Below are 72,089 nucleotides of genomic sequence, written 5' to 3'. Positions count from 1 at the left end.
GCCAAACAATTTTCGTTAGAAATATACAATTATGCTAACTTGACACATCAGATAGAAAATATTTTATCGTCATCATCGGCTATGATAAAAGATTTATACGCTTAAGATTTTGGATTATGATAAAGCACACAGGACCTATTTATCTAAGGGAAAGGAAGTCTTCAGGGTAGATTTTTTTTTTTTGGAAACAAACTGTTAATTCACAATCAATTGTACTTATGAAAAACCCCTAAGCCTCCCATGCAGCCGCTAGAATTTACCGGGGCTCCGCTATCTTACCGCTTGGAGACTAGTTGGCTTTCTGAACTTACGCAATATCTATCTGAATTTGAATATTTGCATAAAAAACGAGCAAAATAAAATGACACATTGTAAATAGTACATTTTACTGAAATCAAACTTTCTTTGAAAAAGGAAAATTAATTGTAAGGAATAAGATGGATGCATTTAATTAAACGGCGGGCAATAACAGCGCTGATCATATGTTTCGTATAGGAAATCATTTTCTTCGTGTTATCGTATAACGGAAAATATCCACAGATTATATTTTACAGTTTTTAAGAAGTCATGGGTTATCTGCTTTAAGAGAACACCTTCGTGGGCAATTTTCTAAATAAAATTGGCTTGAATTGACGTTACGCATCGAGAAAATCATAAATACCACAAGCAGCTAAACTGTTCGGTTGCCAACAACAAAATACCAACATCCAGCAATCTTATTCACTCAACTATAGTGAACTTAAACTAATGTTTGTATTGATTCAGAAGTCAAACAACAAAAATCAGCGTTAATTCACAAAATTTTCACAGGACTAGTTTCGATGGTTTTACCGAACCATCATCTTCAGCTTCAAAACCGCAAATGAACAAGATAGGAAATAATGTTTAGATAAGATAACAAAGTCTGGACAAGAATAAGCAAGTGGCGCCATCTGTTGGCGAAACCAGAACTAAAACATAATTTCTCTAAAAGCCGAAGGCAAATTTGGATTGGAATTAGGATCGTTAACTAGAACAGAAAGATTTTTATGAATGTGAAATGCCTCTAGAAAACCAGTTCTCCAATGGAAGATGTTTTTTGAATAATTTTGGCAGCAGAAAAATTGAAAGTGTGATTTTCGGACCAACAATGTTGAGCAACAGAAGACTTCTGTGTTTCCTTTTTTCTAACATATGCCTCATGTTCTTTGACGCGAAATTTTCACCCAACATTATTAATCAAGCAGTTAAAAAATTCTCATCTCAACACACTAAAAGCCACACTCTTATTTTAGGAGATTATAAAAATTCTGTTGTCATTCCCTTCTTTCCATCAATTAGCTATAAAGTTGCACATATTTTGCAGAAATTTAACTTTCGGGTTGTTTACTCTCCCATCAATAAAATTCCAACTTCTATACTCAAAGACCCCATTCCGGATATGAATTCCTGGGGTATTTATAGGATTCCTTGCCAGTGCGGTTTAATTTACATTGGCCAAACTAAGAGAGCCTTAAAATTTCGCGTCAAAGAACATGAGGCATATGTTAGAAAAAAGGAAACACAGAAGTCTTCTGTTGCTCAACATTGTTGGTCCGAAAATCACACTTTCAATTTTTCTGCTGCCAAAATTATTCAAAAAACATCTTCCATTGGAGAACTGGATTTTCTAGAGGCATTTCACATTCATAAAAATCTTTCTGTTCTAGTTAACGATCCTAATTCCAATCCAAATTTGCCTTCGGCTTTTAGAGAAATTATGTTTTAGTTCTGGTTTCGCCAACAGATGGCACCACTTGCTTATTCTTGTCCAGGCTTTCTTATCTTATCTAAACATTATTTCCTATCTTGTTCATTTGCGGTTTTGCAGCTGAAGATGATGGTTCGGTAAAACCATCGAAACTAGTCCTGTGAAAATTTTGTGAATTAACGCTGATTTTTGTTGTTTGACTTCTGAATCAGTATTTATTCGGCGTGTTATTGTGTCTTAATTAATGTTTGTATATTATTAGTAGTATTAAAATAACGAAAATATTTATTCTAATAAAAATTTTTGTTTGAATATCCTCCCTAGTAAGGTATTTCCTTTGGTTGGAGATTTGTCAACAATAAATGCTATGTTTAAACAAGACATTTATTTAGAGCATAATGCTTCAAAAATGTATGTTGGGATCCCTACAAAAAAATATCGCCGGAAAATATATCTCCGAAAAAATATTTAATTATTCATATTCTTATGATTAATTATTAAATAATTAATAACTTTTATAATTATTAAATGAAATGCTTATTTATACTTTACCAAATGTACAGCAACACTCTTTCTTTACAAAAATACCATATTGAATAAATTATATTGTAAGCTAATAAGTAACAATATTGCTTTGTTTAATTAAGATACAATAACAAGCCGAACAAACATTAAATTGGAAGTCAAACAACAAAAATCAGCGTTATATTTTCAAATTTTCACAATCTAATTTTCATTATATCTTATCTCGTTCATTTGCGCTTTTGCAGCTGAAGATGATGGTTCGGTAAAACCATCGAAACTAGTCCTGTGAAAATTTGAAAATATAACGCTGATTTTTGTTCTTTGACTTCCAAATTAATTGCTTTGTTTGTTATTAATATGTCTCATGCTTCCTATTTCAGATAAAATTTACTAGTGTTTCTTGGACAGGAAAGCAAGAATTTTTAATTTGAATCCATAAATTTATGATACACTGAAAACGGTTTCATGTTATAATTCCCTTTCTGAATATCTTGAATGTATATGAAAAAGTAAAATGCAAATTTAATATTAATATTACCACGCTTAAAAACACCCAAATATTCGTTTATTACTCTCTTAAAACTACGTAATAATTAAGGAAAAAAGAAATTATTTAAAATAATTATTAGTTGTCTGCAGTTGAAGAATATAGGAAAATGCAGAAGGTTTTAAAGATTTTTAATTAATGACAAAAATACAGAAAATCGGAAATAATACGAAATGTTTCAGCAATATCTCAGAAGGAATGAAAATTGCACCAGATATTTGTCAGAATATAAATTTAGTGATAGCAGTTTAATCAGTCTGCATTGAAATTTCGGTGATAATCAGTGACATACAGATTTAGGTTACTTAGGTTAAAAATGCGTAATAATTTAAAATTTAACCGGGTAAATTTTAAAACCAATTTATTTGAAAACTATCAGCTTCGCTGCGAGCCTTCGTCTGGCTTTTAAATGTACCGGAAAAATGGCTGAAGGGAACTCCAAACGTTAAATTTAAAAACTGCGTAGGATTTTACTCTGCAGAACAACTTCATAAAAAAAGTTATTACGTATAACAAAATTACAATGAAATAAGCAATGTCCCTTAATACAAATATTAATTATCCTAATAAATAAATTAACCAAATTCCCTTTGCAAAATCTTAAGAACTCAAATGGTATAAAGGAGGTTAATAACTTTGTTTCCTAAAGAAATCAGTCAAAACTTTTCAATGTCTTAAAAACAGTGAAATGAGCAATAAATAAAATAAAGGAATGCAAAAAACAAAAAATTCTGAAAAGCAAAGTATAATTAATGATATTTTATCTTATGTTTTCAAGGGAAAAAATTACAATTAAATAAGCTATATCCCTTAATACAAATATTAATTATCCTAATTAAAAAGTTAACCAACTTTCCGTAGAAGAACAAAAATCATGTAAAACTTTTCAATATCTTATAAACAGTGAAATAAGCAAAAAAATGACATGAAAGCAACTCAAAAAACATAAAATTCCGCGCAGAATTTTACTCCACAAACTTTATCGAAAAAAAAATCAATAAAAATATATTATATTTATATAAAAATGACAATGAAATATGCCAATCTCTTAAAAACAGTGACATAAGAAATACGATGAAAAATTGTTGCCAAACCCATATTTCTAAAAGAATGAAACTATTCAAAATGATGCGATTTCATCAAAAATCTATCAACAACAATAAGAAAGGAAAATTGGTGCCAAAATCACATTTTTAAAGATGTGAGAAGTGTACTTGGAAGCTTCATTTAAAACAAAATTTAAAAATACAAAATATTATCATTTTTCCAAAATTCTTTTTGTAAACGCAGTCGCAAGAATGAAAGTTTAACGTGTCCAAAAATCAAAGAAAAATAAACTGTACATTTTTAAAAACTTTTTTAGAAAAAATCCCTTTGAAAAGGTGTTAAGCTCACTTTGTTAAATAAATTCGTATTTAATCGATTTATTGAAACACGAAATTTATTTTAAGTTCGTAAAATAGCTAAGTGCCTACATTTCATGACGATGTGAAAATGAAGTGTGTAGAGTAAAACCTCGCTTTCCTATAGCCCATTATGTCTCAAAATGACGCGATTTCGTCACAAACATAAAATAAAAAAAATTCGAATTCGAAATTCTGTTGGATTTATTTGCATAATCCCGGTTGTGGTTATTTGTAGTTCTAAATTCTGTTTAAATAAAAAAGTTATTTTAACTTTCTCAAGCCTTTTTCTGTGTTCTCAGATATAGAGATAACTCACTTCATATCTGTTTGGATTATCAGACTAAGATAGTACTTAGCAGATTAAGTGTAATCCTATCCGGTGCTTGCTAGGTGTTCAAACTGACCCTCTTTTCAAACTGACATTATCATACAATATTCTTGCTGTTACCTTGTTTTAATGACTCGATACTTTCTATAAAACCACATTTACATAAAAGATCTCAAATTCCGAACCCCCATTTCATTTTAGTAACATTTATAATGCACCAAATAGTTAGTAGTCCAAAGGCGCTTTGTCCCTGAAGGACTACTGTTTTCGTTTTGCGATTTTGCGTTGAATCATTGTAAATGTCCGTTTCACTTTTCAAACTGCTGCCACCGAATGTTAGAGTCTTGCATTATATTTGAAGGAATTAAACAATGAAAAATCTGCATAAATGTATGTCTGTTTCTCGCATTGTGATAAAACAACGCTACATAGAGCCATCGAATTTTGAATGATGTAATCCAACTGCGAATAAGGTCACGTGGAAGACCAAATTTGAAATGTGGAATTTGTTTTATTATCGACTAGCAGCTTCGCTGCCAGCCTTCGTCTGGCTTTTAAATGTACCGGAATAAAGGCTGAAGGGAACACCAAACGTTAAATTTAAAAACTGCTTAGAATTTTACTCTGCAGAACAACTTCATAAAAAAGGTTATTGCGTATAACAAAATTACAATGAAATAAGCAATATCCCTTAATACAAATATTAATTATCCTAATAAAAAATTAACCAACTTCAACCGTTGGAGAAAAAAAAATCAGGCAAAATTTTTCAATATCTTACAAATAGTGAAATAAGCAAAAAATAACATGAAAGAAACTCAAAAAACAAAAAATTCCGCGCAGAATTTTACTCTGCAGAAAAACTTTATATATAAAAAAAAAAAAAAAAAAAAAAAAAATGAAAATGTATTATATATATATATATATATATAAATGACAATGAAATATACCAATCTCTTAAAAACAGTGACATAAGAAATACGATGAAAAATTGTTGCCAAACCCATATTTCTAAAAGAATGAAACTATTCAAAATGATGCGATTTCATCAAAAATCTATCAACAACAATAAGACACGAAAATTGTTGCCCAAATCACATTTTTAAAGATGTGAGATGTGAGAAATGTACTCGGAAGCTTCATTTAAAAAATCTTTTAAAAATACAAAATATTATCATTTTTCCAAAATTCTTTTTGTAAAAGCATTCGCAAGGATGAAAGTTTAACGTGTCCAAAAATCAAAGAAAAATAATCTGTACATTTTTAAAAATAAACTTTTTTAGAAAAAATCCCATTGAAAAAGTGTTAAGCTCCCTTTGTTAAATAAATTCGTATTTAATCGATTTATTGAAACACGAAATTTATTTTAAGTTCGTAAAATAGCTAAGTGCCTACGTTTCATGACGATGTGAAAATGGAGTGTGTAGAGTAAAATCTCACTTTCCTATAGCCCATTATGTTTCAAAATGACACGATTTCGTTACAAAACATGAAATAAAAAAAATTCGAATTCGAATTTCGAAAAAATCGCTTCGAAGTGCACTGGCTCTTGTGTAGATGTACCTATGTACCAAATTTCGTAGCCGTGGGTCTATTAGTTTACGCGCAGCGCGAACGAAAGGCGCGCACACACAGACAGACTCTTTCTTTTATTATATGTACAGAAGATATGTAGAGATAAGATTGTTTAAGGGAAGGAAACTTTCAAGTTTCGCAGCTGTAGCCTGCGGCATTAAGACGATCATCACGGAGAGTCTAGCCTTTTGCAATTCTCTTGAGAGCTCACAGGTACTGAACAATATATAGCAATCAATCTCACTTAGCGGATTCATTGAAGTAAAATTCTGGGAGGGATGCGAAATAACAAAAGAACTGCTTGACAATTTTCAGAGGTTTAGGGTTATTTTCGCGACATTTTACGGGAAGTTCGGTCCAAAACTAGCGACAGTTTTAAAGAGATTCGCAGATAATCACTCGACGGGCTGAGGGTTAAAATTCATTTCTTTCAAAATAGGAAACTTTGATAAGACACGTGCTTTAATACCTATGATAAGGAACTCGCTGACCAAGTATACGATGCATAAGTATAGTGTACGATGCATAAGGATACAATGCCTAAGTATAGATGCATAAGTGGCACTGTTGCAAATCATACATTAGCTTGAAATTTTTACCAGTATTAAAACTATTGTTAAGATCCATCAGCGGCCCACGGTAATATTGCTGAAAACAGCTAGATCAACTCCAGGTTGAATCTCGGCGAAAATTTTAACAAGATAATATAGTTTTAATTGTGTTGCAACTCTCAGGGCTACAACGTGCAGGTTGCAAATTAAATAATCACAGCAGGGATTATTAATATAAAAGATTTAATATGGATATCTCACACAAGCTGAAAAACGTTACATTACTCTAAGAACTGCATACATATAACTGAGTGAAAAGGGAATTTCCCCGCTTAGTTCGCAGTTAAAGAAAAAAATAAGAATAATAAAAAAATAGTTCAATCAAATGCGGAGCTCCGTCTGTCGAACCTTCGCCGAGCCGTTACGTAATCGTCTGTCTGCAGCAGCCGTCTCCAACATTCTCCCCCTCTTTGAGTCGACTTCAGGTTGGCTCAAAGACATACAGTACCTGGTCGAAAAGATCCAATTTTTGAGGCACCTTGATCACACGTCCAAATCTTGACACTTTAGCACCTTGCAGGGTGTTACTAGAGTCATTAGAATCTGAATGCTCATTACTAGAAATAGAAGAAATAGGATTAGTAAAAGAGTTATCGTGTATGGGATCAGTGGGTGTGTCCGTTAACTGCCCTTCCAATGGAAAGACTCGCTGAATGGGACGAAGCAGCGTACCAGCTTGAGTCTTTAGTTCTACAGTTCTCACCTTGCCATCTTTCCCAGGAATTAGTCGAATGACCTTAGCTAAAGGCCAATGCATCTGTTTTTTGATGTCATCTCCTATTAGGGCAATTTCACCCAACTGTAGCTCTGACGATGGATCCTTCTTATTTTGGACCAGAAGGCCTAAATATTCTTTCCTAAATCCTTAAATCATTAAGTAGTTTTTGGCGATGTCTAGCCCTTTTCCGAAAACCTTTCGAATCGCAGAAATCAACATGAGGAACACCTAAGCTACTATTGTCGATGAGAAACATGGCTGGGGAAAGTGGGATTATATCATCTGGATTTTCCGATAGATAGGTAAGAGGTCTAGAGTTATTTATTGACTCACAGTCGCACAATACTGTGTACAACTCCTCGGTTGTAAGAACCGCGTTACCGAGTGTCCTTCTCAATAGTTCCTTTACTACACGAACTAACCTCTCCCATTAGCCTCCCCACCAAGCGGTTGTGTGAGGATTAAACTTCCATATTATACGTTATATAGAAGTTTGCCTCAAAACTGTTTCCCAATCAATGTTACTAAGTTCTCTTTGCGCTCCTCTGAAATTCCGTTGTCGGAATAAATTATTCTCGGCATCCCCTTTCTGGCTACGAATCGTCTCAAAGACAACAAGAATGTGTCGGTAGACAATGAGGGAGTCAATTCCACATGAACGACCATATATATTGCACATGTGAACAAAACAATCCAAACATTTTCACCTCCGTTCACATACAAGGGTCCTGCCAAATCAACTCCTACTACCTCGAACACCGCTGCGTCACTGACACGATCACCTGGTAGCGACACCGGCTCGCAACCGGGAGACTTGGCCTTGTATCGATTGCATCTTACACAACATTTTACGACTTTCCTGACCGCTCTTCTGCCCCTCACTATCCAAAATCGCTCCCTTAATATTCCGAGTAATATTTGGGTTCCAGCGTGACAATTTTGTAAATGATAATATTCTATCAGACGCTGGGTGAAAATACACCGGTCTGGTAAAATAATTGTACAAATAAATTCAGGGTCGTCCGATCGCTCTGTAATGCGCTTTCTCACCCTTTTTATACCCTCTCTGTCTGAGATGACACTCATATTGGGAATAGAGTCGTCGGAGGGAAAATACTTATTTTGTACAATTTTTATAAGAGTTTTTTCGGCATATTCCCTCTCCTGAACGAATAAATCTCCAGTCTCTCGAAATGCACGTTTACTTTAGCGTCTTTCACAAACCGCAATATCCATGCGACTAATCGAATGATGGATTGAAAATTCGAAAACCTAATTGCATACCAAGGTATTTCCTCTTCAAATGAATTAAGGTTACACAATCTAACCTTCCTTTTTCCTCGTTCTACCTCAGAGGTCTCGTAAGCCAAACGGTCTAGTGGCCAGTTGTTATTAGGTTCCAGGAGCCAGGATGAACCCTCCCACCAAAGAGAATCTGAGAATGAACGAGGGGAACTGAATCTTGAAAGCATATCTGCCGGGTTTAAATCACCTGGAACATGGCGCCAACACCGAGAAGGAATCATACTATTTATTTCTTTTACCCTATTCGCAACGAAAACTGACCAATCACCACGGTTCTTAATCCACCAGAGTGCTACCATAGAATCACCCCATGCAATAATTTTCAAATCAGGCAAGTCTAAGGCGGAGTATACTGAGTGAACCAGTCTCGCGCCAATGCAACAGGCCATCAATTCTAACCGGGGTATTGTCAGAGATTTTAACGGCGCTACCCTGGATTTGGCTCTGATCAATCGAATTTTGACTCCCACGGACGTTACAGTTCTAATGTAAACACATGCACCATAGGAGCTCTTACATGCATCAACGAATAGATGCAGCTCTGAATCCTCATTTATCTCTACATACTGTGGAATATTAATTTTCTCAAGATATTTAATTTCATCCTGCCACTTCTGAAAAGTTCTCTGAATGTTATCTGGTAAGGGGTCATCCCATTTTAATTTCATAGTCCAAGCCTCCTGTAATAGTAACTTAGGTAACAAGGTAGTTGGACTCAAAAAACCCTGCGGATCAAAAATTTTATGTACCATAGCCAAAATATTACGTTTACTTATCTAATTATCCATTGAATAATTAAGATTACATTTTAATGTATCGTTATCCAAATCCCATAAGATTCCAAAAAGAGAAGTTATATCTGAACTACGGGAAATACAATGGCCTGGAACATTACTTTCCCAACCCCGTAGATTAAAACATCCCAGAGCCATTACTTCTGTAGCCTTAACTATAAAACTTTCTTGCTGTTTGATATCGTGAACTCCAGTGACACAATTGTCAACATAAAATGAATGCTTTAATTTTTGGGTCACATCGTCAAACTCGGCAGGGGAATTATCCAAGAGATGCTCTATCGATGCAGAGAGTTGGAACGGAGATGAACAAATGCCGAACACCACTCTGCAGTGTCTGTAAATCATAGGTTCTTCAAGAGTTGGAAGAAAAAAACCTCAAATTATCTCTATGTTCTGGGATAATACTCAGCTGAAGAAATGCTTTTTCTATGTCGATGATAAACCAACAGAATACAATCTAAACCTGTCAATTATATCAGGTATGAGTTCAATTAAGTTCGACCTTCTCTTTAAACAATCATTTAGGGACGGTTGATTTCTCTCTCGGGCTGAAGCGTCGAACACCGGCCTTACCTTCATTGTTTGGCTGGTATGCTTTATAACAGGCCTATGGGGCAAATAATAACTTAAATTATCAATTTCAGTTTCAGGAACCTTTTCTATTATTTTAAGGTCTTCACATTCCTTAAAAACTACCTTACAGTCATCTAACTGATTTTCCTCATTTATTCGTTGACACATTCTTTGATGCCTTTTAAAAGTCATAGACTTATTGTTAGGTAACAGAATTTCAGATTTAAAGGGTAGTGGCAATTCATATCGGCCATCAGGAAGAACATTTAAATTCTCTTTAAATTGCTTAACGGTGTCAGAGTGAGCAAGTTTACGTTTAACATCTTCAGTTGAGTCTGTTATGCCAATGGCATCTAAATTCCAGAGTTCGGTAGCGCTAAAATTAGCACAATGCAACGAAACTACATTATTGCACAAATTATTTTGTAGTTATGCTGGAATAGTAGCTGAAGTATGTTCTTTAGATAAGCTGTTTACTTTACCAATCACAGTGTATCCGAATTTAGTCTCAACTACAGTTGCACCAGAGTTCAGTTTCAGAGAACTGCCAGTAATAATGTCCCCAATGGCATCTGCTCCTAAAAGCAATTCAATGTCATATTCTTTAGCTTGCAAATCAGACAAGGTAATATTTCTTTCTTTTAGTTCTTTTAGGGTATTGGGATCAACTACTTTGGGAACACATCCACATATTTTGTTCTGAGAAAGTACTTCAAATTTATGGTCGTAAGTGCCCTCAAACTTTCTTAAATTAACATCAAACACTAAATGGGAATGAGGACTTGTCTCTTTTCTCCCAAACAAACCGTGTATAATGGTTTGTTTCGATTTAGGACTCAGTTGCAAAAACGCGATAACCTTTGCTGAAAGATAAGATTTCTGAGAACCACTGTCCAAAATCGCACGAACTGTAAGTTGTCTACCCGCAAATACTATTTTTAAAACAAGTGTTGGCAAATACACATTTTCATTAACAGTTGCCTGATTAGACAATACATTACTTAAAATAACAGTACTGTCAGTTTCATTTGGCTTTACAGGTTTGCCATTTGAGCACATAATGGTATTGAAATTTATCACATGTTAAACATTTTACTTTAGTTTTGCATGCCCGTGAACTATGTCCAACTCGTAGGCAGTGAAAACAGGTGCGCTTTTGCACCAAAAGCTTTCGTTTATCTTCTAAAGACATTTTGCGAGCAGAAAAACATTCGGCAGAATTGTGGGATTTCTCACAAAAAATACAACGTAAATTTCGCCTTGAACATTTACCAAGGCAGCAGCTGTAGAGCAACTCGGATCATCACAATGGGGACGCGAATGTGCAGAACGTGAAGCTTCCAACCCGGTACGAGCGAGCTTAATCATTTCCTCACTTTGCACTTCGTTTCGAAGAAAGCACAAAAGTTTATCCAACGAACGCGCACTATCTTGCTGTGACGCAGTATCTTCCATCGAGCGGCTTCTTTCCCACGCACGAAGAACAGGCTCTGGTAAACAGGACCAACAAGTGGCTCCAAAAATTCTGCCAATTTTCCCTTAGTTCTACCGAGGCTTTTCAGTGCCATAAGCTTGCTCTCAAGTAAATCATAAAGTTCAGCTAAATCTACTTTAATCCTACCAGCAGCATTTTTCATTACTATGGAAAGTAGATCCCGTACATAAATCTGAACCAGAAGTTCATCTCTCCCAAAGCATTCTTTAAGTTGTGCAATCACCTTTGAATAGTTTTCTTTAGTTGGCGGAAAACTGGTTACCAGTCTTGATGCTTTAGAATCTGCTACCACACATTGTAAAAGATATTGAAATTTGTCTTCGTTCACAATGGAGAGGTCGTTGTGAATTTTTTCAAACTGGGACCAAAAAGCAAGAACGTCTTTCGGTTCTCCACTAAATTTCCTCAATTCAAGTTTCGGAAGCTTGAATTTCCTTTTTTGCTCGGTTGTTGTTCCTTCCGTAACCGAATTTGCCTTCTTTGCATTTTCTAACAGCGAACAAATTAAGCAGAACTTGTCACGGTATTCTTCTGCTTTCAAAAAATCTTCCGAATATTCGTCTTGAAGGGCATCATCACTCAGCAACAAATTCGAAACTTCTTCTTGAGTTGTTTCCAAACGTGTGAATTTGTCTTGAATCTGCCGAAACAACGTACTGACTTCGTCACTTCCTAAACTTTTGTTTTCGATCTTCTGAGCTATATCGTTGCAGCATACCGTAAATGCTGTTCTCAGCGACTTTCGTTTCGCTTTCAAGACTTTTATATCCATATTTCATCAAAAAGTAGCGGACTCCAAATTTACTATGTTGCAACTCTCAGGGCTACAACGTGCAGGTTGCAAATTAAATAATCACAGCAGGGATTATTAATATAAAAGATTTAATATGGATATCTCACACAAGCTGAAAAACGTTACATTACTCTAAGAACTCTGAGTGAAAAGGCAGTTTCCCCGCTTAGTTCGCAGTTAAAGAAAAAAATAATAATAATAAAAAATAGTCCAATCAAATGCGGAGCTAGAGGAGCCTTAGGTCGACAGACGGAGCTCCTTATGTCGACCTTCGCCGAGCCGTTACGTAATCGTCTGTCTGCAGCAGCCGTCTCCAACAAATGGTTTTCCAACAATAACCTTTGAGAAGATGGCAGGTGATAGATGATTAAATTGAAATAAAAAAATTATTAATTCTCTAAGGTGTAATCGTGTGGTAGATTCTCTTATTATCAATACACGTTGTCGTGTGTCGTCGTGAAAACATTTTAACATCTCGGGTTGACTGATTTCTTTCGAATGCGAAGCAGCAGTTTCTTAACTAAACTCAATTCTAAGAGTTCAAAGAAAATTTTTTTGTCGTATTGCGGTAAATTTGATTTAAGTACTGTTAAATATTTACTAAGCATTTTGATTAGGTAAATTTTATAAGAAGGTATTAATTCTCTTCTATAAACCATTGTATTTTTTACAATTTTTTTATGTGATGATAAGTTTTAAATCTTAAATGATGGATAATTTAAATATAAACAGTAGTTTTGTTCTTTGTTCGTTTCCCACATTTTATTTTTTTCATGAGTGCTTTTGCAAAACATCTGAAGAGAAAATATAACTTAATTTGTATGTAAATCTATTATTAGGCATTCTTCAGTTTGAATCTTAGTAGCTAAACAGAGATGCAAAATGTGGGAAATTGATTCAAATTAGCGGCAGAGTATTTAATATTTACCTCCTTGGAAATTTAAAATGTATTTTAGGCAGAATATTTAATGTTTACCTTCCTTCAAATATAAAATATGTTGTAGAAATTTTCGTTGATGTATCCTTTTTTGATAGATTTCTAATACTTATTTTATTTACATTTTGCTACTGCAGTTTGTGTTTCATTAAATATTATTATATGGTTATAAACTTTTAGCAACATTTTTATTTATTATGCATTTAACGATTAGTATATTTTCTTTCTTCTTTCTTTTTTTCGGTTATTTGAGGTTCTCAAAATTTGAATTTTTTTAAAAGTAATTTAAGAATCTATTTTTTATTTCTTAGGATTGCAATGTGGCTAATGATAGACATGCAATCTTAAATTTAACGTAGACCTAAGATGTGCTACTAAAATAATAAATTTTCAAGAAATCTTAAATGATGCTCTTTTTTCATAATCATTATTGAAATTTTATTTCTGTATCAGAGTTTTAAAAATGCTTTTAAAGATAGAAAATATGACCACCACATCAAGCAAGGAAAAGTTTTCTAGATTTTGTGAAGATTAAGAATCATTAAATAACTAACAATGAGTTAAGAAAATTTAAAAAGAATGAAACATATTATGAAGGAAATAAAATTAAGCGTTATTTTGTTTTTTATTCTTTTTTAAAGTAGTAGTTGCTTGCTTTTGAAACTGAAAATATCAAACAAAATTTATCATTAAGTTAATGTAATTTACTAAGAATTACTAAACGTTTTGCTTAAAAATGAATGCAAGTCTAAGCTTAAATTTTGCTTGCTTTAAAAATAAAATTAAAAAAAAAGTATTTTATGAAAAAATGCGTTTGATTTACAAATGAAAAGAATTGTATAATTAAGCTATATGTTAATTAAGTTATATGTTAGTAAAGTTCTTTTCAGTAATAGCAGGATTTTTTAGTGCTTATTTCTATGTCTCATTAAATTCAGGAAGTGTACTGGCATGAGCAATTAAACACAATAATTTAAGTTACAGCTATAACTGGAGAGAATTTTAAGATAAATATAATTCTGTAGTGTTGTTTAACCCTGCATTAGTGTATACATTTTTCTTGCACAATTAGGTGAATGGGTGACAGGTGTCACCCACCTATTAAAGTTTATCTAGAATAAGGAAAATCATTTTTAAATGATGATTCTATCAGTTATTTGACAAAGTGTTAATTACAGGTCACAATTTTGATCGTGCACAGTATTCTACTGAATTGCAAACTTGCGACAAATATTACTGGAGGACAGCTGTCAATCACATGCTTAATCTAGGATTAAACTCTTATCTATCGTATTAAATTGCAAACAAAATATTTAGTTCTTTATGACAAATTAAAACTTTATTTCATGTACTAGGTAATGGTCATATTACATTTTGGTACTTTTCCATTTCGCCGGTGCAAATCTCGCCAAGCAGACTTTATTGGCGACAACATACAGTATACACATAAAAAATATTAACAAATGTTAGTTTTAAGAATTTTTTATTTTGAAGGCATAAACATTTTAATATCGTTTAAAATTTTGTAAAAGTCAATAACTAGAGACAATAAATTTGTAAAAAGACATTAATTTAAGAATTTACTATGATTTCATGGTTCAACATCCTGATTCGCCGGTTCGTATCACGTGACCCCAAGCGATCTCATCTCACGTAAACTGCGCTACAAAAATCTAATTCTCTCAGTAATTATCAACATTAATTTCAAGTTAAATCTTAATTTGGAATACAAGTTTAAATGCAAGAATTATTTCAATTCGGTACGAATAGCTTACTCAGAAATTATGTAAAACCACAGTGCTTTACTTTGCTAGTGCATTCTCATTAGAATTGATAAATTTAACCCTTGACTGTTCTTTATTTTCGCCTTCGGGTGAGGATGTGATTGCATCCTAATTGACTTAATTTCCGCGCAGGGCATCAAATTCCGCCTTAGGGTATAAAATTGAACTATCTGGTAAAAATTCTATGTAATTGCATGCCAGTATTGAAAGAAACAATCAATCTGATAAGAAATGGCTGCGACTTGTTTTGAAAATGAAGCGTAAAAGGTTACCAGCAAAGATATTCCGTTTGGCATCAGTTGTACCATTATTGGCGACTTTTATCATCTGCGCCGGCAAAACGGAAAAGTACCATATTTCATGTACTAGGTAATGGTCATATTACATTTTTAATGTATGTCTAGTTGGCCATTGAAATATATATAAAATTTGGGAGAACGTATATTTGACTATGTATTCTCCTTAACAGCACTAAAAATATAGATAAAAAAGAAACTGAAAGCTGAAATGCTGGCTGTATAATAAAATTGTTTATTAAAACATTCTCAGTCTTAATTCTCTTGCCACAAAAATCTAAAATTATCACTTATCTGCTTTTTCATTAGCAAAATTCTTTCCTGTTTTGTGTCTATCAGTGGCCAAGTGGCTAAAACCACTAAACTGGTTCATTCTGAGTTTCTAGTTTCCAGAAGTAGGCTGGATTCATAAATTTTTGTAGATTTCCTTTTATGTAATACAAATGCGAGTTTATTTTCTTAAAATATCCTAAGTGATGTTTTTTTTTTTTTTTTTTTTTTTTGTGTGTATGTTTGCTTTTGTTTTTAACTTTTTTAGACTTTATTGTAATTAAACGAATCAACCATTTAACTTTTTGCTAACAGTGCAGTTTTCTTTGCATTCCTTTTTCAGGGTTTGTGTGGTCCTTAAGTTTTTTGGAATAAATTTTTGGTCCTTAAATGTCCTTAATTTTGGCCAAAATTGACAGAAGGTCCTTAATTTTAATCATCAAAACTGTCTGTTTTTACGACTGCCATTTCGAGTGTGAATTATCATTTTGGAGGAATATTTACTGACACATATGGTTATCTTTTGAATGGTTTATGGGTTAAAATTTGCTTCCATTTCTAATATAAATGGTGGGGTATTAGAGTTTCTAAGCAAGAAGTGAAACATAAGCATTTCGGAATTCATTTTTTCTAATGAAGTGCTCTTAAACAACTTTTCGCTTTAATTAAACGATTCTGAATTTGACGTCTTATCAACATTTTGGTGATTTATAATTTTTTTGGCAATAATATTTGAATGCATTATTTCTGATACTAGAATCTTTTTCTTAACATGTTTATCTTCCCTTTATTTTCTCTAATTTTCACTAGACACAAGTATGAAAAAGATCAAAAATGCTTATAATCTTATCACATGGGCAAGCGTAATAGAAAGGAATTTTTTTAGTAACAAAAAAATTGAAAATGTAGAATTTAAAAGATTCATCTAATATGTCTTAATGCATCATACCCCAAGCTAGCACTAGGCATTTTTCCTCCTGATGCAATCTCTTTGCATCCTTTCCGCTGCTTAGTGCTTTTCTAAATTCTGCTTCCAATGTCTGCTCTAAATTCTGAAAGTTCTGCCATTTTTAGATTTTGTTGCTCGGTGTGTCATTAAATTCTAAAAATTCTGCCACACCAGCTGCATAAACATGCCTTACTATATATATTTCATATTTCTTCTGAATGTTCATATTACTAAAGAAATAAAATTAGCCTCTTTTTCTATACATTCTAAATGCAATTTTTTTTTAAAAATTTTTATTTTAGAATAACAGAAATCCTTAATTAAATCCAAAAATTCTAAAATGAAAAGGAAACCTGTTGAAGAAAGAAACTGAATACATGAAGAAAATTATTCTTCAAAGATATGTACAATTATTATGTAAATTATCCAGTTATTTATGATTTCAAAAAACCTTTGCTATAATTTCCCGTTTCTATTTCCTCATATGACAGAATTACTGAGCGAGCTTAAATTAAATTATATAATTTTTGACAGCTAGTCAAAATTTTTAGTTTGAATTTGACTGTTTTTGTTTAATATAATGTCACTATGAGCTGTAATTGATTTTCTTAGCATCAGAACATGCCTTTATGTTCCAAGTTCTTTTTAAATAAGAGGTTTATTTAAGGCTTTGTCCAATATTATATTTCAGACATAGCAATTATTTACTTCACGTCTCTCAGACGTCACGTCAGATTAAATAAACCCTCATAGATATATTGTGGAGAGGTTGACAAGTTAGCAGATAAAGTATGCAGAAACTAGTCAGAACATTGGTTTGGGTATTGAGACAAATTTCTTATTGTTAGAAAAGATGCTTAAAGAGAAGGAAATCTATAAAAATTAGCCAAAATGTCTGGGAAAGCTTCAAATTAAAATGACGCATAAATATTTTGTTGAGTGTTGTTGTTAGAAGACATAAATATTCTGTAGCTATGTGTAATTATCCTAATATTGCTTAAGAATCAAATGTCATAATTTATATTATTTTAAACTGTGAAATTTTATTAGATTTTGATTTTATTATGGCTTTTTAAATAAATATTGTTAAGAAAGAAATAAAATTTAATAATGATCACGTAAATCCGTAATGATGAAGGTTATCTGACTACCTAATTTAATTATTAATAAGAAACTACTTACTCTTAAAAATCATCTCTGCGTATTAAAGCGAGTTATTGCCTTTCATTAATCCTCACTGTGGTCACAAGATAAAACACAGAAAATTCAAGTAAAACTTATTCTTTCCATCTAGTGAGAATTAAAATAATACAAAACAACTTATCACCTCTGGTGAAACCTTAAAGTATATTAACTTTGTGACAACCCGTGAAACTTTACACGAAGCTATGACACTAACTGCATCAAACAAAGCCCAACTAACTTTCAAAGCTTGCCAACTGTGCCTACATCAAGCCTTTCATCTAATCAGCAGGTCTCTCTCTAGACAAGCAGCAGCGGTGGCAACATTCAGTCTTTTGTTACGAATCATTCTGATTACGATTTTACTTCTCATTTTAACCTGTGACGCTTGACATAAAATCTACCTGCTATTTACTAAACCTCTAGACCAAGGGTTCTCAACACATACCATTGGTGGTATGCAAAGAAGCAAAGTATTTTTAACTATTAAATTCAAAGATTAAAACTCCGACATCCTGATTGAGTTTTTTTTCTCTAACACTTCAAAAAAAAATTTTTTTTTTTTTTTTAGTTCAGATTTTGAGCGTAAGGTGCATTTGCCCCTCGCTCCCTATTTTAACTTCGCTAATATTTCTTTATGCTTGATCAGATAACCTGGCTCAGTAAAAGTAGGCAACCAGTGCAACTCTGATTAAAAATCTAGTTATAACCACATGCAATGCTGATAAGGACCATGTGTTTCTGTGACTCCTTCTCCTATTTTCTTCTTTCTATGTATTTCTTTCTCCTGATGAGGAGGGACCTTTAGCTGCCCTCGAAATTGATTGAGTATTTCATTATACCTACGCTAAATACAAGGTTGTTTTTTACGATTTTGATTGTCACATTAGCGTGTTTCTCTTCTAGTCTAATCGTTGTTCTTGTTTTGAAAACATCCTGATAACACTTACTTTAGACCGCGAGCTAATACAAGGATCCGTTCTTCGTGTCACTCCGCATGCGCGTGACGTAGGCAGGCTGAGTCTTTTTGCTGAGAGGAGGTAAGGTAGGTATGTAGTTCACGTGTGGTATACGTGATATTCTTTGGTTTTGTTGCGTAGCGTTTTTTCAGCTGTGTTGCCACTACTAAAGTTCCAACCCTTGTATTTTTAATTCAATTTATTCAGTTCTCATTTGCTCAAAAGTACTTAATTTCCGTGTGCAGAAATGTGTACAAACCCTGTTTTTATGAGTTCTCATGTAATCATTTACTTTATGTGATGTCTCTAATAAACTGGGATCAGGTGTAATGTATTATATTATTCGAAATTATAAGAGACATTGAGTGATAGTCAACTGAAAACCTGTAAGAGAAACTGATGTTTCAGACAGTGCTGCTGAAGTTTCTAAATAATAATCAACTAGTCTAGAGAGAAAAATCCCAAGTCAAAATTAATTAGTTAAAGGCTGACATGAGCAATGATGATGAATATGTGGCTGCAATATCCACATAAGCAAATTCAGAGATAAGACTTGGAAGCATAGGAGGGGGAAAAAAAAAAAAAAAAAGAAGCATTATTGCATTTTATTTTATGGCAGAACATGTAGGGAATACAGACCTTCATCAAGGGTATGTAAAGAACCTTCTATGGCACTTACAAAAGTAAAGTGGTGGTACATCAATGCAAATCGTTACAAATGTCACTATTGCAAACGTAAATGACCTTGTTCAGTAAAGCTGACATGTAACAACAGAGAAACTTGCTGGCATTTTCCCATTTGAATACTCAACTGCACTAAAAACATGACTAGTTATGTTTTTATGGACTAGTTAGAATTCAGTAAAATGCATGTCCAATGATTGTCCTTCAGTTTCACTGAGGAGTAGGAAACATGCCGTATTACTGTATTTGCAACAACATGCCACAGAAAGAGAAGGCTTCCTCTTATGGATCATTTCCAGTACCAAGATGTATCAACTTTTTTTAAACTTAGACCAAAGCATTAGTCTCTCTGACGGAAAAATATAAATTCTTTTCCACCCAAAATATCCAAGGCGAGCCCCAATATTTGAAAATACATTCTTCCTGATCAACAATGCAGAACACAGAGCTATAGTGGATACATAACATTCTAATGAATTTTGTCTTCAGTACAATGGTCATTCAAAAATTTCTGGAAAGGTTTTTAAGGGCATTCTTCTCTTCTGTGACACGTTAGTGTAATCAGTTTTGAAGAAATCGCCATATTTTCAAATTGCACCAAATTCTGGAAACCATATGGCGTAACACTTCTTCAGTTTTAACAATCAGTGTCCCCATTTTCATGTTTATATTGCAAGTTATTGTGGTTTTTGTAGACAAATCACAATATTTTTGTTTCAATCTCAGTTTTAAAATATGTGCTTTTGGCATTTGCTTGTGGGAGAAAAAATCATGGTGAATTTTTTCTCCCACAAGCAAATGCCAAAAGCACATATTTTAAAACTGAGATTGAAACAAAAATATTGTGATTTGTCTACAAAAAGAAGAAATCATGGTGAATTTTTTCTCCCACAAGAAAAAATTTATTTAAGAATACCATATTTTGCTGCAAAATCACTAAAGGGAACGACTAATTTGAATCTAAAGTAATCACCATGGAATTTTGATTGTAACAAAAGAAACAGAAACTCACTTAAAAGTAGGCTTATCGATTCATTTTCAGGATAAATTCACCATTAAAATGTAAATACTTTTTTGCCATTGTTAAATCATATTTTTTCTTCTTCACATTAAACCAAGGTGGTTGCACAAATATGTAATTAGCCTTGACCATATATAGCAAACATGGGCAAACTGCGGCTTTTGAGCCACATGCAGCTTTCTCACCTTTAAACATAACTTGCAGCATTACAAACAATGTTTTATATTTGAAATATTAGTATAATCTAAGGTAGGAGTTATAACAGGTTTTTTTCCGTAAAAATATATTTACGGATGCCCCTTGTCGATAATTGGCGGTACCTGGACACCGAGTTTGTGCAATTCTTAAAAGAATTGCACAAACTGGGTATCCATGTACACATCGACCTATTTTCACTTTAAAAAAATCAGAGAATTGCACAAACTAAGCATTGTGCACTTCCCTTTACTTTGTCCATGTACACAACGGCCTTTATTCACTTAAAAAGTCAACGGAGCAGCCAACAAAAAATACATAATCTCAATAAACTATATTTTAAATCAAACAATGAAATAACATGAGAAAGAAAATTCATCTTAGCACTACACAAAGGAAATATCCACTTACCTTATTTACAAATTTCCCTGTCTTCAGTCAAGCAAAATTCCTTAACAGCATACAAAAACTTTCTAAAATTATCTGAACTAGAATCTGTATATTGGCGTTGTCACATAAATTCACAAGAGTAAAAAATATACTCTGTAGTTCTGATATCCTCTGGCGTTCGACCATACGCATTTACTTCTTACAAACAGGACACTTACACTGGTGTGCAAAAATTAACGACAAAGTCGAAAAATTAGCATATCAGCTGAACAAAGAGGCAGAGCGGACAGAAAGACCAATCAGGAGATTAAGTAAGGTGATATACGGTAGCACATGCGCAGATATGCTGGTAGACGTAATGGGGAGTGTCTGAGTAGTATAAAGCATGTTGTTGGTGTAAGATCAGTATTTCCGGCAAAGAGATTGCACGCCGTATAGCAGTTAAAATCACACCGAGTTGCTGCCTCAGCGAGAAATGGCGAATAATCAATCTGTTAGATGACATCTGGATGATTTTACCCGAGGTCGAATCATTGGGAAGTTGGAGGAAGGCCGCAGTGTGACAAGTGTGGCTGCAGAGATCAGAATTGCTCACAGCATTGTTTCATGACTTTGGAGACAATTTCAAACTACAGGAACAGCTATCCGGGGGTTTAGTAGTGGTCGTCCACGAGGAACCACACCCCAGATGACCGGTATATTGCCTTACAGGCCAGAATAAACAGGTGGCAGACAGCGGGAGAAATCGCTGGGCACACGACACAGGCGACTGGACGACCGATATCGCATTTTACCGTGGCCAGAAGACTGCACGGTGGTGGTCTGTTTGCACGACGCCCTGTACAGTGTGTACCTCTAATGCCTGCCCATCGGAGAAGGCGTTCTCTGTGGTGCCAGGAACATCGGAATTGGAGAGACAATGAATGGGGACGAGTACTCTTTACAGATGAGAGCAGATTCAGTCTGAGTAGCAATTCTCATCGCATACTCATCCGGAGAGAGCGGGGAAGCCGCAATCATCCCTCGAACATCATTGAAAGGGACAGGTATAAACGTGGCGGTGTTCTCGTTTGGGGAGGCATCATGCTTGGTAGTCGTACAGACCTTCACATCTTTGACGCAGGTTCAGTCAATGGGACCCGTTATTGTAACGAGATTCTTCTTCCATATGTGCGTCTTTTTAGAGGCGCTATGAGTCCGCAGTTCCTTTTCATGGACGACAATGCACCATGTCATTGAGATAGAGGGTGAGGATATTGAACGTATGGATTGGCCGGCACGATCTCCGGATCTCAGCCCCATTGAGCATGTATGGGATTTTCTAGGCAGACGCTTGGCAGCTCGTACCTTACCACCAGTAACGATTCCGGAGCTTCGATTGGCGCTGCAAGATGAGTGGGCAGCAATGCCTCAAGAACTCATTGACACCCTCTTTCTCAGCATGGGCAGACGCTGTGAAACCTGCCTAGCAGTCAGGGGAGATCATATTCCCTATTAAAGACCGGATGTTTGTTGCTGGACTCCCATCACAGGGATGTTTCGGCCTTCAGTCGCATTGCGCTCCATGCTACTTTTTCAATAAAGCTTCTTTTTATCGCTCTGATTTCTCTTTTAGTAAGTGTTGCTTACATTACTCATGTCCTTACGTATTGGGGATCTTACAGTATTAAATGTGTTGATTTGGAAAGCTTTTGTACAAAGTTATATTGAAAAAACCGTCTCGTCCTTAATTTTTGCACACCAGTGTATAATGGCTACTAAACCTTCATTTACACACCAGCCAATTAATGCTTTCTTTTCTTTTGTTCGGAATTGGACAGAAACTTGAAATTAATCTTATCACATTCAGCCATTTTACCATATAAACCACAAAATAACAACGCACTTCTTATTAAAAATCCAAAAATCTTTTCCCATCATTCAAATTCACCACATTTACACAACCAATTACATCATAATAGGGTTTCCATAACATTCAACTACTCAGGTTACCATAAATGAAGCAACAACTTGGTGATAAATGAAACAACTTATATCGATAATCCAAGGGGTACCCTTAAATCTACTCTAACTGCTTTTTTAATAATTAATAATTTTATATTTAAGATTACAGTATGCTTATGTGATTTAAAATTGTCACTAAATGTATGCTGTGAGCTGTTTCAAAGTAATAATTGTTTTGGTACCACAGTGATGTTTCTTTTACAACTGATAATGGCTGTCTGGAGAGAAGAGACATGCACATCTGCAGTATGTGACATTAACCATGTATGGTGAATCTTATAGAAAGATGCTGCAAAAATATATATAGAGAGAACGCAAACTGTGTCTGATAATCTAGTTCATATGTTATGAACTGATTAAATGATTTTAAAGGATGGATCTCCTTGTGTATCCTCATGATAAATAAGAAATAAATTTTTGATGCTAAAACTCAGGAAACTGTTTATTTGTAACATTTTCAATATTATAGTTACTCTACAGCTATTCTGACATACGTTTATATTTTTTCTGAAGTCGTTGGCATGGACCAAGAGTTAAAAACCATTGCTTCTATTTTTCGAATAATTGTCACATTTATATCTTATCTATAAATATTTTTTTCCCCCTACAGGCTTGTAATGGCTATTATTAGCCCAAAAGGGCGTATGTCCTAATGGGCTATTAATCTCAAAACTGGATTTGGCAGCGTATCATTTTAAGTGTCTGAATCACTTTTCAAATTGGTGCCATGAAGTATTATCACCCAGTGCTCCTTTTAAAGAAGTTTAATAATGAAGAATCTGCATGAATGTATGTATATTTCTCGCACTGTGAAAAAACGATGTTATGTAGGGCCATTAAATTTAGAAAAATATAGTCCTCCACCTGAACACGAGCACCTGGAAGCCCAATTTTGAATTTTATACTTCATATTTTGTAAAGAGGAAATGGATTTTGTAAATGAATTATTAAGAAATTCAATGATTTGCAAGCGAGCAGTGGCAACACTGAATGGATTAAAACATTGTTATTTACAGTGTGCGAGACTGTCTATCGGAAATTATTAAGATGTGGTGTTTTTAAATATTTGTGATTTTGCCATTCGACTGAATTTTATGTGGTGTAATTGTGAAAAACATGATATTTAATTAATAAATTTAAAACACAGAATGTTAATAATAAAAGTTTTTTAAAAAAGTTTTGCTAGCCATCTTACTAAGATAACTACATTGTTAGCCTTGATGATAAATTGAGAGGAAAAAATGAAGAAAATAGAAAAATGTATGCCAACACTTCACCAGGAATTCTAAACGTGTTGCTTTTAAAATTTTGGTAATTTTGCTTTTGAACTGTATGTGGTTCAAGTGATGCCTAATAATAAAGCTACAAAGAAATGGGTAAGCAGGAGTGAGCACAGCAGCAGACTGGCAGATTGCAAGCTCAGTGTGAGCATAGAAAAACCTTAAACCCTTTTGGATAACCTTTAAAATCAGCCTTTGCAGATTTTTGTTTACAGTTTTTAAATTTATTGATAATTACTATCAGATGAAAATGGGTATTTTTTCTTTCTGAAAAATAAAATTCGGTATATTGTAAAAAAGCTAATTTATGTATCATCGCAACTCACTTTCCTGAATACAGAGTAAAAGTATTTATTCACAGTTATTGAAAAATGCAACGTTCTTGTTAATTTACTCGAAACATTTTTCTATTCAAAAACTGTTGTATTATTTTTAAAAAGCCATAGATATTTTTTATTTGCGACTGTTTGAAAATATAATTGCATCTCGTGGAATTTCTGATTTCTAGCATGTTGCTTTGTCTAACCTGAAGTTTGGCCACCTTTGTTATATAGAGAATATAATCAAAGATCTGAGGAAATTCAACTGGGAATCCCTTGTCAAGACATTTTGTAGTTTTGATAAAATTTGAAAGCTTTATGAGTAAAGGTGATATTGGTTGATCTTACTCGTGATTATGAGTGAAACAGCATTTGATACAAAAATATATTTTATTACACACATAGAAATGAGGTTCATACTGGAAGCAATATATAGCAGTCTTCCTCCTCCAATGGCACTTGCCAAAAAGAGACTGAGGTTTCCTTTCCTTTTCGTGCTATTGCCGTGTGTAGCTTTCATGCCGGTACACAGCTTGCTTGTGTACAAATATGAATTAATAAGTACACTGCAGGTATAGCAAATGCATGAGTGTGTCCAGAGGACAGGATGCAAAATGAAAGAGGGCGTGACTACTTTGTCACGTGAGGCTATAGCAGCATCTGGTAGGCTGGAGAGATGCTGGTCCAAGTTTCAGGAACAGTGTGCATTTTTACAAATATTCAGTACATAAACTCATCAAAGTGCATTTTCCTCACAATTAGAAAGACTATATACAAAAATAAAATATGTATTTACAAAGTAAAGTTATGGAGTCCAGCAGAAGCAGTCAAAGATATCTCTTAGTAGGTCTTCTGATTGGCTGTTGAGGCACAAAATATTCAATTGCAGAGACATAAAAAAACATATTTTTCCAGTAAACTAGAAGTTGACATAAATAGAATAAAAGAAATTTGAAACCAATAGGAGCAGTGGGAGATCTACAATAAGCAGTAGAAGACTTGAGTTCGTAGTCTCGTGGGAGGTCACCCTCCCGTGCCTTGAGCCCGATAGTGGCTGCTTAACTTTAAGCATTTCAGTATGACAAGTAAACACAGGGTAAAAACTTAAGTTGGAAAGTTCTGATTTTCATTGAGGATAAATGCAGTAAATGGTCTAAGGTGTCTGTCTTCGTGCAATATTTCATATTCAAAGAGGTTAAATTGACGTATATGATTGCAGTTTTGGGCTTCTCTGAAGAAATTCCGATTTTGCTTTGCGATGAACTTATCTAAGGGGTCGATCTTGAGATCATCTTGTAGGCACTTATTTGTCACGAAATAATGAGCATTCGTGGTAATCCTGAGATAGCGGTTCTGCATAACACATGATTTGGGGAGGCGTAAGTCATGATCGGTCTGATCATAGACGTGTAGTTGAGCTGCTTTTTTCCTAAGTCGAGAGTGGAGTATTTACCAACATTTGGAAAGAGACATTTGATAATTTGTAAAGCCTTATTCCTGATGTAATTTATGTTAGTCCACGTTAAGCGATCATTTATAATCACTCCGAGGTACTTGGCATGGGGAACAATTTCATTAAATAGATAAAGTCCTCTTTTGACAGGTGTGTTCCTTTTTCTTCTGCGTATGAGGAGAAGTTGAGATTTGGCTGCGTTTATTTGGACTTTCCATTGCGCGCACCATCTTTCAATGCTATTAATGACATCTTGTAGTTTTTTTGATGGCGTGATTCATACCAATAGACTTTACTGCCAGGGCAGTATCATCTGCATAACAGGCCAAAATAGCGTTATTTTGAGATGCTTGAGGAAAGTCAACAGCATAAAACAGATACATATAAGGTCCTAGAACCGACCCTTGTGGAATACCACTGTGGATATTTCTTGATGAGGAGATAGCATCATTCACACAAACACTAAAAGTCCGGTTTGTAATGAAGGAGTGAATTGTCAAGATCATTTCTCGGTCAACGTTAGCAGTAATTAATTTGGATATGAGCCCCTCATGCCAGACATGGTCGAAGGCTTTCGCTGCGTCCAACATGAGGAGAGCAACACTTTGCTATGCAAAGCAGAGCCACAAAAGTCAGTAATGCGTAACAATTGCTTCATAGTAAAAAGGGGCTGGCGGAAACCAAATTGTTCTGGAAGCAACATGTTTAGATAGGATTGCATACATGAGAGAATAATGCGCTCATAAATTTTTCCGTTCACAGGCAGGAGACTAATAGGTAGATAGCCATCTGGTTTGGAGTGGTCCTTTCCAGGTTTAGGAATTAAAATAATTTTTGCACTTTTCCACTGCTGTAGAAAGTAGGAGTTAAATAACACGCATTTAAAATGCTAGTGAAATTCACTACTGCACAGGGAGGTAACATTTTAACTGCAGTATTAGAAATGCCATCATTTCCGGGAGCTTTGCACGATTTGAGTTTTAATAATTTGAGATACTTCTACAGGGGTAGCAAATTTGGGAATATTTCATGCTGTGGGGGCATTTAGCCAATCTTTTCACATGAGTAAGGGTGCAGAGTTCAAAGTTTCTATCCACAGGCCAATCATTTGGCGTAAATTGTAGTTCCAAATGCGAGGCGAAAACATTTGCTTTATCTTCATTTGAAAGGGCAACAACTCCGTTGTGGAAGATGGGACGATTGGTAACAAAATTTGCTTTGAGGTTTTTTATTAAAGTCCAAAGAGATCTGTCACGGAAATCTAAGTTGCACATTTTTTCGCACCAAAGTTCGTCCTTGTGTTGCTTCACAGCAGTTTTGATGTCCTGTTTTATGTGATTTATTGCCATTTTGGCGACAGGATCCCAGGTAAGGTTGTAAATTTTCAACAAGACAATATCCAGAATGTTGGAATACTCTATTCTTTCCGGGCGATAAGTGTATTTGTCCGGTGTGTAAATAACAACAGGATGGTTTAAGATGTAATTTTGTAGAGTATTACTGTTTGTATTTCCTTTACGGCAATTCCATGCGACGCTCTTAGCATTTAGGTCTCCTGCCAGGATTGTCAGGAGGAAGGATTGACTCTAGTAGGTTATAAGATAACACATTATGCGGTGGATTATAAATAAATATTTTTGTACACCGGAAGGGTAATGTACACTGTAATCAGCTCACAACCAAAATCTTTACACTCTTTAACGAGGCAAGATGGTAGATTTCTCTTCGCATAGATGGCGACACCTTCGCCTCGATGGCTAGTTCTACCACAGCGATAGATTCTGTAGTTGGAGATATTCAGACTGTAACATCTTTGAGCATGTGCCTCAATAATGAGCGCGAAGTCAATATCGTGCTCATACAGAAATTCTTGCAGTTCTGAGATTTTATTGCGGAGACCATTTGAATTCCACACCATGAAGCGGATTAAATTTGCGTTATTAGTGTGTTGACCCATTATCTGAGATCGCATTGTCTTGAGGTAGAGCATTTTTTTCTTGGGTTAGTTGCTTGAAAAGCAGGCAAAGTCCAGAATCTTGAATAATAGCGACAAAGCTTTTTTAAGTACATGTAGAATGGTTTTAGCTTCGCTAACCGCTTCAGGGGCAAGTCCGCTGACTAAGGCTTGCGAGTAGGATTTGTTACTTATTACTCAATCTGTATAAAATGATGGCTGAACGTCAGCTTTAGGCTTTAGAAACTTTTCACAGCCGCGAAAGTTCGCAGTGTGTCCAGTCATCTTACAATTCGCTCACGTAGGGGAAGTATTCTTGTCTTTTTTACATAGATACGATTGATGAGCGTCTCCACACTTAACGCAGCGAGGTTCATGGTGACAATGTGTCTGAGCATGGTGAATCCCCTGGCAGCGGAAACACTGCAGGGGGTCCAGCTCTACCTCGGTATCTTTCTACTTTAATCCTCAGTCCTAGGATGAATTCTTTGAAGATATTTTTACTTTTTTCTTTACGATGTAGGGTGATTAAGAAGGGAGGCATATTTATGACTTCTCCGTCTCATCTTCGTTTAAGTTGATTCACTCTGATGATGCTATAACCTTTTTGAGTTAAAAACTCAGCAATTTCACATTCATCCGTGTCATTGGGGAGATGTCTAACAACAGCCTTAACATCTTTGTTTTCAGGCAATTCGAAGCAGTGATATTGAATACCTTTGTCTTTGAAGACCTTTATGATTTGTTTATAAAGCATAGGGAATTTGGATTTGTAAATCCACCCTGAATTAATTGACCAAAGTAATCCTTTTCAGCCTGCAGATTATAACCAATGAGGAGTGCTTTAACTTCTGAAAATTTGAATCTTTCATCTTTAACCATGATAGGCGGTGGTTTTCTTGAGCTTGTGCTTTGATTGACCGGTGGTAGCGTCAGCATTGGTTGCGGACTGGGAGAAGTGTCCATGACGTTATTTTTTGGTAGCATAAAGCAAACACTCAAAACGAGTTGGTAGCCGGATCTATGACCTGTACGTCTGGGGCTGTATCCATATTATCAGAAGTTGTTTCCGTAGTCGGCTCGCTGTCGAATCAAAGGAATCCGTCAGGGTAGGATTTCGAGAGAGTTTTGTTGGTCTTCTAGTAATATCTCCTTTACGACCTGAGTACATGTCGGAGCTGTCTTTATCCAATGCTTTATATTTTTTCGACTGCTCTTCATCTGAGCGAGCTGGGCTGCTGACTCGTCTGGCATTAGTTTTGTTGATTCCAGTTATTGAAGAATTGTCATTAACCTTAGGAGCAGGGATGTTAGGTTTGGGAAGAGAAGTAGAAGAACGATCAGTTTTTGATCAGAGACAGATAATTGACAGAGACAGGGAATTGAAGTAGAAGAACGATCAGTTCTTTCTACTTCAATTCTCTGTCGATGAAAAGTTTGAAACGATGAAGGAATTTAAGGTCTCATGCATCCTTAGATGAGAGAGATCCATCAGCTTCTTCAACGCATTCTAAGTTTGTAATCTCAGCAGCAATAAAATCAATCATTTGATCCATGATGGAGCGGATGGCAGAAAATGCAGCAGCGGGGAAAGCAATCAGAGTCTATTGCAATGCCGTCCTACTGTTACAGCAGCATGCACTCTGATCAGGTATAGTAAAAGAAGAGTTCCAATAGTACAAAATCAGGAGCGAGCAGATGTACGTCTTACACGTACGACAGTCAAAACTCGTATGAGACTGAGGTGAGAGAGAAGTTGTGACTTAAAACATAACACATGATGTGCACCTCTTGCTGATTGGTTGATGCGGTGCTACATCACATCTTCTCTCTCGCCCCTGAGTTTCTTTTTGGTAGGTGCCATTGGAGGAGGAAGACTGCTATAGATTGCTCCCAGAACGAATCTCATTTCTATGTGTGTAATAAAATATATTTTTGTATCAAATGCTGTTCCATGCTGTTTTATTCATAAGCAGGAGTTAGATCAACCAATATCACCTTTAATGGTGACCCAGAAGTGGTGTGTGCCTCTTGCTGATTGGCTGATGCTGTGCTTCGCATGAAATGAAGTGCTGCATGAGTGCAATAATTTTAGTGAAACTATAATGTAAAGGAAAGCTTAGAAATGGTCCCCAAACAATCTAAGGACTTTAACAAGAATACTTTTTAGGCTTAGTGTCTCACTGAATTAATTAAATGTCTAAATAACCACACTAAATATTTTTAGGACAATAAATTAATTACTATTTAGAAATTCAGTTCATTTTTTATTGAATGCACTTTATACTATCCTAATCCACTTTTAATATCATCCTGGTGCTATGGGAGCCAGCTGCTATAGCGTAATATATGAATTTGAATCCTGAAGAAGGCATGGTGTGTTTGAAAGTGTATAATGTCTTTGCAAAATAGGGGCATTTAAAATACTGTCAAACTTAAAGTCCTACATGTATTGTTTATGTATCATGTATTGTTTTACTTTTAAGCTGCTATACTTTAGTGATGAGCTTTTTAATGCATCATATGTTAAATATTTATCCCAAGGTTCTCTTTCTTAATATAGTCAGCATTAATGTATCTTAAAGTGATAAGATACCATCATTGCTACTTAAGCATGGTAGAATTCATCACTGAAGATTTTACCATTTCTTTTAATCCCAAACAGAGATTATTGAAGGAGGTTGTTGGTACGGGAAGATAGCAGGGATTGTAGGAGACCCACATTTCTTCAAAATTGAGATGAAGCTGGGAACAAGTCTGTCATCTACGAATTGTACCAGGCTTTGGCTCCCGATAGATACTGACTGCTACTTGAAAATGAATTGAAATCATCTTACATCAGGAGGATAAGAGACATTTAGTATTATATAAATTCCATTTTAATTTGTATTTGGAAATTATACTAGCAAAATGTAGATTATTCTGTATGAGCAGGATAGTAATTTTAGCACTGAATAAAAAGGTATGAATAAAAGTTTATGTAGCTTATTTCAGAAAATAGAAGTTTTTCCCAAAATTCAGCTTGTTAATGGAAAACCAAGGCTGTGAAATATTGCAAAATTTTAAATTTAAACCACAAATGCTTCATGAATTTTGCCTTTTTATCCAGCTATAAAATTAGTCTACAAACCATTCCCAGATTATCACTTCATAGAAGCTAAAAAAATCCAAACAATTTGTATCTTTTTCTGCTGTCGTATTATCTTTCCTTATTTTATAATAACAAAATATTACAATGTTGTAGCATTGCAAATTTATCATGTATTGTTTTACTTTTAAGCTGCTATACTTTAGTGATGAGCTTTTTAATGCATCATATGTTAAATATTTATCCCAAGGTTCTCTTTCTTAATATAGTCAGCATTAATGTATCTTAAAGTGATAAGATACCATCATTGCTACTTAAGCATGGTAGAATTCATCACTGAAGATTTTACCATTTCTTTTAATCCCAAACAGAGATTATTTGGTCATGTGAAAAGCTTTCACTTTTTTCATTATAAATCCAAATGAAGAAGTACAGAAACATAACAAAATTTCATAAAATTTATTTTTAGACATTTTGCCATCTGTCTAGAAAATTCCTTTTTCTTTTAAGAGGTTATAAGGTATTTTCTCCTTCCTTTCCACATGCTTTCATGGTGTACAGAGTTTGAATCTCGGCAAGGGCATTGCACATTTTTACGTGTAGAGCATTAAAAAAAAAAAAAAAAAAAAAAAACCTACAGTAGTACCTGAACTAAAAAAAAGGTGGTGGACGATAATTCATGACACCAGGATTTGGTGATTGGGTCCCCTCATCCTTCCTCCTTTTAAAAGGGAGATTATATAAGGTGTTCTCTCTCTCTCTCTCCTTGCTGCATGCCTTTGTGGTGAAATTGGCAGCATACTCTACATGTAATCAAGAGGTCCAGGGTTCGAGTGCCAAACAAGGAAACTGTGCATTTTTCATGTCTCCTGCTTCAAAAAACTTAATGACTCTACAAGATTTATTCTTAAAAAGTTATCGATGTGCTGGTTGATTGTCATCAAAGAAATTAACTCCCTGCCATTCAGAGAATTTCAAATGACCTCAATCCAAGAAGACAAAATCTAATGCAGGGGTTGTGAATCAGGGTGGAATTTCATAGAAGACTTTTATTCAAGTTTTTGTATTTATTAAAATTTTCTTTACTTTTTTAAATATATAAAACACATTAAAAATAATCTAAATCTTAAATATATATATATATATATATACAGAGAGAAAGTGAGAAAAAAATCTGAAGGGTTTCAGATTTTAAATTATGTTTAAAGGCATCTTTTTTTTTAAATGTTTTGTGTGTTATTTTTATTTATTAAGTATCACATTCTTCGCACTTAAACCATAAAATTCAGTTCATTAGCAATGTCACAAAATAACTTGAGCGTATCTTTAAAATTTCTGATACAGAGTCTTGCGCACTGGAGATAAAAATGTTCTTTCTGTTTAATGTTGCCATTGCTTGCTTTGAAATCCTTGAGTTTGTTTATCAAAAATTCGTTAAAATTTTACAAAATATGAAGTCAGTAATAAAACAAATTCCAAATTAGGAATAGGCTACCAGATGGCCATATTTGGTGAATGATTACATTATTCAAAATTGGATGGCTCTAGGTACCGTTGTTTTATCACAATGCGAGAAAAATACATACATTTATTCAGATTCTTCATTATTTAATTTCTTTAAATATAATACAGGGCGATAATGTTTGGTAGCAACAATCTGAAAAGTGAAGAACTGCAAAAAGGGAATTAATGCAAAATGCCAAAACGAAATTAATAGTCCTTCTGGGCAAATTGCCCTTTTTTTTTTTTTTTTTTGCTTATTACCTACTCCACCCTTGGGCACTACACGGAAAGGGAGGGATGCCCAGTGGAGGTCTTTTTAAGGGAAACTGGCTCGTATCCACGTTACACATAGAGAAAATCACGAAACGTCCATGCAGCCAGCCTGTTCGCCGGGACTCGAACCCAAGACCGAACTACCAGTGTTCAGCGGCTTTTACTGCTCGGCCTTCGTGGGCCGAATTGCCCCTTTGGACTAAAAAATAAATATATAATTTTCGAGTTTGGAAAGGAGAGGAGAATAATTGTCTAACAATGGTGAAAGGAGTGCATGGGGTAGAAAAGGTTCAGAGCCACTGATCTAGTGAATGATGACACAAAACATCCCAGCCATACTCAATTAGTCTTTGTCTTACATTCGGGTGAAATGTGCGACTGAACATTGTTACGGAGGAAGTTAACACCTCAGCGATTAGCCAGTTCTGGGCAATTTGATCAAATTTCTGCTTTTAAAACTGCCATTTGGGAACTACATTTATTCAAATTTATTCTAAGATTTTATGTCAACCATTCATAGTATATAATGCCTTTGTAATCCCACCATACACAGTGTTACTTTTTGGGATGAGACTATATCAAGGTAGGAAAACATAGGAGCTTATAACTATGCTATATGCTGCAAGTATTTCTAGGGTTTGTATGGTTCTTAAAAGTACTTTAAAGTCCTTGAGTTTTTTTTTTTTTTTTGATATGATTTTTATGGATTATTATTATTAAATTTGAGAATTTCAAGATAAATTTGTATATAAAATTTTTAATCCAGATATTTGTAAATTCAACAATTTTTACAAACATAATAAAATTGATCAATATTAATAAAACTGATAATGTATTAAAATTGTGGCATAGAATAAAATATTTTTATTTTTCCATGTCATATTTTAAAATGACATTGCTTTCTATTTTGGCGACTTAGTAATATTTTGATTCTGAAAAATAAATGAGACTAAAAATGTTATGAAACAGTTTCTGAAGCACTTAGGTTATAATATGAATAGTGATTTTTTAATGGTCTGATAAATTACCAAATCTCTCAATGTTTAATTTTTAGACTTTGATACAGAATATGATTTTCATTAAAAAATTAAACTGACTGAATTAGAACTTAAATTGTGCAAATTTCATTCCTTCTCTCCTAGAGATTTTCTGCATAATTTTTCTTATTAAATTTTATTTCACTGAATTGTCTTAATCTGCTATAGACATCTATAGAACTTTATATGGAGATTCAAACAATAGTTAATCAATAAATATTTATACTTGTTTTATACCAATATATGGTACATTATTAAGTTCATCTACACAGTAGTATGTATATTAACTATTTAATTTTATTTTCAGTGTGTTTGAAAGTATTTTGATAAACTGAAACTTTCTTTCTTTACTTTGAATGTTCGCAAATAAGAAAATTACAAAATGAAATTAGATAAAGAGCATTAAATTTAGAATATCTAGTTAAATGATATATGTTTATGTCAGAATCATATTATAAATAATTGAAAGACCCGATTCATGTGTTATGAAGTAAATTTAAATTAATTTGAAATTCTTTTAAAATGCCACTGCACAGCTTTGAACCTCCTGGTTTTTCATATTTCAAGGTTGGCAGCTATGGTATATTTAAAAGTAAATTTCATAATTTTTTTTTTTTAAATTCCCAGATATCAAGGAAAAGATATTTGAACATGTATAATTTGAATCTAGAGTGCCAGGTCCAAAATTTATGAGGGAGTAGATTGTGATTAAATTGGTGTTGCAGGGTAATGCTTTTGCTTCTATGAAACATCTTGAACGGGTACAAAATAGATCATTATGCTGCTATGTGGAAGCCCATCAGTGGCAGAGCAACGAGACCACAGAAGTATTGCGGTTTGTTTCTATTTGTTTCATAATTGAACTTGCTGTCTGCATGTATTTTTTTCCTTTCTCTCTCTCTCTCTCTTTTTTTTTTTTTTTTTTTTTTTTTGTGTGTGTGTGTGTGTGTGTGTGAATACAAGCCAATTACTTTCAAACATCTGCAAAGACAGTATTAGAAGTTTTTTTTAAAAAAATATTTTTCAAGACACAGTGAAGTCCTTTAATTCTGTTTGAGAAAAATTTTCCCAGAATAATTCAAAAAGATACAACTGCATACCCTTTGTATTGTATTTTTAATAATCTGAATGCCTTACTTATTTGAATGCCTAGAATATTACTTTTCATCAAACTTAAATATGGCTAGTTCAAGTGAGAAAGGGCTTGAAATTTTTTGGTTCATCAAAATACTGAGAATTTTAAGGATTGTATTAGAATTTCCATTCAATTTATGAACTTCTTTTTCTTCCTTCCTTTCTTTTTAAAATTATTTTTTAAACTTTATTCTTCATAGAAGTCTAAATTCAGGATCAAAATTTTATGAACTGAAATTTAAACCTTTTCTGTTTCAGTTTCATAATAGCTTTTAGATACTTTACACTTTGAGATACAAAGCTTAATACTAAAACATCAAAATTAAAAATTTTGAATGATATTTATGAAATGTTTATATTGAAATTTGTCATTTTTTTAAAATTCTGATAAAAAATTTAATGTTGATAAATTGAATCAAAATGCTTTTCATAAAGTGGTACTTTTCCGTTTTGCCGGTGCAAACGATAAAGTCGCCAATAATGGTACAACTGATGCCAAAAGGAATATCTTCACTGGTAACCTTTTACTCCTCCTTTTCAAAACAAGTCGCAGCCATTTCTTACCAGATTGATTGTTTCTTTCAATGCTGGCATACAATTACATAGAATATTTACAAATATAATTAAATTTTATGCCCTAAGACCATTCACGGTAATTAAGCCAATTAGGATGCAATCACACCGCTCACCCGAAGGCGAAAATTTAGAAAAGGCAAAATCAAGGGTTAAATTTATCAATTCTAATGAGAATGCACTAGCGAAGTAAAAGCGCTGCGGTTTTATATAATTTCTGAGTAAGCTATTCGTACGAATTGAAATAATTTTTACATCTAAACTTGTATTCCAAATTAACATTTAACTTGAAATTAATGTAGATAATTACTGAGAGAATTATATTTTTGTAGCGTAGTTTACGTGAGATGAGATCACTTGGGGTCACGTGATACAAACCAGCAAATCAGGATGTTGAACCACGATAGCATAGTAAATTCTTAAATTAATGTCTTTTTACAAATTTATTGTCTTTATTTATTGGCCTTTTACAAAATTTTAAACCATACTAAAATGTTTATACCTTCAAAATTAAAAAATTCTTAGAACTAACATTTGTTAACATTTTTTATGTGTACAGTCAAAAGTCGTTAATTCGGACACCCATAATCCGGACCTCAAAGCTACAAACTTTCTGCGCATGCGTCGCTTTGGCGCACGCGCATAGACGTTTACGCGTGTGCGTCAGACCTTTACGGCTGCAAATATGTGTGTGCACATGCGCGTTTAATGTATAACGGGCGGTATAAGCTACGCTAAAATTATCTAATTCAGTTAATGTTGCAGATTACGTTGTTCCTTAATCTTCGAATTGGATCCGGCTTATTATTTTTTGCAGGCTGTTAGAGCAATTTTATAAAAGTAAGCTTGAACTTTCGATTATGTCAAATAGAATTTCCGATATATATTTACTTATATGTAAAGGATTTACCAAGCGAAAGTATGTTTCGAAATCCAAAATCTGTTTATCAATTTCACGCTGCTCTGCGGCGGGGGGAAGGGGGGAAACGCCGTGGCGCGTAATGAATTGGAAGCTGATCTGTCAGTACTATCCTTATCTTCAGAGCAGATGTTTTTATTTTATTTGGCTTATAAATCCTTACTAAATGTAGTATTTCATGTCATGTAATCCGTCTTTGATATGATTTAAAGCAATTATAGGACTTAAACAACGGAACTTTGTAACTAAACAGGAAATTATGTCTGTTTAATAGAATTAAAGAGAAAGTATTATCACATGAAACGAAGCAACTTAAACAACTTACATTGAAAAAAATGCTTAATAAAGTAAACAAATAAATATTAAGCTTTTTCTTTTTGTAAATTTTGATACCCTTTAGATCATAATTGTTCTTTATTTCATAAATTACGGTTTGATATTTTTAATTTTGTAATTTCTGCATGTCATCTTACCAGATTTAAACTGATGATCTATAATCCGGAATCGCCGAAGTCCCGACGAGTCCGGAGTAACGACTTTTGACTGTATACTGTATGTTGTCGCCAGCAAAGACTGCTTGGCGAGATTTGCGCCGGCGAAACGGAAAAGTACTCATAAAGTTTTACTAATAATCGAATAATATAAATTCAGATAACGTGTGAAAGTAAAGGGAAATTAACATTTGTATTGTGAAAAATGTGCATGTATATTTGTTATAGCATCTTTATTGACTTTAGTTTTTATTTTTAATAGCTGCTTGTTCTAGTATTCAAAGAGAATAAAACCGAGAAGAAATTTTTCTTATGTTATTATAAGCAAATGTACTTTGACACACTGTGAAATTTTGAATGATAAAAATATTTTGTCATCAGTAAATCTAGCTGTTGAAGTAAATGAAACTACTTGTAATAAGTTGCCAGTAATATCTTCAGGATCAAAAGAAATGAGTATGTCAACTGTTTTAAAACTTTGTGATGTGAAGAAAAATATTGAATGCTCAGAAGAGGTTCAAAAAATAAACACTGAAACTCTGAGAATTAATAAGGAAGATGTATCAAAAAACCATATGGATATAAATGGAGACCTTGATGATGATTTTGAACAAACACTTTTAGATATTACTGAAGATGATTACCTTGCTATTGAAGAATGTGAAGTTTCAACTGAAGATGAAGATAAACTTTTATTTGATGATAGTCTAGAAATGAGTGAGGGTGATGGAAACATTGTAGAGAAAGATGATTGTAGTTCATTGCCTTCTTCTAGAACTTGCAATGTTTCTAAAGAAATCTGTGATATTCAAATTAAAAGTATAAAAGAAGAGATAATAGAAAATTCTGAAGATTTTAGTATAAATTCTAGCAGCAATAAAGCCAATAAATGTGATATACTTTCATATGATGATAGTACAGAAAGTAGTGAGGATAAAAACATTGCAAAAGATAATGAATGTGGTTTATTGACTTCTTCTAAGACTTGTGATATTTCTGGACTAATCTGTGATATGCAAATGAAAAGTATAAAAGAAGGCATGATAGAGAATTCTGAAGATTTCAGACTAAACTGTAAGATCACTGACACCAAAAAATGCGAAAATATTTTCATTGAAGAGAAATGTTCTGAAAGTAAAACCAAAGGCAATAAATGTGATAGACTTTTATATGATGACACTAGTACAGAAAGTAGTGAAAATCAAAAAAATATTTCAGAGGATGATGAATATAATTTGTTGTCATCTTCTAAGACTTCTGATACGTCTGGAGACATATGTGGCATGCAAATGAAAAGTCCAGAAGAACATATAATAAAGGATCCTGAAAATATTAGTGTAAAATATAGCAACAATGAAGCCAATAAATGTGATAATACTTTTATTGAAAAGAAATATTCCGAAAGGGAAATCAAAGCCAATAAATGTAATAATATTTTTAACAAAGAGAAATGTTTTGAAAGCCAAAAGAACCAAACAAGAAAAAGTGTTGCCCAAGTTATAAGTTCAAAAATTGTTTCATGTGATAAAAATGATATAAATTCCAAAAAACTTGAATCTACTAGCCTGAATAATGAAATAAATGCTCCTACTGAAAAAAGAGTAAATGACGAAATTTGTTTAGTCAAAAATAAGAGATTAAAATGTAATTCTGATTCTGACTGTGAGAAATCAAAAATTATTAGTGAAAAGAAAAATATTCGAAGTGTAGTAATAAAAAAAGAAATTAATGAGTTGAGTAAAGAAGCTGAAAAATATATTGATTTGACCTCTGCAAGTGATAAATTACCTGTAAATTTAAAAGAGCTGCATTTTACAAATCCAAGAAATGAGGCAATTGTCTGTATAGAAAAAAAAGATGATACTTCTGATTCTGGTTGTACAGGTTCTACAGTTGCTAAAGAAAAGAAAGCTGTTCGAAGTGTGGTATTAGAAAAGAAAAAAGAAATTACTGGATTGAGTAAAGAATCTCAAGAACATACTAAAATGAATTATGTTCACAAAACTACAGCTGATTCAAATGCCTCACAGAAGCAAAACCAGAATGCGGGTAAAAATTTAGAATTTAATGAAGATGAGAAAAAAGATATAGAAGATCCTGAATGGGAAAGTATAAAAAATTTGACCACTACAGAGGAGCGTTATAAGCATGTAAGAGAAGTCTGGCAATCAGCAACTGTTCCTAACCCAAATAAAAATCTAACTTACCATTCATACAGAAAGAAACGCATAGGAACAAGCCAAGCAAGAAAAGTTAAACAACATAAAAGAAAGGCAACAAACAATCTTGAACATCCTGATAGGAAACGGTCACGACCATGTACTTATATTATAGATAAGTGCATAGATTCAGTAATGATGGAAAAAGACTCTAAAACAAATGATATAATGGCTGAAATGAATAGTCATATAAGACAATGGGAATACAGCTCTCAACCTAATCAATATTATCAGTTCTATCATTCATCTTATATTTATGATTTACATGCTGCTTACAATCAAGAAATTGCTGAAATAACTAATAGATATCACATACAAGTAGATCAGTGTGATGCTCAGTACCAATCAAAAATTAATGAGCTAGAAAAAAAACGAAATGAAGTATATCAATTTTTCAATTTTTATAAAGGTTTAGATAACACTGAGAAAAGTGATCCTACTTTTGTAACAGAGAAACAGTTACAAGAATTAGAGGAAATCGAAAATATGTATAAACAATTTGACAAATATTACTCCTAAATATCAAGATTTCAGTTATTTCTGTATCTGCATTTTCATATTTTTCTATAAAGTAGAGTGCATTAATGAAATTTTTCTACGAGCATATTCCTTACTTATATGCAATTAATTTTTTTTTTTTAATTTTGTGTAAACAAACATTGTTGATTTACTTTTTATTTACTTCATCGAAATCTGTTAGGTTATTACTATTTATATGTTGTTAAATTACTAAAATGTAAATTTGTGAAAATTTGATTCTCATTCTCATTTAATTAATTTGACATTTAAAATTAAATATATTGCAATAATAATTAAATATAGTTACATTTGGTTATTTTTTAAAAAAGAAAACAAAAAAAGTGTATAAAATGCTAAAATGTTCACCTAACAACATTTCTTAATGCATTAAAATCATTTTCTTGTTTCTGAATAAGTCTTTTACTAAAATATTTCAATATGCTAAAATATTGATTTTATTATTAAAGTCTGAGATTATACTAACTACTTGAATTATTCTCCCCCCCTTTTTTTTCTATCTTTTAAATTATTGACTGGATTTTTGCTTATATTAAAAAAAATTTAATGCAGTTTTTCAAAAATAATCTAAAACACTGCAGCTATGATTCAGTATTATGATATTTTAAAAATCGTCATTCCAAATTATTTAAATGTTTTTGTAACAATTTTTAATTTTGAAATTTTCATATAAAAATTTATCTGAAAAAAGGGAGGTATTTTTAATATCAGTTTGACTTGATATTATGTGTGCAATTGAAAATTTATATTTTTCTGTATTGTTTTAATGTTTGATCATGTATCTGAATTATTAGAAAAAATTATTAAGTACTTATTGGTAACAGACAGTAATTCCTGCTATTGATGCAAAGAATAAATATCTTTGAATCTTTCATGAAAACTGAAATATCATGTAACATCATATTGTACTTATTGGTAATAGACAGACAACAATTGCTGTTGTTGCTACAAAGAATAAATATGTAATTATCATTGAATCTTTAATAAGAACTGAAATATTGTTCATGTAACATTATATTCCAACAATTAATAAATAAGTAAACAAAACTGTAACTCTTGCAGCATAAAAGAACACAATTTTATTAATTTCAAATGGAAAGCATGAATATACTGGTTAAAAAGTAAACAAATAAACCAAAGTACATTTTTCTTCACTTTTTATTTTGAACTAGTACCAGTGAAAAGTATTTTGCTATTATTTTCATAATGGATTTTGGTAAGTTTTTTTCATTTCTTGCCATTGTTTTCAAATAAATGCTACTAAATGAAAAGTTAAATTATGATGTACAGATTCGTGGCATCTTTCTTCCTTTCATATGCTATATCCTACATGCATTTGATGATCTGCATATGAACTCTAGTTTGACGTAGGTTTAATTAAATTATACTTAAGATTCATTTAAGTGAGTAAACATGCTTTTTTCTAATTCTTCAATTCTGTAACCCTTTCTGCAGTCAGAGTGTCTTATATTGCCTCTATGTTTTCCTTGATACAGTGCAGTAGGCATTTGGCTCTTCTGTTTTTTACAAGAAAGATCTGTTTAATTTCTTCACAGATTTCCACCAACAACCTCTGAGGTGGTAAACTTTTTCAATCATTGTTCTTCCTTTTTGCAAAGAAATTCTGAATGATTAGACCATACTGAATTTTTTTTTTTTTTTTTTTCTTTCATCTTCAAAAATGTTTGTAGCATAAATCTCTTGTAAGTTGCTCTTCCAGTAAACTATTTCATCAGACATAACGAATGTCTTTTTCAAAACTGAATCAATGATAATTCCTTTGCCACAGATAATAATAACTATACTTTGACCTACTTTGGCAGTCTCAGAAAGGCACTAAAGGTATATATGAATATCATCCCGCTTGCGGCATCAGACACTTGGTTGAATTAATTAAATCAAAAAATTTTATATGATTTTTTTTTTCTGTTAATGTATTACCTGGTTGATTTCTCAATAACCATTTTATTATCTTGGCCCATTTTGTTCTTTATACAAGGTGTGGCTATTAATTTCCAGGACTGCTGTAATAACACCAGAACAGATGATGACAAAAATGTAACCTTTTAATATGTTTTGAAGTAATCCCCATCTGCCGTAATACACTTCTGTGCTCGGCTATATAAGTTGTGGAAACAACTTTTAAAGTCCTCTTTCGGAAGGCTCTTCAATGTCGATGCCACGTTCTTCTTGATGTCTTCAACATCCACAAAGCGTGTTCCTTTGATCACAGTTGTGAGTTTGGGAATGTTTGGTCATACTCTCTTGATTCGGTCCGGTCCCGCAGACTTCTTTTTGTTTCCCAAACTCCTAACTGCAATCAAAGGAACACGCTTTGTGGATGTTGAAGACATCAAGAAGAACGTGACGACATTGAAGAGCCTTCCGAAAGAGGACTTTTACAAGTTGTTTCCACAACTTATACAGCTGAGCACAAAAGTGTGTTACGGCCGATTGGGGATTACTTTGAAACATATTAAAAGGTTAAGTTTTTCTCATCATCTGTTCTGGTGTTATTAGAGCAGTCCTGAAAATTAATAGCCACACTTTGTATTATTATAATACATTACTTTTTTTAAAGGTTATATACACTATGTCCAAGAAGACTTCTGCCTTTTACATATTCTATTCTGTCGCTTGAGGTGTCTCCTGTTAAAATTAGGATGGAATTATTAAACCCCATATGCTATTTATGACTTTAACACCTTTCTGACAATAATATTCATTTAGGAGGATTTGGATGCTAAATGTCCTGAAATAAGTGGAGAAGTGTTTATCCCAGAATAGCTTTGTGAATTTATAATTTTTGAGGTAATACAGGACATCTGCTGTTGATGCAACAAGAAGCATACAAGTAGGAAAGGTATCTTCCATAATTAATGAAAAGCTGCTGAAAGAGGAACTCTTTTCATGGAGACTTTTGGAAAAACATGGTAGCTCAAGTGCCCTAGGGTGAACCATCCAACTTATCCAGAGAGACCCAAGAAGACTTAATGAAAATACCTTGTGGCTTTTTACCCACTTAAGGGAGAAAAAATTTGTTGAAAAGAATAGTACTTAAAATTTGCTTGAGAGAGGTGATATTTTGGGTGACAGAATTTTTCTTGATTTTGCCCTTACTCATGCTGTCTGTAATGAAGGTGAAGTTTCTGTAGCATGAGTTGCCTGCCCAGCAGTCCACTTTTCTTATGAATGTGTAGCATGTTAAGAAAATTAACATAACTTTGTTTTCATTAGTTATCTTCTGCAGGTTATCAAGTCTGTTTATTACGCTTTTTCCTTTAGTAAATCCAAACTGTGCTGTATTTAGGTGTTTTTCTCTGAGTGGTGTATAAAGCTTTAGGTAATCTATCATTTTGCCCCAAGCTGATAGTAGATATATTGGCCTATACACATTTTGTTTTGGCTTATCCTTTCTTGTGGAGTAGACCTGATTGCACATTTTCTCAATAAACTGAGAAGTATCCCTGATCTAAACATTTATTGAATAGTTCTGTTGATTTGCCCTCATCGTCTGTCTTTAACTCTTCTGTGAAATCTATATTTAGTCCATTTAGCCCTGAGATTTTTACCTATTTGTGACTGACATTGCCTTCTTAATTTTCATGCTGGTGAAGGGTAAATCATTGGGCTTGTTTGAGGGAGATTTTTGAATTTTCTCTTATTTAACACTGAGCCTTTTGTCTTGTTTAAAAGTCTTGTGAAAAGTGGAAGTTGGTGATCCCTTTTATTGTGTCTTTCACCAAGGTTGTGATGGACTCGTCCTCTTTTGTTATCGCCCTTAGCTGGTGTAGACCAAGGCTTTTTTTCCTTCGTCATAATAGGACCCAAAAAGAGAAGTTATGGAGAGGCTTTCTCAGATGTCGAAATTGCCCTCCTTTGCCTGCCTCTTCCTATATTGGGCTTGACGTTTACACTTTTCTCTACTATTCTTTCTTCTTCACTCTTGCATTGAAACATCCCTAATATTCTCACTCTTTTTCTTAATAATATTAGCTCTGGGGACCATCATGGGCATATTTTAGGTGTACTACACTTTTTTTAATGTTTTATTATGCCATATTAGTCATTCATCAGTGTGGCAGCATTTCCTAGTCCATGAGAGTCTATGTCGCCCTACTTATTGCAAGGTTGGGAAGAGATGCTGGAACTGCTTGACTGTTTTTGTTGAAATCTAAGCCATTCTCTCTGTTCAAGTTTCCTTTCATTGTACTTATTGTTGCTGAAATTCATATTTATCATGTTATGATTAATATAATTGCTAAGATTTTTTGTGATTCATTACTTCGCATTTTTTTATGTTTAATTGTCCCATCTTGTTTAACAAGAAAGGATCAACCAATCTGTGATCCTGAGAATTTTGGGGTGCTGTGGAATGTTCTGGAATTTGAGAAGTTGCAAAGTGTTTCATACTTTTGTGTAGGGTTCTTAGACATATGCTATTTTAATATTAGTTTCTCTAAATATTCTCTTATGCACGTTGTTGCATCCTTTGAGGGTTAAGATTTCACTTAAAGTATAGACGTTTTATGTATAGTTTATGATTTTCTTACATTTTTGACTCTCTTGTCATGTTGATTGCTTGAGCCTGTGTTGAATGTGACATTTATTTTGTGAAAATTTATATATTTGGGGTCTTGGTTTTACTGTCATTCTTTTGATGGACTTCTGACCTACATCCTGTACATTTTGCAATTTTGGTTGCATAAGTGAATCCTAAGATAAAATCACACACACATTACTTCTTGCCCATTAGACACTGAATTCTTTAATTTTTATAATTCTCTTAAAAGTTAGAGAATTTACTGAAACAACCCAATACTTTCCCGAATCTTATGTACACGGACAATAATACTTCTAAGCCAGAGTCTTCCAAGCCTGGGTTATGCTTAATATGTATTAATTTCTGAAATTTTTCTTTTTCCAAATCTTTGTTTACATTTTATACTACAATTTTCAGGTTTATTTCTTGTGGTCTTTTTGTCTTGACTGCTTTTTTCACACTGATTGTCTCCTCAGGTATTTCTAAGTCATCTTTTTTAATGATCTCTATTAAGATTCCTCCCTTATATTCAGGGATTATATACTTATCTATTTTTTCCCTTCCTTCAAAAGTTATGTTTTTCTTTAGAAACACCAAAGTCATATAGTCCTGTTCTTAATAATTTTCTAAACAGTGACCTTGCTCTAGTACATTTATTTCTTTTCTTAGCTATGTAATTTGGCTGCTCTTGGGTGATTATGTCTCTTAAGTAGCTTTTAACAGCAAGGGTTTGTTCCATGTGTCTGCCTAGTTTGATTATTTTAATGCTTTGTTATGTCATTAATTTTAGAATTTTTATAAATTTAGCTTTAATATTCTTCCTAAGTTGCTTGGGTATTTTTTGGGGGGTGTCTTTTAAGCCGCCTAAGTTCATGAAACACTCATGTGCCTCCTGTACACAAAAAGCTATATAGTCTGAACAGACTGAATCCTTTTGTGCCACCTACTCTGTATTACCCTTCACTGTTTGTGAAATGACTGAATGTTTGTGACTGACAAATATGTATTGTTACAGCATTTCTGCCTTTCTAGTTCTGTGCCTTGTGATTTAGACATTGTGTTTTGTATTTGTACTGAACACAACAGCTTGCAGAGAGCATTTCCTGGTGGGGAGCAGAGCATCATATGGCTGTGTTTAAGAGTAAAAATGTGATAGCTATTTTTTGTCTGAGATGGTATCCTGAAGTTCTAACCAAACTAGCAAGATTCTTAGCCCCTCTTCTGAGGAAATCCTCAGATGACAACGTAGTTTCTTGATGGACTACAACTTTGAATAAAGGCTGAAGAAAAGAGACTTTGCCCCACATATTCTACGACAGCATGTTAACTCCGGAGGTTACTTTCTACCCTTTTTTGATTTAGTGCAGTGAAACTTTGACTTATCATTGAAATCGTTAGCACTTTATTTTTCTCAAAGAAATAATTCTATAAATGATTTCATCCCCCCCCCCGAGAATGGAGAATGTTCACAGATAATAAAACCATATTGCAATAGTAAACAAAACATGACTGTTTTCAAATAAATTTCTTGGTGCTGGCATTTACCCTATAAATTTGCATACTAACCTCATCCTTTTTCTGTTTGATGTACAGTTTCATTTTATAGAATTTTGAACATTTGCAACTAGAATTTTATAACCCTAAAAGCAATAAATTAGCAGTAGATTCCAAAATCACAGAGTTGCATATTTAATAAGAAAAGCAACAAATCAGTTTGTTTCATCTAACTATGAACAGCAAAGCAAAGAAAACTGGCTGCCATGATATTATTATACTTTGAATTGTGATTACATGCTGATTATTTTTATTTTCATGTTATTGACTGGCTATTTTGATAAAAAATCTATTAGTAATGCTGTCCATTAACTGATAAGTACATTTTACCATTAACTGAAAATTTTACTTTCAGGTAAGAAAAAAAATGTATGTGAACAAAATATATTTCCTGCTACAGTATTTATTTTTGTAAAGCCATAAATTTGTATTTGTCACAGTAAATGCTTTCCTCATTGTAAACCCGAAAAGCTATGTTTTGCCAAATTATTCATTAACCTAGGTTTTTTAATTTTTTGAAAAGCTCAGAATGAATAAATCTGACAATGATAAAATTGTATTTGTTTTTAAAAATTCATTTTAAGTATCGGTTTCCCTGTTATTTGTAAAATTCTATACTTAAAAAAATGACTATGTAAAATCTACATTAAAATGTTTCATGATTATCTGCAATAAAATTATGCAATTATTTAAAAATATTTTGAATACTTTTTAGCAAAGTTATAAATACTTTTACACAAGAATATTTAGTATTTTTTAAAAATTTCTTAGATGGACTTTTAAACTGTTTTTCCACCCCCTAAATGTTATTACAGAAGTCTTGTATTTCCTGTCATATTATTGATATTACTTTCCACTTTGACGATTTAGAAATATTTTCAGTCTGAGAAGTACTACAAAGATAATAAGTGCTATAAAGCACAGTTTTCGAAACACTTCTTAGCGAAAGCAAAAAAGCTACTGAAATTATTTAAAAATTAATATCATATGTCTTTTATACCTTTTCATAAGAATTGTTTCCTATGTCTCAGAATACTTAAATGTTGATCTTTATATATATATATATATAATTCACTTTACACTTTTCTCTGAATTCTTGCTTTTACAGAATTGATAGGGATAATTTTTCTGCCAGGTTTCAGATCTTGCACTTCAGAAGGTTTAGAAGGCAAAATTTATAGACTTGCAATTCAAGAAAAACATGAAAAAATGAAAAATGTCTTCATGGTATTAACACAAGTTGATTTTATTCTCGGACTTGTTTTATAATTATGTTTAATAATAATGTATCCTACTTACAGGTCTGTTTTGCTACAAAAGTGAAATTCAGACATAAAAAATTGCTTTATTCACTTTACATTTGCTCATATGTCCTTAAATTTTTTTATTGATGGTCCTTAAAAGTATTAATTTCCATGCTCAGAAATGTGTATGACCCTTATGTTATACTATTTTTAGAAACATTATTGTGTGAAGAATGTGTGTATTAAAGTTCTGAATTCAATTCTGGTTAATTTGAACAGTTCCCCCCCCCAGAAAGTAATTTTACCCACCTTTTAGATGATAGATTTTTTTCTGCAGTTATTAGTGAGTCATTGATCACCCTTCTCTTTTTTAAGAACATTAATGAAATTTAAGTTCTTAAAAAAGAGAAGGAAGTTGTCGTATTGTTTGGATACACATTTCAATTTTATTAATGAAATGCATTTTCAATCTAATGTAAATTCCCTTCCCTCCTCTTCTGAATGAAGAGTTTTTCCAGATTTGTTTAACCGTCATCAGCTAAGCAGTAAAATCTTTGAACACTGGAAGTACTTACCTCTTACTTGGTGGGATTTGAATCCCAGTAAATAAGAGTCATAGTTTTCCTAACTATAGCATGAATACAAACCAGTTTTCCTTGAGATATTCTGTACAGACACATCCCTTCCCTTAGGATGATATTCCTTCTGATTCTAAATACAGTCTAAATTTGATACAGTCGTCAATTTGATACAGCCTGACGTCCATTATCCGGAATGATCTATAATCAGGATCTCAAAGCCACAGATATATATACAGTCAAAAAACGTTAATCCGGACTCGGCGATTCCGGATTATTGATTTTTCTGGATTATATATCATCAGTTTAAATTTCGTAAGATGGCATGCAGAAATTCTAAAATTAAAAATATGAAACCGTAATTTATGAAATAAAGAACAATTATAATCTAAAGGGTATCAAAATTTACAAAAAAAAAAAAAAAAAAAAGCTTAATATTTATTTGTTTACTTTATTAAACATTTCTTTCAATGTAAATTTTTTCGTTTTATGTGATAATACTTTCTCTTTAATTCTATAAACAGACATAATTTCTTGTTCAGTTACAAAGTTCCGCTGTTCAAGTCCCGTTAATTGCTGTGCCGAGAATACCGACTAATTTGTCAATCAAAATTTTTTCGTTTTCAATAACCTCTGTGTCACTTTCTTCACTATCGGAAGCAAATTATAATGACGAGGAATTTGATTTAAATCATATCAAAGACGGAGTACATCAAGATGAAATACTACATTTAGTAAGGAATTATAAGCCAAATAAAATAAAAACATCTGCCCTGAAGATAAGGATAGTGCTGACAGGTCAACTTCCAATTCATTGCGCGCCGCGGCGTTAAAGATAAACAAAGTTTAGTTAAACAAACGTTAAGATTTAGATAAACAAAGGATATGCCTTTATCCATTTTTTGCAGCAATTCCACTTTTTGTTTAATGGACTTCGAAACATACTTTCGCTTTGTAGATCCTTTACATATTAGTAAATATATATCAGAAATTCTATTTGACATAATCGAAAGCAATTCCACTTTTTGTTTGATGGACATCAAAACATACTTTCGTTTTGTACGATCCTTTGGGAGTTCCAGAATCAGAAATTTTATTTGACATAATCGAAAGTTCAAGTTTACTTTTATAAAATTGTTCTTACAGTCTGCAAAAAATAATAAGCCGGATCCAATTCGAAGATTAAGGAACAACGCAATCATCAACATTAACTGAAATAGATAATTAGATAATTTTAGCTTATACCGTCCGTTATACATAAAACGCGAACGCGAAAACGTATTCTGCGCTTGCGCACATGCATATGCGCAGTCGTAAAAGGTCTTATGCGCACGCGTAAATACCTATGTGCATGTGTCAACGTGGCGCATGCGCAGAAAGTTTTTTAGCTTTGAAGTCCGAATTAATGACTTTTGACTGTATATATTTTTTGTATGCTTCGGCATGCATATTGGATTTTTCCTTCCATAATAAAACGTGTGGAGATTTTCACTTCAAAATGCTGATGCTATGGAAAAACAATCATGTAAGCATAAATTTGTGAGATTAAATAATTTGGCTGTGTAGCTGAGTATCTGCTTAGCATACATTTCAAACCGAAACATTCATCTATTTTATACTCCTGATGCCGACCTGGCGAGTCACTATTTATTATATTTTGCTTTCATCACCGCATGTTTATCAATACATGACAACTTCAGTAATAACTCATGCAGGAATGTCTAAACTTTTTTTTATATTGGGAACTGAATAACAGGATTATGGCAATCTTTTATGATAACATTACGCTTGGCGATGATTATAGCTTTTTTAAATGCTCTAGAAACGTTGACAAGGAAAAATTCAACAAAAATTTCTTTTCTTATGCTAAAAATCGATTTTGTTAATGAAACTCATAGGCCAAAAGATTACATTTAGTGCTATTTTAATTAAAAATAACCGATATTGTATTCACCATAAACCCAGAAGCGGCGGCAGAATTTAGGGAAGACGAAATTTTTGGAATTTGGAGAAGCACTGAGCGACAAAATTAAGAGATGGGAAGTTTTTAATGATTTAGGGAAAGCACTGGGATCCAAAGTTTAAATGTGGAGAAAATTTAGAACTTAGGAAGGCGCTTTGTAGCAGAATTGAACCCTAGATGATGCCTTTAGTATTTGTGGGAGTTTATTTATTCAGGACTTATATTAATTTTAAGCAAGTGCAAGATAGTAAAGTAAATAACTAATACAATTCAGGCTTAATTCAGTAGGCAGTAGGATCAAGCCAGAATTTAGCGAAACAACTTGGCTTTTGTCGCCAATTTTGTGATACACAGCCAATAATGTATAACGGACACTATTAAGCTAGGCTAAAATTATCTTGACTGATTCTAAGAATTCTAAGGTATTTCAGCAGACTGCACTGCATTCTAATCTTCTAATTTGATCCAGCTTATTTTTTGCAGGCTGTTATTATTACGGCAATTTTATTAAAACTAAGCTTGAACTTTCGATTATGTCGAAAAGAGTTTTCACTACTGGAGCTGCCAAAGGATCTAAGGATAAAAAGTGGAATTGCTGCAAAAAAATGGATAAAGGCATATCCGTCTCAAAATTATGGAGGAGTATGGCATTGGAAAGTACAGTCAAAAGTCGTTAATCCGGACTCGTCGGGACTTCGGCGATTCCGAATCATAGATCATCAGTTTAAATCTGGTAAGATGGCATGCAGAAATTCTAAAATTAAAAATATGAAACCGTAATTTATGAAATAAAGAGCAATTATGATCTAAAGGGTATCAAAATTTACAAAAAAAAGCTTAATATTTATTTCTTTACTTTATTAAACATTTCTTTCAATGTAAGTTTTTCGTTTTATGTGATAATACTTTCTCTTTAATTCTATAAACAGACATAATTTCTTGTTCAGTTACAAAGTTCCGCTGTTCAAGTCCTATAATTGCTGTGTTGAGAATACAGACTAATTTGTCAATCAAAATTTTTTCGTTTTCAATAACCTCTGTGTCACTTTCTTCACTATCGGAAGCAAATTATAATGACGAAGAATTTGATTTAAATCATATCAAAGACGGAATACATCGAGATGAAATACTAATTTAGTAAGGAATTATAAGCCAAATAAAATGAAAACATCTGCCCTGAAGATAAGGAGAGTGATGACAGATCAACTTCCAATTCATTGCGCGCCGCTGCGTGAAATTGATAAACAGATTTCGGAATGGTTAGGTCATTTTTTGCAGCAATTCCACTTTTCTTTAATGGACTTTGAAACATACTTTCGCTTTGTAGATCCTTTACATATTAGTAAATATATATCGGAAATTCTATTTGACATAATCGAAAGTTCAAGCTTACTTTTATAAAATTGCTCTAACAGTCTGCAGAAAATAATAAGCCAGATCCAATTCGAAGATTAAGGAACAACGTAATCTGCAACATTAACTGAATTAGATAATTTTAGCTTAGCTTATACCGTCCGTTATACTTTAAACGCGCATGCGTAAACGTATTTTGCGATGCGCACACGCATATTCGCAGCTGTAAAGGTCAACGCAACGCATGCGCAGAAAGTTTGTAGCTTTGAGATCCGAATTAACGACTTTTGACTGTATATGTTATGAAGAAAAAATAAAAAGGAACTTTTTGAATTTTTTGTGGAAGCAACTTAAACAACTTACATTGAAAGAAATGTTTAATAAAGTAAATAAATATTAAGATTTTATTTGTAAATTTTGATATCCTTTGTGTTTTGTAAATTTTGATCATAATTGTTCTTTATTTCATAAATTACGATTTCATATTTTTAATTGCATAATTTCTGCATGCTATCTTACCAGATTTAAATTGATGATCTAATATCAGGAAAAATCCCAAATTTGGAATCGCCTAAGACTGGATTTCGGACTTACTGCATTTCTTTTTAAAATCCTACCTACATTTTTCAATAGTTGAGATATGTATTTCTTATTTAAAAATAAATTTATTTATTACAAAATAAACAAATGATATTTAATGATTAATTAAAATATATATAAACTTTATTACAAAAATAAATACAGAACAAAATTAAAAGTGGGTTCTAATTTATGGTTAAAACTAAGTGAAGTAAGACCAGACACAAAGAAATTAATCTCTCTTAAACAGGTCCAATTTTCATACTAAATTTTATAATTTAAAGTATTGCAACTAGGTTGTGCAAATGGCAAAATATTAAAAAAAAATTTCTATTGAGAAATTCAAAAATAATCATTGTAAAAGTTAGTGCATTACATGCAAGTCAAAAGGTTGAGAACCCCTGATCTAGTGCATTTTTTAAGACACTATTAAATTAGATGACTTTGTACAATACAAAGGTTGACTACAATATTCAGTAAATAACTATACTTTTAACTTTAATAGCAAAGCAATTATGTGTTATTTGAAGCCCTGCTGTTCTTTGTTCAGTTTGAGAACCAAAGCAAGTCAAATTAACTTTATTGCTTAACTTTCTGAAAACAGCACGTTTTGTAGTTTTTTACCATGAAATAAAATATTTTCTTTTCTTTCTTTTTAATTATGTTTAAATTGATAAATGAAAATATATATATTTTTGCTTGCTTTCCAGTAATTGCATACTTGACCAACAGAAAAAAAGAATATCTGGATAGACTGTGATTGTAATTAATCAGGATATTTGCAGTCATAGTATATTTTTATTTTTGTGATTTAAATTTAAATACCAGTTCCAACAAGTTGCAAAATTACATGAATTAACCAATACATGTCTAGTCTTAAATTCGTTCCTTTATTAAAACTCAGAAAAGAAATTTTTTCGTAACAGAAAATACAAAATTGGTAGCAATGGGGGTGAACTAATATAGGTTCATAATTAGAAATTTAAATTACATTTAAAAACATTAAAATTTGGCTATCATAAATTACAGAAGGAAAAACTAATCTACATGGTAAAAATTTTTCAGTTTCTAGAAAACCTTTTAGTAGGAAAATTACATTAGTATACTTTTTGTAAGGTCTTAAAATTATTGGAAATTCTGTAATTGTCTTACAATGAATAAATTAGATTATTATTAAAAACTGAAACTCTTCTAAAGCAAACATATAATTTGGAAACAAATTTTAATATTTGCATTTCTCTTTAAGTTACTTTTTAGCACTTTAATTCTGGGATATAATTTCCCACAGATTTAAAAATTTTAATAAATATCAATGGAGTATACTTCAGATAATTCTGAAAAATATTATTTGCTACTTCAATAAGTAATGAAAGTGTTATTCTTCAGTTTTCCCAGCATTCATGATATGAATTCAGAATAATAATTTAGCATCAGATGAAAATAACAGCCAAGAAGTGAAGCTTTCTTACTTTTAATTAATGTTTCTCCTAGATGGATGAAAATTTTCGACATGTTTACAAACAGCGATTTAAAAGTATATTTTTCTTTTAGCCTACATTATGGAATTATTATGCCTTTTTCATATTCTGAAATTCGTAAAATTCTTTTTCCACTGAATATATTCTGATGACAATTGAAAACAGAAGAATCAAGTAGCTTATTTCATGTTAACAAAATACTGATTGATTGTTCACAAATTTCAGCAAATACTGACCTCATAATCCAATTGCATCATAATCTTAAAATTCAATACAATGTGAAATATTCATTTGATGTTTTGATTAAGATCGTGCATATGTTCAGTATTTACAGGTAAAAAACATATGCATCTAGCATACACTATATGAATTTTTATAATTAAAGGAAGGGGGGAAAATACCTTTGTAAAACAAATTAAATGTACCACTTACAAGCAAAGCAGCAAATTTATTGAGACAAATATCACCATCCGGAAAAACGTATGATACTTGCACAATGAATAAGGCACATTCCGGGGGGGGGGGGAGGAACATGGAGAAATGTAAAAGGTATCTTGCAACTCCACATATTACAGATGTTCTGAAATATATCACATTCAGCAGAAATAACTTTCTACACATAACGTGAGCACAATTAGAGGTAATAAATTACAACACTGAACTTCTTTAATTTTTTTATTTCATTCTAGAATTTCAGATGATAGTACTAAATTAGTTGTAGTTTGCTTTAAAAAATACTCACTGAATTAATTTTATAGCTACTTCATGCAATATAATATTACTTTATTGTTACTTCAAAATAGCTTCTTTCTATTACTTAAATCTTATTTTCAGTTATGTTATAAGGTATTTCTCCCACTTCCCTAGCATGCCTTCCTGGTGTAACGGTAGCACCCTGGGCCGGTATCCAGAGGTCCGTGGTTCGATTCCCGGCGAAGGCGTTTGCTATTTTTCATCTTTTCTGCCTTTAAAAAAAAAAAAAAATCCTTATGACTCTACAAGTGGCGTCTGAACTAAAAGGGTTGTGGATGATAATTCTCCGCATCCAGGATTTGGTGACTGGGTCCCCTAAAACCGTAGTCGCCCTTTAAAAAGGGGAGTATATAAGGTATTTCTCCTACTTCCCTAGCATGCCTTTGTGGTGTAACGATAGCACGCTGGGCCGGTATCCAGAGGTCCGTGGTTCGATTCCCGGCGAAGGCGTTTGTTATTTTTCATCTTTTCTGCCTAAAAAAAAAAAAAAAAAAAAAAAAAAATCCTAATGACTCTACAATGTATTGGAAAATTAAATACAGTCAAAAGTCGTTAATTCGGAATGATCTATAATCCGGACCTCAAAGCTACAAACTTTCTGCGCATGCGTCGCATTGACGCATGCGCATAGGCGTTTACGCGTGCGCGTAAGACCTTTACAGCTGCCAATATGCGTGTACGCAAGCGCATAATCCGTTTACGCATGCGCGTTTAATGTATAATGGACGGTATGAGCTCACAGGTCACACTCACCTGCATGTGTGTGAGATATCAAGACGATATCCTTCATCAATATTATCTGCCCATATGCTGCTACTATTGGTCCTGGATTTCTTCTGATGGATGATAATGTGTGACCTCACCGAGCTCGGGTTGCTGAAGAATATCTTGAGGGCTGTGGTATGGAGTAGATGGAATGGCCAGCTCAATCCTCAGACCTAAATCTGATAGAGCATCTTTGGGACTACCTTCGGAGACAGGTTGCTGCATTAAGTCCTCCTCCACGGTTATTAGATGAGGTTGAACAAGTATTGCTCCATGTCTGGTCATTGCTTCCCATTTCACTGACCAGCAACTTTAGCATGGAACATCACAGCTGCCAATGTATTGCAGCTAGGAGTGGACACATTTCTTATTAGAACCCATTTTGTAATGTTACCATCCCATTTTTCCTAAAAAAAAAATCTGATGTGTACACCACATAACTTCCTTGTACGGAATATTAAATTATATGCATTTTTTCTTGCATTTCATTTAAACTTATTAGATTGAATTAAACCTACTTCGCCGACAGCGCATAAACCACAATAGAATAAATGCATTCTTTAAAACTCACTTTGTTTACCATAGCGACGCTCTGGCGCTAGGTTTACATATCAGTATTATATTTCGTTCATTTTATAACTCAGAATGCACAAAATTTATATCATTTAAAGAATTGTCTAATTGTTGCCACATGTTCTATTCAAATACTATAACAAAGCTAGAACGATGTATAAAAGAAATTAAGCAAACAAAACAAAAAAGAAACAGTTTTTCACAGACGATCGAGTATTTCTCATTCAATTAATTCAGTTTTCATTTCGCGACAAGGCAAAAATACATAAAAACTCAAAATATCTGTATTAAAAATCACGAAGTAAATCTCAAACGCTTATTTCCTCGAATAAATTCCAGAATGGATTAAGCATGGTTTAATTTGCAATAATAAAAAAAGGCGTTATCCTTGTTGTTGTGAAGCTTAGTTTCTCTAAATTGGCAACAAATCCACTATTTTTCCAAGTCTAAAATGTAAAAAAGCATGTCCACCATCGGAAAATTCATTAGGCTTTAGCTGCACTTAAACAACTTTTAAATTGTTGATAACTCAAAAAATATTGCATGCAGATTTACTAAAGGCATAAAAACCTTAACCGGAAGATAAGAACAACATAATTCAATCATTTTTAAAGCAAAAAATGTACAATTTACAAACATATAAGAATAAAGAAACAGATCACTGAGCCGGGTAACAGAGTGGTTACATATATAAATATATTTATATACGTTTGGTTCGGCCGATTGCAACCAAAATACGAGGTGCACATCTACATGTTATAGCAGTCCTATATACAAAATTTCAACGTTCTGAGGCTACTCGTTTTTGAGTTATGCGAGATACGTACATACGTTCATACAGACGCCATGAAAAATTCTCTTCAGAATTCATTTTAAAGCAGTTCTATAATTTTTTTGGAGGAAAAGAGTGTTTTATTCTGTCCTTACATACAGATATCACGGAAATACATCGTTAAATTGCATTTGAAAGAGGTCAAAATGGGATATTTTCGTTGAAATATGCTGCCTGAAACTTTTCGCGTTACAATACTTTCTTTTTACTTCATACAAGGAAGTAAAAAAAAAAAAATTGCAATATACTGTTTCTTCAAGATTGGATTTCTCTGCCAAGAGTGCAATTTGTTGTTGTAATTCATGTTTGTGTTGAACTTTAGAAACATTCTGGTATATTCATTAAAGAACTGTTTAGTGAAAATGTCCTCTAAATTTCTGGTTTCTTTGTTGCTTCATTCTCAACTTAGAGCAGAAAAACATGCTCTGAAGTCATAACTATTTTGGATTTCCTGAAAATATGTACCCTGAAACTCAAGCATTTGTCTTGAGTTTTCTAACTGTCTGCTGGCTATTCAGGAAGAGAACCATTTGCATGCCTTCGGGGGTGTAGCTAGAGTTTCCAGTGCCCGGGGACAACTGAAGAATTTGCCCCTGTGTGCCAAGAATGGAAAACATTTCATTAAAAAATTTCATAGCATCAATTTGGCGTCCCTTGAATGCTGCGCCCGGGAACAGATGTTCCCCCTTGCCCCAGCCTAGCTACGCCACTGCATGCCTTTTCTTTTGCTCCCAGCTGAGTTAAAAAGCAGCTAAAGAGAATAAAACCTTGTTTAATTGCTTTATCCCCTTTCGAACCTAGGATGCCAAAGAATGGCCTCAGAGGGGAACAGGCGAGCCATTAGAGATTGGTGAGAAATAAATTAAAGAGGATTTTAGATATTTTTGTATTTACTAGAAAATATCAATAACTTAAATTTTGCTTGTAACTGAAGGTAAAAACCCCTTTCTTGTATTTCAGTCTATTTCTTGAATTATCTTTAAAGACCCAGCTAGAATTTCAAATATTTTAAAATCTTTCAATGACTGAAATATTACTGAAGATGATTTGAAAATATTTTAAAACCATTTTAAAGGGCTAATTCCCCATTTTAGCGGTAGAATTGCAAAATGGAAAAGTATGCTAGTTCTTGATTAGATAGTGTTTCTAGCAAATTTGTGAACCAATTAAACATGTCTGCTAAATCGAAGCAAAACCATTATTTAAAACTACTGAACTATTTCAAATAAATTATTATATATATTAAAATTTATGCAAAATTAATACTTTTAATTTTAATGTTCATATGGTTGAAAATGGATTTAAACAATGAAAGATTTTGAACTCAAGAACAAGAGAATTTAAGATTAAAGCTTACAAACCATAAACCAGCATTGTAAGAAAAGTAATCTTGCACATAAAAAATAAATTTTAATTCAATAACAAATGCTATGTCACTTGATTAAACTTTTAGAAAACACTCCATTCACTGTTCATTTTACTTTACCATGGTTATTCATACGCAAAAACTTTTAGTGAAGCAGATTTAAAGAGTATTTAGAAACTAAATTTTATTGGAATTTAGTTTGTAAAAATTATTATGGGCCCAAATAAGAAGTCACTGAGAGAACAAATTTGGCACTCAGTGTTTAGTAAATGCTTTAAAATATAGAATAAATAAAACTGCAAAACAGAAAATAATTCATTTTTTGTTTATTGCACAGGGAAAAATTTAGAATGTATTTATACAATTAAGTACGTTTCTAAGCACAATTTTTTAATTGCAACAAGAAACCACATGCTTCCTCCTAGATCACCAAAAAGGTCATGGATGAACAAATTGTTTCATATTTCAAAATTTCACAAAGAACATTAGAAGCATAGGATAGGAATATTGTCTGATTAAATTTGTAAAGAAAGGAAGATAACGAAAATAATTTAAAAATGGTTCGAGAAAAGACTAATTTTTCTTTAGAAAAGTTTGAATTAATTTTCGAGAAAGATGAACATAAGTTTGTAATACATAATATTTTTTTAATGCAAACTTCTCAAATGTTCAACTAATTCATGGTTTCTTGAACTTTTTAGTGTGGGGACTCCATAATATTTATGAAAATTTTGTAGGACTTCATAAGCATTGTGCAAATGCGACACACGCGTGAGTGAAACTATGATTCTTCACTGTAATCAGAGCTTCAACTGCGCCAGAGCCCAGCTCAGATACTTCTTAGTTTTGGGGATAAATCATAATTCTTGCTGAAGTGTATTGCAGAAGAAGACTTTTATGTAATGGAACAATTTCAGTAGAAATTTGATCTCAAAAATTTCATTTTTAGTAATAAAATTATATTAATCACTTACTAAATTACTTAAATCATTAATTATTTAGTTTTTAAATTATTGGTTGAATTTATTAATCCTTTTATTTATTCTTATTCCTCTTTTCCGATTGTTTTCCTTAGGGCTCTAGCACTTATAATTTTAGAACTTAAGGCCTGACTGTAATATGCTATTGCAGTTTTAAGTCATTAATTTTCAAAGTAAAATGAACATTTGTATTATAAAAAAAAATGTATCCAAAGGTTTTCATTTTTTTGTTTGTATTGCCTTATCTTTATCTATTTTCAGATACATTATGTAAAAATTTTTGGTAATTGTAAGATTATTATAATCAAGTCGGAGAAATATCAAAATTGCTAAAATTTTTGGTGACCCCCTACTGCAGGTACCACAGTTTAAAGAACTCTGAGCTGCTAACTGATTATAAAAAAACCACATCAGGATTATCACAGACACCTTGACGGTCACTGTCCCTATCATGAAATGTCTCACTTGTGAAAAAATGCCAAAATACACCGAGAGTTAGATAGACAAAAGTTTTATTACCGCCCAATATGCTCGTTCTCCATGAAGACAACCCCTTATTTAAGAAGATAGCCTACTTGTGCTTTGTCTAAATTGATTAAGCAATAACTGCAAAGTGTGAACATAAATGAATGGAACTTTTTAACAGATTAATACATAATATTCTGCTGATTGGTGTTTTCTTCTGTATGGAAGCTACATTAAAAATTTAACTTATCAAAACTATCCCACTCTTATAGCTAACTGCTGCCGCATGCTCAGGGTCCACATGGAAAAGTTCTCTTTGCAAAGTCACATTGAGAAAAATATAAAATAAGAGAGATAAAAATATCCCTTTAAAACGAAAAACATTTTTGACAATGTAAATTAATTATTTCTTGATACAGATGTCTAATTAGATTTCAAATAATAACAATTAAAATAATATGTTTAGTCGGCATACCTAAGTTCTTCAAGAAGTACCTACTTAAAATTTTTTTAACCCGGTGGAAGGCGCGCGCTAAACAGAGCACATTTTGGTCGCGCGGGGTACCTGTATAACCCCACCGATAAATTTAAGCTTAATTCAATATACACATATAAACTTAAGTGCAAATAAATTGAAAAGGTATAAAATACAGTTTTTTAGTATATTCTAAAGCATGAATATTAATTTGAAAATATATTTACGTTAATTTCTACTACTAATGTTTATAGGAAAAAACTTACTCAATTACAAAATAAAAATCAGTTACATACCTTTATTGAATTTTAAACACATTTGTCACAAACATAATTAGAGTGATCCTTGCAAGTAAAATTTTGGCATTTCATACAAGAAATTGTTGTTTTTTTGTCCTTAGCTCGAGGACATATTGTACATCGTCCTTTACCAAGCTTCATTCTCTTTGGCAAGTTCTCTTCAGAAACGGCATTCCTTTCTGTTGAGAAATTCTGATTCATTTTCTCTCGTAATTCTCTGGGTAACATTTGCATATTTGATCTCCTCTTTATTTGTGGGTTTACGAGAGATAATGCCAATGTTTTCAAAAACATTCGTCTACTTTTATACTGCAAGGGAGGATTTTTAGTAGACATAAGTGACACTCGCGCGTTTATACCAGCCACGTTCAAAACACAGTAAAAAATCACCATAGGCCACCTGTTTGTTTTCCTAGCTGTTGAATAAAGCGTAGACATTTCATCAACAGTATCTACTCCTCCTTTCGTTCCATTGTAGAAATGGATTATTTCTGGCTTACTTTGTTCAGAGTTTTCATCTATCGTGTCATCATGATGCATTGTAGACAGAAGAACTACACATTTCGATTTCTTTGGAACATATGATACTAATGTCATGTCTTTTTGGAATCCAAACATGGAAGAATATACTTCTCTTTTCTTTGTTTCTAAAAATTCAGCAGGAATTACAGCTTTATTTTTCTTCAAAGTTCCCACTACAGTGAGTTTCTTTGATAGGAGCTCTTTTGCTAGCGGGTAACTTGTATACCAATTATCCATGGTTATATTCCTCCCAGATCCAAATAATGGAGCACAAAGTCGTTTTACGATCTCAGATGGCGAATAATCAACTTTGAAAGGACCATCCGATTGTTTCCCCGCATAAATTTCCATATTATATGTATAATATGTCCTGGCATCGACTACGGCAAATAATTTAATTCCATATTTTGCCGGCTTTTTCGGCATATACTGGCGAAAAGCACATCGGCCACGAAATTTCTCCAACTTTTCATCTATTGTAACATATTCACTAACTGAATATATTTCTTGACATTTTTTATTGAAATCGCTGAAGAAATCTCTCACAGCTGCCAGCTTATCCAACTGTCTTCGAGCTTCGCGATCGTTTACATTGTCTAATCTCAAGCACCTTAGAAGAAAAGTGAATCGTTTGTAAGACATTGTCTTTCGGAATAATTCAATTCCGGTGCCATCAGCGTCCCACAAGTCTTTTGCATTAGCATGAGAAGATTTATGCAATCCGCATAAATATAAAAGACCAAACAGTGCTCTCATCTCCACTTCATCTGTATGCCTAGCATCTCGACTCCGTTGAAAATTTTCGGATATTTTATCAATAAAAATATTGGTGCAGTCCACAATATTTTTTATAATATTGAAATCCATAAAAAGTTCCCAACTTTCAATTGGTTCCATAATACTTATTGCAACTGATTTCAGACCTGGTAAGTGGGTTATAATATTACAGGAACTGGTTCTTACCTTCTGATTCGGTTTACTTTTCTTCCAAACTGTTTTATTTTTTCCTATATAACTGTCACTTTTTTCATTAGATTCAAGCGTTTTATTTTCAGCTTCAAACTCACTGTCGCTGTCATGACTGCTATAAATTTCTTGATCTACTTCATTTTCACTAGCAGTATCCATTTCTTCATCGGAAGTTTCCACAGTATCCAATAACATTCTCAAGTGTTCCATTTCTTTTTCATAATCTGTCATTTTTCGTTTGAGAGCCATTTTCGAACGACTACAGTATAGCACACATGCACAATCTATGCAAGCAAGAAGCTAAAGTGAGAAATTTCAGAACAAATCTGGTCACGGGGGTTCCCAGGTTACCCCAGTTGCATGTAGCGTTCCAAGAAATGATTGCTCCTCCCCAACAAAAGAAAAACACCTGCTGCTGGCAGGTGCTATTGAAAGAAAACCGTTTAAAAGTTAGCTACTGAAGGGCTGATTCATAGCGGATAAATAGAAATTCCAGAATGAAAGGTTTTATGAGGCTGGGGTGACTCAGTCACCCCGCGCGAGTGCTACCGGGTTAAGAACTATGAAAGACCTAACCTGTGCGTGGGCCGGGTATATTCTTTGTCCCTTATCTCCAAACCTTTTCCTGGAAATGAACAAAACATTTTGTACCTGAATTCAAGGTCACATTCCTGAAGCTGGGAAGACCGTCGAGTGATTCTTCAAATATTTTTCTCAAAATCAAACTGTTTGGGTATGTGACACCCACGCGCCTTCTCGTGTCTCTCATTTTCACTCCCACTTTCTTAGTTAGTCAGCATGGCACGGCATCTAAGTTATGGTAAACAAATGGAAAGGTTGAGAAATATGTTAGAAACCATTTCAACAGATGATGAATCGTTTAGTGAAGAGGAGGAAGAATTAACAAATGAAGAATGCAACAGCACTCATAATTCATCAACAGACAGTGATACAAATACTGAATTAGAAAATAAATCAAATGAGGAAAATTATGTTGGTAAAAATGGGCGAAAAACAAATTCCAAATGAATGTTAGAACTAGTTCTAAAAACATTATCTTCAAAATTCCAGGAAATACTGGTTATTCAAAAGATACATCAACATCATTGGATTCTTGGGTCTCTGCTCATTGACAAAGACATGATGGAAATAATAGTTCAATGCATATTTACATTGATTCCAGTCAGGAGCAGTTTGTACGTGAGCACGATGCAAAGAAAAAAGATGAATGTGAAATCAAAGCACTTTTGTATATATGTAGTGTTTGCAAATCCTCTCATGTCAATGTTAAAGATCTGTGGGCAACAGATGGAACTGGAATGGATATTTTCCATAAACAATGTCCTGCAAGTGATTCCTTTTCCTTCTAAGGTACCTCTGTTTCGATGATATCCGAGTAGAAGAGATGTTGATAAACTTGCATAAGACAATTTTTTGAAAAATTCATTGTGAACTGTCAGAAAGCCTACATTGTAGGTGAATATGTAACAACAGATGAAAAATTAGAACCATTCAGGGGACAATGTTCATTTAGGCAATATATGCCAAAAAAAAAAAAAAACCCTGCCAAATATGGCATAATACAGTCAAAAGTCTTTAATCCGGATCTCAAAGCTACAAACTTTCTGCACATGCGTAAACACATTAAAGTCCGGATTAAAGACTTTTGACTGTATTATGCCATATTTGGCAGGGTTTTTTTTGGTCATGTATTGCCTAAATGAACATCGTCCGCATTTACGCATGTGCATAATACGTTAACGCATGCGCATAATATGTTTACGCATGCACATTTAATGTATAACGGACGGTATAAGCTAAGCCAAAATTATCTATTTCAGTTAATGTTGCAGATTGCGTTGTTCCTTAATCTCCGAATTGGATCCGGTTTATTATTTTTTGCAGACTGTTAGAGCAATTTTATAAAAGTAAGCTTGAACTTTTGATTATGTCAAAAAGAATTTCCAATTCTGGAGCTGCCAAAGGATCTACAAAGCGAAAGCATGTTTCAATGTCCATCAAACACGAAGTGGAATTGCTGCAAAAATGGATAAAGGCATATCCTTTGTTTCTCTAACCATTCCGAAATCTGTATCAATTTCACGCTGCTCTGCAAGATGGGGGGGGGCAATGAACTGGAAGTTGATCTGTCAGCACTATCCTTATTTTCAGGGCAGATGTTTTTATTTTATTCGGCTTATAGTTCCCTACTAAATGTAGTATTTCATCTAGATGTACTCCGTCTTTGATATGATTTAAATCAAACTTGTCATTATAAATATCACAAATACACATAAAATAGTTTTCTGGTTGCAATTTTCTAATTTCGACTATGCGTAATGTATGCTTTACGCATGCGTGCGTTGAAAGAAATGTTTAATAAAGTAAACAAATAAATATTAAGCATTTTTTTGTAAATTTTGATACCCTTTAGATCATAATTGCTCTTTATTTCAGAAATTACGGTTTCATATTTTTAATTTTATAATTTCTGCATGCCATCTTACCAGATTTAAATTGATGATCTATGATCCGGAATCGAAGTCCCGATGAATCCAGATTAAAGACTTTTGACTGTATTATTTTTATTGGTTGATTCCAGTGTTTTATACATGGAAAATGGAAATATACATCGTCTAGCAGCCAAATGGGCCATTTCAGTTTGATAACAAAGCAAGCACTATTGTAAAACGTTGATAAAACCATTGTACAATTCTGGACGGAATTTGACTGTAGATAATTGGCATATGGGATAAAAACTATAGTCGAACTATGAGAAAGAATAAGAGAGAAATACCGCCGGATTTTCTAACAAAGAAACGGGAAATATATTCTACGATTTTTGGTTTCCAGAAAGAAACAACGATTGTTTCTTATGCACCAAGCAAAAACTGAAGTGTTGTCCTACTATCAACTATGCATAACGATAATAAAATTGACGAAACCACTAGAGTACTAAAAAAGCCAGAGATTATTTCACTTTATAACAGAATTATATAGAAGTAATAAATGAATTAACAGTAACAACAAAAACAGGATATTGGTTTGAAACTAAGCAATACGTTACTACGTAGTTTATGTTGTTTATTGATGCAAGAGGTCAATTAGTTTTTACCAAGAACAGATATGGCATATAAAACTAATGTGAAAGTAGATTAATAAGCTTTGTAAATAGTGTATATATTATTTACAAAAGTTAGAAAAATTTTGAATTAGATAGAACTTAATTAAATTTATTATTAAAATTTTGTGCACACTGCAGCATCTTGTTCTATTTTCACACACCCATTTCTCAGAAAAGTTGAATGTTAACCTTCTAAAACCGGGCCAAAATTCTCATAATATAGCCTTCAGACCGGCGCAATCCAAAACAACTTTTGTCCCCTCTTTGACATTTTCCTAATGAGAAAAAGTCGTTAGTTCCCTCTCCATGGATGTAGTAAAATTTACATGTTTGTTGGATGCTGTTCCATAGATGGGTTGCTAGATTTGCGATTTTTTGGATGATTATTTTGCTTTCATTTAAATGAAGTTCTAGTTAGAACAAAATGTATGCAATGTTTATATTTCATTTACTATTTCTGATCAATCTCGGCAATAATTTGTGAATTTTATAACTTTGTTTTCACAGTTCATTTACATTCGCACATTTTCGTATTAGAAATTAGAAAACGTAAACAAAATTTTACAAAATATAATAAATACAAACTAGCTTTATAAGTCTGCAGGTTGGAATGCAATTTTTAGTAACATAATTTCATTAACAAAATAATGGTAATGACTAATTTAATGAAATAATAATAATAAATTCATTAATAATATCTATTACTATTAGATGATTAAAATGAGATTCAAAACAATTAGATTTTGAGATGAACCTACAGCAATAATAAAGCTTTACGTAACAATAACAGAGCTTTAAATCTGCTTTTTTCGATAATTTTGTTATTATAATATAAAAAAGAAAATCAGAGATACATTGGTTGCATTTTCATCATTTAACTTTAACAAATATTACATTGGACTACCAGGCAAAAGAGGTATATCTTTAACGAGAATTTTTCTTTGTAAAATTGGCTTTTGTTTATGTTAGCAGAGGAAAAAATCTGTGACATATACGTGCAATCATCAAAAGTATTTTTCAGTACAGTTTTAAATGTTTATGAAGAATTATATGTCAATTTCCTTTCATAGGCAGAAATTTTGCCTAAAACCATCATTATATCCAAAGGTTGAAGTCTATTTCATTTTCAACGAATATTCTATTTGCACGTAATATATTTTCTAATTTATTTTAGAAAGAGTAATCTTTCACGTTTTCAAAAGAATAAATGCATACTGGGTGTTGACACTTACAATGTAGTAAATCTGTTTTTCATATTTCTTCCAGTAATGAAAGCGATTGCCCTGGAATATTTTCAAAGCAAAATTAAGAAAACTGTTTACGCCAACTTTTGCACAAAGTATCTTCTCATGTATTTTTTAAAGTGTGAAATTTTCTCTTTGAAAAATAAAAAATCATGAATGGAGCAAACTTAATTCATGAGAAAAAACTTTGAAATGCAATAATTCCATCGTAATATAAAATAGTGGAGAATAGTGCAATACAGCTTATTTATTCACAAATAATCCCCTCATATGCCTAATTTATGTACTGTCGATTGAGAAATATAGATAGAAATATGTCGATAGAAATAAATTAAACCAGTTATTTCAATACTTTTTCTTTATCAATTTTTTTATGGGCCCTTCAGTAGAGCGGTAAAGGTGTTTGAACACTTGTAGCTCGCTCGGGTTTGAATCCCTTCTAAAGGGTTGGATTCATGGTTTTTGTGTAATGTAAATATAAGCCAGGCTTCCCTTAGAAAGTCCTTCGCGAAAGCATCCCTTCCTTTATACAGGTAATTGTTGTGTGCTTTGATGTAATTCAGTAAGCGAACAAAATTAATCCAATCAAACCCAGAGAACAGGTTGATTACATGTGGAGTTTTCTATCAGGAACTTAAATGTGAGCAATTTTCTCTTAAAAAGGTTTACACAAAAGCATCCATCTCCTTAAGCAGATAGCATTTGCATGCTTTTCCGTAATCCAATCCTAATTCTCATACATTTAATAGTAAGTTGACGTGCACCTTATTACAGGCAAAATAACAACTTTTTTTTAAAGATATTTGTTTATTAACTTGTCTGAATTTCCTTTATCTCTTGAGGAGTATAAGAATTTAAGCAAATAAAACTGGCCGAAATTTTATACAATTTAACTGATGTTTTGATTCAATTTAGAAGTAACACGAGCTTTACTGATATTTAAATATTTTTTAGCGGACCTCATCCTAAAAGAGAGTTTAAAGATAAATTGATTTTATTTAATTTACAATCAATGAAAATCATTGAAAGCAATCATTGAATGAATGAAAATCACAAAAACTATTGTGCATACAATTGTCTCTTATTTATCTCCTGATAAATCAGAAAAATTGCCTACATAATAGAAGCACTGTGAAAGAGTTAACAGTTCTTAATGGTTTTATGTACTCCTCCCCCCCAAAAAAAGGGTAAAATAACATCTTATTATTTATACGTATAAAAAGAAAATAAACAATAAAAGCAGTTTTACGTATTTTCTCGAAGGGCATTAAATCTAAAATATTAATCTAATCTTATTTGCTATGATTAAAAAGCATTAAATCTGATAAGTTTAAACAGCCTGCAAAATCACCGACGTTTTAATCATAGCAAAAGTTAGTAAAGAGAGCACTGTCTAATAATTTTAGTTAGCACTAAAATTATTAGACAGTGCTCTAACGTTTGAGAAAGAGATGGCTTTTATTTGATTTTTAAGTATATTAGTGCGAGACGAAACCTGCAGTTTTTGCCAAAATGTAGCCAAACTGATAAGAAGAAAGAAACAATGTGTAGCCAGCGGCTATTCTGAGCAACGACAATGGACCACCCAGAGATCTACAGATAGGCGATTCTCTAAAATAGGGAGGGGATGACTGGTATGACAGTTGTACCACAGCCGGCATTAAAGAAAGTCATTTTCCTGGTACAATCGCTGTACTGCCGGTTTTAGGAGGTTAACTATAATTCATTTACAGTTCTTGATTTTTCCATTTCGTTGAGGTCTGAAAGGGAAACATAATTTGGAATTGACATTTTTGAGAACGATTGCAGCATGGGAAATCAATCCTTGCATCCTCAAAATTCTGATGCATTCTGAAGCCATTTCAATACACCCATAAATTCTAGGACAAAAATTATGAGTGCAGCTCCAGAGCAATTAGAAAAATTCTTTTCTTCTGATTACAGCTCTGTCAACAGAATTTTCTACTGTCTCTGTCAAGAGATCTGGTAGCCAGCTGTCCACTACTGACCTGCAGGCAACTTGCTTGCAAATGTCAGAAGAAATTTAGAAGCTCTTATTTAATAACTTCTGCCTCCACTGGGAAAAACCCTCGATAAATGGTAAATAACTAGCAGACTGGAACTTCTGGGGGAAAAAAAAAAAAAAAACTCTGTGAACCTCTAGTTTTCAGAGCGAACCAATGAGCATCTTCTTTGAAATTATTTACGTATAGCTTAGAATTTTAAATTAATTAAATACACTACTTTGCTTTGTGTCAACTAGTTACAACCAGCAGGTTATGTATTCCACCAAATTTATGCTCAAGTACAATGTTTAAGGCCTGTAACGATAGTGACTGCCTCCAAACAGACATAATAGCGAGAGTAGTTCTTGACAGACAACATCAGGTGGGCATTATCCAAGAGACTTGACATTGTTACAATTGCAATCTCTCATATGGGATGGAGGCTCCATAAGGATTTTAAAAGGTTCTTCCAAATTATAAAGCAATTTAAAAACAATACAATTCTTAATAATTTATTTAATATACCTAATTGATATTACAATTAATTCATATACAGTCAAAAGTCGTTAATTCGGACACCCATAATCCGGACCTCAACGCTAAAAACTTTCTGCGCGTGCGCGTAAGACCTCTTACGACTGTGCATATGCGTGTGCACAACCGCAGAATACATTTTCGCGTGCGCGTTTTATTTATAACGGATGGTATAAGCTAAAAAAATTATCTAATTGTCTATTTCAGTTAATGTTGATGATTGCATTGTTCCTTAATTTTCGAATTGGATCCGGCTTATTATTTTTTGTAGACTGTAAGAGCAATACTATAAAAGTAAACTTGAACTTTCGATTATGTCAAATAGAATTTCCGATTCTGGAGCTCCCAAAGGATCGTACAAAACGAAAGTATGTTTCGATGTCCATCAAACAAAAAGTGGAATTGCTGCAAAAAATAGATAAAGACATGAAGAATGTGACAGAGAGGTTAGTGAAAACGAAAAAATTTCGATTGACAAGTTAGTCGGTATTCTCGGCACAGCAATTAACGGGACTTGAACAGCAGAACTTTGTAACTGAACAAAAAATTATGTCTGTTTATAGAATTAAAGAGAAAGTATTATCACATAAAATGAAGCAACTTAAACAACTTACATTGAAAGAAATGTTTAATAAAGTAAACAAATAAATATTAAGCTTTTTTTTGTAAATTTTGTTACCCTTTAGATCATAATTGTTCTTTATTTCATAAATTACGGGTTCATATTTTTAATTTTAAAATTTCTGCATGCCATCTTACGCGATTTAAATTGATGATCTATAATCCGGAATCGCCGAAGTCCCGACGAGTCCGGATTAACGACTTTTGACTGTAATTATTATGAACACCTGTAGCATTACAGAATCAACTGAAGATATTTCGGTACTTGTAATATGTGATCTACTACTTTAAGTTATTACCTTATTATTGCCACCACCTTAGAAAAAGTCACCAAACTCGGGCAACCATATCCACTGTAAGGTGCAATCTGAAAATTCACCTAATTACCTTTTTCTTCTATTAAACATCTATAAGGTGGATGTGCTAATACAAACATACCTTTTCAATGGCAGCATTAAAATTGGCTGTTGTTTCAGTAATTTCTTTTTCTCGCCATTTCATTGCATATTTGAATTTAAAAGTAGCATGATGTAAGAAGTAATAGTACTGTTCTGTTATCAAGACTGGATTCAGAAATGCGAGTATATATGGATGGCTGTGTTCATGTATGCTTATAGATATACCCACATACATCCATTTCTGAATCTGGTTTTGGTAACAGACGAGCACCAACTTAATCAATTGAAAGCAATAAATCATGTACTATATGAATATCAATATTTATAATATCAATAAACTAAATGATATATCTGTACAGACCTATCATTTAGTTTTTATTAGAAAATACCTAATGCATTTTTAATTTTACTGAATACTCACCATACTTAATGCACATAAAAATGTCCTCCACCCAGTCATCTGTTGCACAATGTGGCTTTTTCAAACAAGCATTTTGCTTCTGAATTTCTTATCAATAAAACTTTAATAATTATAATCTTTGGAGCTACAATTTGACATAACATACTTAGTGCATTTGATATTCTGATTTAGTCTGAGATTCCTACAACAATATATTTATATTAAGTAATAATTACATCAGTAAGAAATGCTTATGATAAATACAGAAAAAATTAGTTTGTTCTTTTTGAATAAGGGGTAATTTGTTATTTTCCCTATGATTTTTTTGTAAATTCATTGCTATCCAATTAAATGCCATTTTTTTTATTAACTAATGCAATAAAAAATATAAAATTTTCCTTTATCTTTTATCTCAATAACAGCAAGTATTCCGAACATTTCAATTTTAACTGGATTATGATAACAAAAAGCATATACAAGAGAGAATGAGAAAATAATTAAATGACACAATTACATTTCACATCAAACTTCTATATTTTAAACTAAGAAAATGAAATACATTGCAGCAAGATGAAAGGCGTGTTCGCATTACAGTAAACTAGTAATTTACACATTAATATTACATTAAGAAATTCATCAAAAACACATTTCATCAATTCATACAGAAGATTTAGTTTATTTGGAAAATGTAAGATAAGTGAACATGGATTACTCACTCTTTCAAAATCAAATAATGCCAAGTTATTAATGTGCAAAGTTAAATATTAATTGCATAAAAATGAAAAATTATTTTTTCTTCATACATTTCTGAAACTACAATAAATGTGCTTAATTACATAAATTCACTTTCTCTTTGATGAAATGAACATAGAAGACATGCAATAATTATTTATTAGAAGCTATGATTTAAAGTTTTAACAAAACAAATAAATGATCAATAGAATGCAAAAAATATTAATCATCTATTTAACTCAATACTGTGAACATACTTTTTTTTTAGCTATCAAATATAGTTATTATTGTATTACTTTAAATAAATTACACTTTTCTATTCTTACTATTTTATTTTAAACCATATTTATGATAACATTTATTGAAAAAGATGTAATATTACAGTAACCCTTCTTTTCTTTGATCAACGTATTCTTTTTTAAAAAAGTAAAAAGCATTTCTGTTTTCTGTAACAGATTCCAATACTTAAGTAAATTATGCATCAGAATCTGAACCTTCAATGTCACTGTTGTAACTGCTTTTCTTTGGTCGAATTTCTGCAGTTGCTTTTTTTCCATCTAATATACGAAATGTATCAACATCATTATCACTATCTTCCTTTATAACTGAACGTCTTGGACTTTTGGAAATTGACCGTTTTTCTGAAGTTGGTGATAAGGATTTTTTGCTTGATCTTGATCTTCTCTTATCACTATGTGATTTATGATATCTTGAGCTACTAGGTGTAACTGACCTCTTAGATGAACGCTTGCTTGATTTTCTTGGAGATCTTGAACGATCTCGTGACTTTCGATCACGTGAGCGATTATATTCTGGGCTAGATGATCCATCAGATGGTGACCAACTCGATCTTCGAATTTTCAAACTAGGAGATCGTGAGCCTTTCCGTTCTTTTGGAGAAGATCGCAATTTACTTGAAGATTTACGTTCAGATCTGCTAGATGGTTTACTTGGAGTTGTTGATCTAGATCTGCTTTTTGCCTTACGTTCAAGTTTCTCACTCTTTTTTTCTTCATAATATTCTTTCTCTGAGTGTTGAACATTTACTTCAGGAACAGACTCCGCACAATTTTCAGAACATGGTAAGTTTGCAACATTCATTTCACTTAGTTTACTACTTCCAACCTCAGGTTCATCACAAGGAACATTTATTGGCTTTTCTTCATAGCCAACAGAGGATGGTTTTGATATATCAAGGGAAGGTTTATGATGCTGATCATCATCATCATCATCATCTTTATTTGGTGATAATTTATTCTCCAGATTCTTCTTTTTATCCAGTGAAGGTTCCCTAGAAGTTGATCTTGAACGTGTACTTCTTTTTTTTGAACTTCTTTTTTCATCAGTTTTTGAACGCGATTCTTTTCTCTCTGAACGCGATGATTTACTTCTAGAATGCGATCTTCCACTTCTCTTTGGAGACAAATTACTTCTGGATCTTGATCTTTTGCTTCTTTTAGAGTGCACAAGCCGGCTTCTAGAACGTGATCGCCCATTTCGTTTAGAATGAGATAGCCTACTTCTAGAGCGAGACCTCTCACTTCTTTTGGAGCTTGATAATGCACTCCTAGATCGAGACCTAGCACTCCTTTTAGAACGTGATAAAGGACTCCTGGAACGTGATCTAACGCTTCTTCTTGAACGAGAATGCCTGCTTGTAGATCGAGAACGACGGCTTTTCTTACTGCGCTTGCTTTTTGATTCGCTACGCTTGGATCGAGATCTTCTGCTCCTAGATAAAGAACGATCACTTCTTTTAGATCGCCTTGTTTTGCTTCTTGAGCGAGAACGCTTTGGTTTACTTCTTGAACGAGAGCGCCTGATCTTGCTTCTTGAACGAGTGCGCCTGATCTTACTTCTTGAACGTGACCGTCTTATCTTGCTT

At 32.9% G+C, this 72,089-nt stretch overlaps 2 protein-coding genes across 3 annotated transcripts in view; one reads left to right on the top strand and one right to left on the bottom strand.

Annotated features, from left to right (window-relative positions):
- Positions 1-12,790: 12,790 nt before the first annotated feature.
- LOC118203691 (uncharacterized) lies at positions 12,791-40,186 on the top strand. 2 transcript variants are annotated; one of them, XR_015042164.1, is made up of 2 exons: positions 12,791-13,036; positions 30,746-31,115. XR_015042164.1 is itself a non-coding variant. In XM_085820613.1 (2 exons), the coding sequence occupies exon 2, from the start codon at positions 37,551-37,553 to the stop codon at positions 39,834-39,836; it is 2,286 nt and encodes a 761-aa protein (XP_085676739.1). In that variant the 5' UTR covers positions 12,791-13,036; positions 37,361-37,550; the 3' UTR covers positions 39,837-40,186. The 2 variants fall into 2 exon arrangements, 1 of the variants encoding a protein (XP_085676739.1); XM_085820613.1 differs by lacking the exon at positions 30,746-31,115 and adding an exon at positions 37,361-40,186.
- Positions 40,187-69,987: 29,801 nt separating this feature from the next.
- The window catches only part of LOC118203690 (uncharacterized), a 3,548-nt gene continuing 1,446 nt past the window's right edge, over positions 69,988-72,089 (bottom strand). The window contains exon 1 of the mRNA XM_035375972.2: positions 69,988-72,089. This exon is cut by the window's right edge and continues 1,446 nt beyond it. Coding sequence (XP_035231863.1) covers positions 70,679-72,089 — 1,411 coding nt within the window. The 3' untranslated portion in view covers positions 69,988-70,678.

The sequence above is a fragment of the Stegodyphus dumicola genome, chromosome 7, assembly GCF_044657685.1.
Source record: "Stegodyphus dumicola isolate Sdum_Otavi_A_Nest chromosome 7, ASM4465768v1".
Lineage (NCBI taxonomy): Eukaryota > Metazoa > Arthropoda > Arachnida > Araneae > Eresidae > Stegodyphus > Stegodyphus dumicola.
The sequence above is the reverse complement of the archived record's forward strand: the minus strand, read 5'-3'. Positions and strand labels throughout refer to the sequence as shown.

Coding starts and splice junctions, on each gene's coding strand:
- LOC118203691 (XM_085820613.1), top strand. CDS start 37,551: ATGAGTATGTCAACTGTTTTAAAACTTTGTGATGTGAAGAAAAATATT.